We start from the raw sequence: 72,089 nt of genomic DNA on the forward strand, positions 1-72,089 counted from the left end.
ATATAAGAAGTAAACAATAGCCTTTTGTAACCGCACGCTTATAACTGTAGCTTAAATAAACTTGTAACTAGTTAAGCTCTGAGCCTAACTGCTGTTAAGCCTTTTGTCACTGCAACACAGCCGGCACAGCAAAAGAACTTTAACCATTTGGTTACTACAGCCTGGCCGTGGGTGAGAGTGCTAGGAGCTGCCTGCTCTAATAGTAAAAAACTGGGTTGCTTAGAACCCAGGGGAGTACCTCACCGCACATTACCTGGCCACCGGCTAACAATGGGCAAAGGAAACAGGTACACTGGGGCCTGAAGTTTCTGCTGTCTGGTTCCCAGCTCGTCTCCTGGCTCCCCCGCATTGAGCAGGACATTTGACCTAGGCGGGGGTTGCAAGAATGCCAGAATAGCTTATTTTGAAGAAACACTGCAACGCATAAGCTATGTCTACTCTAGCATTCCTCCTTTTAAAAGAGGCATGCAAATGAGGGAAATCAAAATACAAATAAGCTGCAGATTTACATATCTGTCAAAAGCACTTCTTTTGAAAGAATAAAAGCAGTGTAGACATGGGTCTTTCGAAAATAAACCCCAGTTTTGAAATAACCCTTATTCCTAAAAGATAAAAATAAGGATTCCTTCAAAAACTGGGCTTATTTTCGAAACAGCTGCATCTACACTGCTTTTCTTTTCTCGAAAGAATATGTAAATGAGGTGCCAGATATGTAAATCTGTACCTCATTTGCATATCCAATATCCCTCATTTGCATGCCTCTTTTAAAAGAGAAATGCTAGTGTAGACATAGCCATAAAGTGCATTTCTAAACAGCACTTAGCTATTTCAAAAACAGTGTCTACACACACACAACTTATTCTGAAATAGAGCCATTGACTGCACTATGGCTTATTTTGAAATAAGCTGTATTCCCTGTCTAAACAGCACCTATTTTGAAATAGGCGCTATTCCTTATGCAATGAGGTTTACCAATTTTGACATAAGCAAACTGCAATTTCAAAATTATTTCAAAATAGGAGCTGCATTGTATAGACTCTAGGGGGTGCGTCTACGCTAGCTGGCTACTTCGAAGTAGCCGGCACAACATCGAAATAGCATGCATCGTGTCTACACGTGCCATGTGCTATTTCGACATTGAAATCGATGTTAGGCGGCGAGATGTTGAAATCGCTATTCCCATCTGAAGATGGGAATAGCACCCTACTTCGACGTTCAACGTCAAAGTAGGGTGTGTGTTGACGATCCACGTCCCGCTACTTCGAAATAGCGGGGTCCTCCATGGCGGCCATCAGCTGAGGGGATGAGAGGCGCTCTGTCCAGCCCCTGCGGGGCTCTATGGTTGCTGCATGCAGCAGCCCTTAGCTCAGGGCTTCTGGCTGCTGCTGCTGCAGCTGGGGGTCCATGCTGCATGCACAAGGTCTGCAATCAGTTGTTGGCTCTGTGGATCTCATGCTGTGCAGGCCGAGTGTGTCTGAGGGGCCCTTTAAGGGAGCGGCTTGGGGCTTTGCTGGCCCCTTATTTCAATGGGGAGTGCTTTTGTGTGAGGACACTCTGCATTCCCTTCCGGGGTGGCTCCTTTCGACATTCTCCATTGCTACTTCGACATTGAACATCGATGGCACCAGCCCTTGAGGATGTGTAGACAATACATGTCAAAGTAGCCTATTTCAATGTTCTTACGTAGAAATAGGCTACTTTGACATAGAGTGCTGGTGTAGACATAGCCTAGGATAGTTATTTCAAAATAACTGCTTTGTAGACACACCCTTGCTCTTCCCCCTCTCTAAGTTGTATTTGCTGATTCCATCCATTATTAAGAGGATTAGGCTGAACCAGTCTGAATAAAACCAAGCCTGAGCTGAACCTTTTTGGTGTTTTGAATATGGATAGTTATCTTTATTTTGGGTTTTTTCCCCCCTTCAAGTGTTCTTCTTTGGAGTGTGACATTACTTTCTAGTCTCATGTGGCATATTCTCCTGAGAAGTAATGCCCAGACCCCAAGAGGTCTGCAAAAGCAATCCCAACTTTTGGCTGTTTGGCTGAACTAAATTTCCAAACCTTCTGGGCTTCACCCGAATTACAAAATGGCCAGAAGTTCAGATATGGTTTCACAAGCTCGTTCTACTGATGCGTAAGAGTGTATTTGCTTTCCCTGGAGATGAATGCAGTGATCATTCTGGCACAGCTGTTTTGGATTAGGAAATTGATCATTAACCTCATTAAAGTCAATGGGAGGCATTCCATTAACTTCAGTGGCCTTTGGATCAATGGCTACAAGATGGATCAGGGTCTCCATGGAGCACCAGTGAAATTATAATAATAATAGCTGCTTTTACTAAAGTGCCCTATCATCAGTACAACCCTTATGGCAATGTCCTACAGAATTTAATGGGGATAAATAGATGTCTTAGAATCATAGAACACTAGAACTGGAAGGGACCTTGATAGGTCTTAAGGACCAGTCCCCTGCCTACACGGCAGGACCAAGCACCTTCAAGACCATCCTCAGTAGATGTCTGTGTAACCTGCTCTTAATTATCTCCAGTGATGGAGATTCCACAACCTCCCTGGCAATTCATTCCAGTGTTTAACCACCCTGACAGTTAGGAAGTTTTTCCTAATGTGCAGCATAAAACTCCATTGCTACAATTTAAGCCCATTGCTCCTTGTCCTATCCCCTGAGAGCAAGGAGAATAATTTTTCTCCCTCCTCTTTGTAACCCTCTTTTAGGTACTTGCAAATTGCTATCATGTCCCCTCTGTCTTCCCTTTTATAAACTAAACAACCCCAGTTCTTTCAGTCTTCTCTCATAGCTCATGTCCTCTAGATCTTTAGTCATTCTTGTTGCTCTTCTCTGGACCTTCTCCAATTTCTCCACATCTTTCTTAAAATGCTGGTGCCCAGAACTGGACATACTACTCCAGTTGAGGCCTAATCAGCACTGAGTAGAGGGGAAGAATGATTTCCTGTGTCTTGCTCTCAACACTCCTGTTAACGCACCCCAGAATCATGGTGTTTTGTTTTGTTTTTTTCTTTTTCTTTTTGCAACAGCTTCACACTGACTCATATTTAGCTTGTGGTCTACTATGACTCTTAAATCTGTTTCTGCAGTACTCCTTCCTAGACAGTCACTTTCCATTCTGTATGTCTGAAACTGATTGTTGTTTCCTAAGTGGAATACTTTGCATTTGTCCTTATTAAACTTCATTCTACTTATCTCAAACTATTTCTCCAGTTCATTCAGATCATTTTGAATTCTGACCCTATCCACCTAAGCAGTTGCAACCCCTCCTAGCTTGGTATCATCTGCAAACTTAATAAGTGTACTTTCTATGCCAATATGTAAATTGTTGATGAAGACACTGAAAAGAATCAGTCCCAAACCACTTCTCCCTAAACCCAAAAAAACCCATTAATATAACAGCCAAAAAAGGATGATTAGTGTCGTTCTTTTGTGCAAAAATAGAAAGGACAATAGTGTTCCAAAAAGGACTGTCCTTCCTTAAAACCTAAACATTTTCATGAAAAAGAAATGCGAAGCAAATTAGATATTGAAAAATATTTTTAAATTTTGTATTTTTATAAATTTAATACAGAAAACTACTGGAAAATAAAAAGTCACGTTTGACAAGTTTTTTAACGGGAAAAGCATTTTTGAATCTTTTGATCACAAATCCACTTAATATTAGGAACAACACTGGAGAGTTGGACCCTCAGAGCGGGTGCAGCAGCAAGTGGTTTCTCTGAACACAACTTGTGCCAAAACCACCCGAATCAATTGATTCGGTCAGCACTAGTCGCATACTAACAACTATACTATTATAAATGTGTTATAATTATGAATATACCTACAATCTAAATACTATTCAAGTACCTTAGTAATTCTGTCACTATTTCATATTTAATATTTTAGAAGGAAAAATGTCACTAGCCTCAAAGTTTTTGCAGCACATCTATTCCCATATGCAGAACACCAGTGTTCCATATGTAAAAGCCAATAGACCTAGGTTGTCAGCAGAAGGAAGTGAACTTGTAACTATAGGGGCTAAAGCCCTATGTTTTACCACATGAGCTAAAAGCCAGCTGATCCTCAGTGAGGGCTGTAGAGCAGAGATTTCACTCTCCCTACATGGTCTCAGTGTCATTGGGATTACACACTGAATACAACAAGAAGTCTTGTGGCACCTTATAGACTAACAGATATTTTGGAGCATAAGCTTTCATGGGCAAAGACCTGCTTCTTCAGATGCATGAGTCGGGGGTGGTGGTTTCAGAGGGGTATTTAAAGAGTGGGGTCCCAGTAAGAGGGAGGGCCAGAGCTGACAAGGTCTATTCAGCAAGATGGAAATGGCCCAGTATCAACAGTACTTATCAAAAGAGATAAAAACAAGTCAGATCAGACAGGGGGATGTGAGCCTTTGCCAGAGTCTAATGGGGAGCTATTAGCACCCAAAGCAGAGAAACTGCCTTTGTAAGCTGTGAGCCACTCCCAGTAGTAGTAGTAGGCATCCTTCTGTCTGCATAGACTATGGATCGCACCCTTTAAAGTTTCAACTGAGGACTTCATTTACAGCGTCTACTGTGACTATGAAGACCCACACGAGAGTGACAGTCCTTGCTGCATCTCTTGCAGATGTAGTGGGTGTCTGGCAAGTCCTTATTGTGCTTTCTGTGTGCTCACTTCTCCTCTGCTAGCTGTCTGATCCTCATCTCGCCCTTCTGAAGGCCCTTGTGTAACCCCTGCCTCCATCTGCTGCTGTCGTCTGCTAGTTCTTCCCAGTTGTCCAGCTCGATGTCTACCTCTCTGAGGTCTCTCTTGCAGACATCTTTGTAGCGCAACTGGGGGTGTCTGGAAGGTCTTTTGCCAGAGGCTAGCTCACCATACAGGATGTCTTTTGGAATCCTTTCATCATTCATCCTGTGGAAGTGGCCAAGCCAGCGGAGTCGACGCTGCCTGAGGAGGGTGTGCATGGTTGGGATTCCAGCTTGCTCAAGGATGGCGGTGTTGGTCACTCTGTCCTTCCATGATATTCCAAGGATGCGCCTGAGGCAGCGCAAGTGGAAGACGTTCAGCCTCTTTTCCTGGTGGGCATACAGGGTCCAATTCTCGTTGCCATAAAGGAGGGTGCTGAGGATGCAGGCTCTGTAGACTTGCATTTTGGTGTGAGTGTACAGCTTGTTGTTATTCCACACTCTCTTGCTGAGTCTGGACAGAGTTGTGGCCGCTTTTCCGAGCCTCCTATTTAGCTCAGTGTCCAACGACAGGGTGTCAGTGATGGTGGACCCGAGGTAAACGAACTCGTGGACGACCTCTAACGTATAGTTGTCAGTGCTGATTGATGGGGATTCAGCAACATCCTGACTGAGTTTGTTTGTTTTCTTTAGGCTGATGATAAGCCCAAAGTCCTTGCACGCTTTGGAGAACTGATCCAGCAGTTTTTGAAACTGGTCTTCTGTGTGAGACACTACAGCAGCATTGTCTGCGAACAGCTTGTCTCTGATGAGGACTTCTCGCACCTTAGACTTAGCTTTCAGCCTTGCAAGGTTAAACAGCTTCCCATCAGATCTTGTGTGCAGCAAGATGCCCTCTGTTGAAGCTCCAAAGGCATGCTTCAGGAGGAGTGCGAAGAAGATCCCGAACAATGTCGGAGCAAGCACGCATCCTTGCTTGACACCGCTCCTGATTCTGAAAGCATCCGATAATGCGCCGTCATATTGGATGGTTCCTCTCATGTCTTCGTGGAACGACTGGATCATCTTGAGTAACCGTGGAGGACAGCCTATCTTGTGGAGCAGTTTGAACAGACCATCCCTGCTGACCAAGTCAAAGGCTTTGGTCAGGTCGATGAAGGTTATGTAGAGTAGCTTTCTCTGCTCCCTGCACTTCTCCTGCAGCTGCCTTAGAGAGAAGACCATGTCAATGGTAGATCTCTTTGCACGGAATCCGCACTGCGATTCGGGGTACACCCTCTCAGCAATCTTCTGGAGTCTGCCAAGGATGACGCAAGCGAACAGTTTACCAGTGACGCTTAGGAGGGAGATTCCACGGTAGTTGTTGCAGTCGCTTCTGTCTCCTTTGTTCTTATACAATGTTGCGATGCTAGCGTCACGCATATCCTGTGGAACCTCACCCTCTTTCCAGCACAGGCACAGTAGCTCATGTAGGGGTTCCAGGAGTGTGTCTGCGGCACATTTGAGTACCTCTGGTGGTATACCATCCTGACCAGGGGCCTTTCCTGCTGCAATGCTGTCGATGGCTCTCTTCAGTTCATCCACAGTCGGTTCTTGATCCAGTTTGTCCATTACTGGTAGGAGCTCGATGGCATCGAGGGCTGCGTCAACCACAACATTCTCGCGTGAGTACAGCTCGGAGTAGTGCTCAACCCAGCGCTCCATCTGTTTGGCTTTGTCAGCAATGACTTCACCAGATTTGGATTTCAGAGGTGCCATCTTGTTCTGGGTGGGTCCTAATGCCTTCCTCATACTCTCGTACATTCCTCTGAGATTACCAAAGTCAGCACAGGTCTGGATGCTGCTGCATAGCTGGAGCCAGTGGCTGTTGGCACAGCGCCTGGCTATCTGCTGTACTGTTCTTCTGGCCTCTCTAAGTGCTTGCTGGGTACTCTGACTCGGTGAGCGTTTGTACTCCAGGAGTGCAGCACGCTTCTTTTCAATGACTGGACTCATCTCATCGGAGTTAGCTTCGAACCAGTCGTTCGTGTTTCTAGCTCTTCTTCCAAACACCGACAAGGCCGTGTTGTAAACTGTATGCCTCAGATGTTGCCATTTGGATGTCGCATCGGCGCCCCCAGGGCCACTGCGCAGATTTTCCTGGAGGGTGTCTCTGAACTTTTCGGCTTTCTCCGAGTTTGCCATCTTTCTGGCGTCAATGCTGGGCCTTCCAGCAGGTTAATCCATGGTTAATGGAGTCAAATTTGCAAATAAATTGCAGCTAAGAGATTTCTTTCTCCATTTGATTTTTAAAATTTTTTTGTTTCAAAACTGTCACCCTTAAATCTGCCACTGAATGTCCCGGGAGACTGAAGTGTTCCCCCACAGGCTTCTGTACATTACCGTTCCTGATGTCTGATTTATGTTCGTTTATTCTTTTATGGAGAGACTGTCCAGTATAGCCAATATAAGTTGCAGTGGGGCATTGCTAGCACATGATGGCATATATTATATTAGTAGATGTGCAGGTATAGGAGCCCCTGATGGCATAGTTGGTGTTAGGTCCTCGAATGATGTCACTGGTGCAGATATGTGAGCAGAGTTGGCAGCGAGGACTGTTGCGGGGGCTGGTTCCAGGCCTAGAGTTACTGGTTTGTGATTTAGAGTGGCTGGTGAGGATTTGTTTAAGGTTGGTAGGCTGTCTGTAGGTGAGGACAGGCCTGCCTCCCAAGGTCTGGAGAGTGAAAGATCATTGTTCAGAATGGGTTGTAGATCACTGATGATGTGCTGGAGAGGCCTTAGGTGGGGGCTGTATGTGATGGTCAGTGGTGTTCTCTTGTTTTCATTGTGAGGCCTGTCTTGTAGCAGGTGGCTTCTGGGTACCTGTCTGGCTTTATCAATCTGTTCCCTCACTTCCTTAGGTGGGTATTATAGTTTGAGGAAAGCTTGGTAAAGGTCTTGTAGATGTTTGTCTCTGTCTGATGGATCAGAGCAAATACGGTTGTACCTCAGTGCCTGGCTGTAAACAATGGATCGTGTAGTATGCCCTGGATGGAAGCTGGAGGCGTGCAGATAAGCATAGTGGTCCATGGGTTTTCGGTATAGGGTGGTATTTATGTCACTGTCGCTTATCTGTACAGTAGTGTCCAGGAAGTGAATTTCTTATGTGGATTGGTCCAGGCTAAGGTTGATGGTGGGGTGGAAACTGTTGAAATCACGGTGAAACTCTTCAAGAGCCTCCTTCCCATGGGTCCAGATGATGAAGATGTCATCAATGTAGCACAGGTAGAGGAGGGGCACTAGGGGATGAGAATTGCGAAAGCGTTGTTCCAGGTCAGATATAAAAATGTTGGCATACTGTGGGGCCATGCGAGTGCCCATAGCAGTGGCCCTGATTACTGAATACAGTTTGGGAACCACAGGCCAAAACATTTGGAAACACTGCCTGAAAGCAACGCAGATAACTAGGGGAGGAGCTGGGCTTGGATCTCAGGCCCACATCTCTTGCTCCATGCTGTTGTCTTCCTTCCATTCCACACAATAAATTGCTGGTATTCATTAGTGAATGTTTTCCATGGAATTTTTAAACCAATATATGGAATTTAACACGAAATTCCTATAGAAGTTTGATTTAAAAAGTGTGAAGCTTATCATCCTTCGGACTCTCTTGTAAAAAAAGCGAGTGCAGTTATGAACCCAGCATCAACTCCAAGAAAAGCAAAGAACATGTACCACATTATTTTAATTACCATCACTTCACAGACAGACACAGCCACCCTCAACAGAACTGACTCCATACTCAAATTGCTCTTTAGACTCACAAACCCTGTACACTGTGAACTTGTGGAGCCACTTAGGAGAGATTCAAATGCCACCTAACACCCACAGATGGGTTTTTGTTTCTATTGGTGATGCACATTTGCACATGGTACATATGGAAAGATTTATCCTGCACGTGGGTGGAAAAGACTAGAGGAGGACACAGTCACTCAGAACACCCTCTAATGCTTGCCACCGGAGGGGTCTCTTCACTCAAGGAATAACTCAAAAAATCCTTGGCTATGGAAGCTATTCTTGGCTACATCTACATGGTAAGCCTCTGTCAATAAAACTGGGCCTTCACTGACAAAACTCGCCGAGTGTCTATATGCTTAAAGCACTCTGCCGAGAGTTTGCCGACAAACCCCACATACCCATCAGCAGTGTTATCTTCCGGCCACAGGCAGAACACCTCTATGACCATATTCTGTCAACAAAAGCGCCATGTAGACATGGGGGCCCCTTCTGTCAAGAGAGCAGTCCTCCATGGTGCCAGTGGGAGGCACCCTTCCCACCACAGCTCTATGGCCTCTGCACTCTGCTGTGTTTAAAGGGGCCGACGGGCTCATCTCTGGGTTGGACTGCAACTGCTTCTGGTGGGGTTTCAGGTTTTGGGGGGGACCATCTCTGGAGCTGGGAGCCTCCTCCGTGATATCAATGGTGCCAGTGACAGGGGCCCTTTCTGTGTCCCTGAGGAGGTGGTCCAGCTCCTTGAGGTAGGGACAGGTGGCTACACCTGCTCCTAACCTCTGCCACATGTCCCAAGCCCACACATAGTCCTGGCAAAGCTCTTTCACCTTTGCTCTCACCTGCTCCACCCCCGCCCCCCACAGAAGCTAGTACTCCCCCTTCCGCCCCTGCACCTGTTCCCCCAGATCTCATGCCCCATGTTCTGCTCCATGCCCTGCAGTGGGTGATGGATGTGGCCGCAGCCCGTGCTCCCTTGCGTATCTCAGCCCCCATGCCTCCCCAGCCCCCCTGCTCCCCCTACTGAGCTCAAGCCCATGGCAGCCTCCTCACCCCCTACTTCTCTGTGGTTCCAGACCAAACCCAGCCCCATGGGGGCAGCCTTCCACAGGGCACGAGGGAACCACATGGCCGGCATGGGTCTCGGCCCCCAAACCAGAGCCTTTAGTAATCTTCCCCCCGCCACCAGTTCAGGTGCCCCCACATCCTCTCCCTCTTTTTACATAGCCAGGCCCTATTTCTGTACACATAGTTGTGATGTTTATTATTTACATAATCCCTGCATATCATAAAGGTTTATTTTTATGCACAACCCCGTGTCCCTCCTGGGTGGGTGGTGGAAGAGCGGGAATTTTTGGTGAAGGAGTTTAGGGCTGGGGCACCCCCCAGGGGTGCATTGTGTGGAGTCACGGGGGGCCACTGGCAAAGGTCACCTGCAGATCCTCCCATCTGTGCACCCTGTCTGCATGCGTTTGCTGGTTGGGGGCCACACCTGGCTGTTCATAAGGTCCCCTTTCCTCCGCCACCCACCCCTGCAGGAGCTCCTCCTCCTTCCACTTCACCAAGTTGTGGCAGACACAACATGCAGCTAAGACTTGGAGGTTGTTCCACTCCCCCACATCTAGATGCATTTTGAGGAGTAAAGGGATTTTATTTTTTTTTTAAACAACTAACAAAGTCATGCAAGGCCCCGGATTTGGTGGTGATGCGGGACTTCAGCTATCCAGATATGTGTTGCGAAGCTAATAAAGCAGGGCACAGACTATCCAGTAAGTTCTTGGATTGCATTGGAGACAATTTTTTATTCCAAAAGGTTGGAAAAGCTACTGGGGGGGAAGCTGTTCTAGATTCAATTTTAACAAATAGGGAGGAATTGGTAGAGAACTTGAAAGTGGAAGGCAGCTTGGGTGGAAGTGATCATGAAATTATAGAGGTCACAATTCTAAGGAAGGGAAGAAGGGAAAACAGCAAAATAGAGATAATGGATTTCAGGAGGGCAGATTCTGGTAAACTCAGAGAGCTGGTAGGGAGGCATCATGGGAAGCAAAACTGAGGGGAAAAACAGCTGAGGAGAGTTGGCAGTTTTTCAAAGGGACATTATTAAGGGCCCAAAAGCAAGCTATCCCGCTGCGTAGGAAAGATAGAAAATATGGCAAAAGACTGCCTTGGCTTAACCAGGAGATCTTGCACAATCTCAAAATAAAAAAGGAATCATATAAAAAAGGGAAACAAGGACAAATTACAAAGGATGAATATAGGCAAACAACACAAGAATGCAGGAGCAAGATTAGAAAGGCTAAGGCACCAAATGAGCTCAAACTAGCTACAGGCATAAAGGGAAACCAGAAGGCTTTTTATAAATATATTAGAAACAAGAGGAAGACCAGGGACAGGGTAGGGCCATTGCTCAGTGAGGAGGGAGAAACAGTCACAGGGAACTATCATCTTTGGAAAATCATGGGAGACAGGAGAGATTCCAGAAGACTGGAAAAGGGCAAATATAGTACCCATTTATAAAAAGGGGAATAAGAATAACCCAGGAAACTATAGGCCAGTCATCTTAACTTCAGTGCCAGGAAAGATAATGGAGCAGATAATTAAAGAAATCATCTGCAAGCACTTGGAAGGTGGTCAGGTAATAGAAAACAGCCAGCATGGGTTTGTAAAGAATAAATCTTGACAAACTAATCTGTTATCTTTCTTTGATAGGATAATGAGCCTTGTGGATAGGGGAGAAGTGGTAGATGTGGTATACCTAGACTTTAGTAAAGCATTTGATACTGTCTCTCGTGATAGTCTTATCAAAAAACTAGGCAAATACAATTTAGATGAGGCTACTATAAGGTGGGTGCATAACTGGCACCCACCTTAATGGTTCTCAATCCTGCTGGAAAAGTATAACAAGTGGGCTTCCGCAGGGGTCTGTGTTAGGAATGGTTCTGTTCAATGTCTTCATCAACGATTTAGATATTGGCATAGAAACTATGCTTATTAAGTTTGCAGATGATACCAAGTTGGGAGGGTTTGCAACAGCTTTGGAGAGAGGGTCATAATTCAAAATGATCTGGATAAATTGGAGAAATGGTCTGAGGTAGACAGGATGAAGTTTAATAAGGACAAATGCAAAGTGCTCCACTTTGGAAGAAACAATCAGTTTCAATCTAGGGATTATAGCGGATCACAAGCTAAATATGAGTCAACAGTGTGATGCTGTTGCAAAAAAACCAAACATGATTCTGCGATGCATTAACAGGTGTGTTGTGAACAAGACATGAGAAGTCATTCTTCCACTGTACTCTGCGCTGGTTAGGCCTCAGCTGGAGTATCGTGTCCAGTTCTGGGCACCACAGTTCAAGAAAGATGTGGAGAAATTAGAGATGCTCCAGAGAAGAGCGACAAGAATGATTAAAGGTCTAGAGAATGTGACCTTTGAAGAAAGGCTGAAAGAATTGGGCTTGTTTAGTTTGGAAAACAGAAGATTGAGGGGCAACACGATAGCGGTTTTCAGGTATCTACAAGGGTGTCATAAGGAGTAAACTTGTTCTTTTTGGCCTCTGAGGATAGAACAAGAGGCAATGGACTTAAACTGCAGAAAGGGAGGTTTAGGTTGGACATTAGGAAAAAGTTCCTAACTGTCAGGGTGGTCAAACAGTAGAATAAATTGCCAAGGGAGGTTGTGGAATCTCCATCACTAGAGATATTTAAGAACAGGTTAGATAGACATCTATCAGGGATGGTTTAGACAGTACTTGGTCCTGCCATTGGGGCAGGGGGCTGGACTCGATGGCCTCTCGAGGTCCCTTCCAGTCCTAGTATTCTGTGAAGTTGCCCAGGCACTTTGAAGTACCGGCGGGTTAGCCATGGCTATACACAAGCCGGCACTTCCAAGATTAACACTTTGAAGTTGCCGCAGGGAACTACCTAGCTCTACCTAGATTGTGCTCACCTTGGTGATGGTTACGCAGTTGCTGCTGCAAAAACAAACATTCAATGGGAAAGGCAGAGGGGAGTAAAAGCAATATCGAAGTGAAGAAAATGTGCGCAGCAACTAGATTGTGCACGGGTGGATTATTACATTGAGGCCCTGGATTGTGATGGCAGAATTTGGCATAACTCAGGTTTTAACCCATCGTTTGTAAAGAAAATAGGGATATTTCTAGATGAAAGACACCACAGTAAATCTATAGTCTGTCTGTAAGCCACACACCCATTTAGGTGTGGTGTGCTGTTCTATATAGGTGTGTGGCTTACAGACAGACTATAGATTTACTGTGTTGTCTCTCATCTAGAAAGATCCCTATTTTCTTTACAAACGATGGGTGAAAACAAACATTCAATGGGAAAGGCAGAGGGGAGTAAAAGCAATATCGCGTCTACAGTATACCAAAACTTAAAAATGGCCATGCAAATGGCCATTTCAAAGTTTACTAATGAAGTGCCTCATTAGAATTCCGGCAGCCACAGCACTTCAAAATTGATGTGGCTCGCCACCACACGGCTCAATCATATGGGGCTCCTTTTCGAAAATACCCCTCCAACTTCGAAATATCAGTAGATAGGAATAAGGGGATTTCGAAGTTGGTGGGGTATTTTCGAAAAGGAGCCCCATATGGATGAGCCACGCAGTGGTGAGCCACGTCAATTTCGAAGTGCCTTGGCTGCCGGCATTCTAATGAGGCGCTGAATATGTATTTCAGCACTTCATTAGTAAACTTTGAAATGGCCATTTGCATGGCCATTTCAAAGTTTTGTGCTAGTGTAGACATAGCCTTAGTGTATTAATGAAGCTGTTGTAAGTAAGTCTATCAGTGACTTTAAAAAGTACCACTGGCATTTGGTCAAAAAGTCAAATTTCAACACCCCAACTTAGAAAGGTTACTTATCCTTACAGCCTGGGCTGCTGCACTGAGGTCCCAGGTTTGATTCCATCTGCAAATGTGACACATTTATATTGCTTTTGCCACCATTTTAGGTGACTGGGTCCTGGCAGCCAAGCCACACTGCTCTTTTCCAGGCTGTGGTGTAGCAAGGGAAGAATAGTATCCTACATGGGTCAGGCAGCTGTGCAAAACTGATATAGTTGATATCTGAGCAGCGAACAGGGGGCAGCAGCCAACAGGGAAGGGAGTTTGCCTCTGGGCAAAGCATCCTAGAGGAGCTTGGGTGAGTGTGGGATTTGGGGGGCTGTGTGGTGAGCTGGTGGGGGGTGAATGTCTGTCTGTCTGTCTGTGCAGCTATGTTACTTTGCAGAGCCCGAGCTTGTGCTGTGCAGAGAAGAGCAGTTTGCAAGGTGTGAATTGGGGCAGTTCCCTGCCAGGTGAGCCTTCAAGGGCTGAATAGACTGGAGGCCAGGCTTTGAGCCAGGCCTGACCAGCCAGCAGCTCTCCCTATGAGAAGGGAGCTCCCAGCGAACAAGGGGCGAGCAGCGAACAGGGGGCAGCAGCCAACAGGGAAGGGAGTTTGCCTCTGGGAGTTTGCCGAGGGAGGAGCCCCGTGTTTGTCCTTCTTAGGTATGGTGGTCCACCTGTGCCCTGCAAGGCAGCACTACCAGGAAAAGAGAGAAGAAGAAGGAGGAAGAAGAGAGAGGGGGAAGAGAGAAGAAGAAAGGAAAAAGAAAAAAAAAGAACAAGTCTCTGAAGAGCAATGGGGGAAGTTGGACCTGGGGGCACTGAGAGCAGCTGGGGGGAGAGGGGCCAGTGCAGTGAGGAGGGAGGACATGGGAGCAGATGGGGGTAGTGGGCTGGGGAGGGTCCTATGGTGATGGTAGCTGGGGGGAGGAGCGAAAGGTAGGGAGCAGGGTCATGGCTCCACAGGGAGCTATGGTGACTCGTGTTGACAGGGAGGTATGAAGTAGTATGATCCTTAACCACATTCTCCACAACCCACTGCCTTGTGGGTTATCCTGGGAAGGAGCAAGGCTAAGGGAGTAAACCCTGACAGAAATCCGGAGGGGAGTCCGAAGGCGGTTCGGTGACAACTTCTGGCACTGTCCCGGCAACTCCTGCAGCTGAGCTGGTACCAGACATGGAGGTTATCCTCTCCTTTGGACTATATCAGTAAAGCCGAGAGGGGGACACTGGTATCTGGGCAGCCCAGAGTCTCCATAACAAATGCCCAGGCTCGCGCCCGGAGAGGTACTCTGGCATCGCTGAACAGCGTTGCATCAACACGGGAGGCAACAGTTACTGGTTATAAGCTCTCGCTCGATTGGCGTAGAGAACGAGCGCCAGGGGTTGCCTTCGACAGTGGGAGGGATCCTTGCATCTCACTGGACAGTCACCACCCGCCTCAAGCTGGGCAGCCCCCAGCCAATAGGGTACTGTCCCACCACAGTTCACCTGCCTCGCTGGGTGCGTGAGGCTTAAGGTTCCTGAACCTGACAAGTGACTGAAATTTGGGCACCAGGCAAACCAATAAGAAAATCAACAAGAAATGAGAAACATCAACAATTTAAGCTTGCTTGCTGGAATGTGTGGACCGTGCTGACTGGCTTGACTGAAGATCTTCAGGCCATCAGTGACACCCGCAAGACCCCTGTCATCAACGAGGAACTGAAGAGGCTCCGAGTTGATATCGCTGCACTGCAAGAGACGCGACTTGCAGATTCGGGATCTCTAAAGGAAAAGGACTACACCTTTTTCTGTCAGGGTAAAGCCCAAGAAGAACCCAGAGAGCATGGTGTTGGCTTTGCTGTCAGAAACACCCTTCTACAAATGGTGGATTTAGCAATGGGCAGATCAGAAAGACTTCTTCAGATCACGCTTCAAACTTGCACTGGTCCTGTCCACCTGATCAGCGCTTATGCCCCAACCCTGTACGCCACACCAGAAGTAAAAGACAAAAAAGTTCTAGGACCTAAATTGTTTTTAGGAATGCACATATAATCTAACTTCTCTAAGAGTTTGTCCAGCCCTTGATAGATCTTTTAACTCAGGTAAGAACAAGCTCTTCTAGGATGGAAACATAAACAGAAGTATTTGTGAAACTGGGTAGCACTTGTTTGGCCACTGGAAAGACATCTAAATGCAAAGGGCTTTGTGAATATATTCAGTATGATTCTGGTAATGAGATTCATACAACTTCACTGGCAATCCTCCACTAGACAGCATTTTAAATCTTTTCCTTGATTTGTGTGTCCATAATAAACACATTTTCAAGTATCATTTTTAATTTAATGCATGATTGAACATATTACCCCTGGCAGAGCTAAATAGTTAAACCAGAATCCTTCCACTTGGCTGAGCGGTTGACATGCAGACTAATATTAGTTACATTGCATTTTAAATTGAGAATGGCAAGTGGGCTTGGTAGTTTCAGTCTGATGGTACCCCTCCATTTTATACAAAGCAGAAGACATTGGACTATGAACAGGTAAGTCCTCTCTTGCTAATTTCCTAAAGGATGAAGAGAGATGGTGCAATGAGAAATGAGTGCACACTTCAGAATTCAGACCCTCCAACGTGTGCCGGTGTTTGGTTCTTCTGTTTAAACCAGCACATTTTTGAAGACAGTATCATCTACAGCTTCTGGATAACTGCATCTACATTTCCTCACAGTGTTCCACCAAAGGTACTCCTCAAAAGCTTCCAGTTGTCACCCTTCTTGGAGAGAAACCCATGTCTGTGTCTCTCACCCCCTCTTACTGGGGCATTTTTAAGGCTGCACAGTTCCCTGACTTTGACTACAATATTCCAGCAAGTTTCATTTGAACTTCACAGTCTGTCTGAAGGCTCTAAACAGTACAATTGTCAACAGTTACAAATTGCCACCCAGCCTTTTCTAAGACAGCATGTTTATTGTTAAGGTGAAAGCATTGCACGGACTATAGTAAAAACCATAAAAGATTCCACACGCATGTTGAAAAAAACAAAACAGAGGTCACTCCCTGCAACTCATGCCAGGATGTAGCTGCAACAAGAAGGCTTCCTGCATAATCAGAGGTGGGTGGGGAATTTGCATTAAACTCCTCACTGCATATTCCCCAGGCAATTCACTTAATTCTTATTGTCTCAAAAGTCCGTTCTTGCCTGGCACATTTTCAGCATAATCCTTTGAACTGCCAGACTTCAGATCCACCTCCAGAGAGTTTCTATACAACCTTACTCCACAATAATACATAAAATTAGCCTTTAATGCAGTAGCTTCCAAAGATACTTAAACTGAATCTAATAAGGTGTTTCAATGATATTGCAGAAAAACTATCACAGTACCATGTGCAAAATGCAGTACCCAGGGTCTTGGTTTGTTTTTTGCTTTTTTTTGGAACATCCTAAATCTGGTGAGTAGTTGGAGCTCAGATTTTGTAACTAAAATATGCATTCGCCTTCTGGAGATTGCTATGATTTTGAGATTTGATTTGTATCTTTTTATTACCCAAGCACTGAAGACCTGCATTTGTTGCTTGAAATTGCATCTTGATGTCATGTCAACCATTGTTTGATTAGCATGCCAACAATGTATGTATTTTGGGGCATCGTATCTTTAAATTTCTAGGAATCAGCTGTTGTGTTGGACACAAAATGACAGCTGTCTCCAATGCAGAGGCAGCATGTTGTAGAAGAAACACATGCTGAGCAATCTTATGCAGACTTCACTTTTGCTCCATTCTTATTTTGGTATTCTCCTAATCTGGAATTCCAGGTTACTTTGACAGAAAAGATCCCATAACTCAGAGTTGTATGTGGAAAAACATTGTCATTGCTACTGCTATGAACAATCCACAAACACTCAGAGAAGGAAATTAATGAGCAGGAAAACTGTTAAAGAGCAGTTGATGCTCCCTAACCATCTTTGATACCATTTAACAAAATTCTTTTCTATACAATTATATTTGATAACTGAGATATTTTCTTCATTGTGAAAGATAATTGAAGGCAGGATCTTCATAGATTAGAACTTCAGATGCGGGAATTATAATAATACTTAGCACCTATGCAGTGGTTTTCATCAGTAGATGTCAATAATCTTTACGAAGGATACACATGAGCATTGTTCCCATTTTACAGAGGAGAAACCAAGGCACAAAGAGGTGAAATGACATTTCCAGGTCAGGCAGAATGTCAGTGGTTGATAGAACTAAGGTCTCTCCAGTAACAATGCAGTGCTGTGTCTAACAGACGTACTTACAAATAAGAGTTTCGTTTTAATTTTGTTAATGAAAACAATGTTTGCCACCCCTGTCATATGAAATCCCTCTGGATATCCACAGAACAGAGACAAGGTGCCTTACCCCTGATCTAGAGACACCACCAGCAGAGTGAAAAAGGCTAATTTGTTAGTTTTTGCTCAGACGTGGGCACCTGTACTGGGGCTGCCAATAAAGAGGTAGTAGCCACTGTGGTGAGCTTTAGTGATGCAGAGGCTGGTCCACCAGGAGCGGACACTACATGGGATATGCGGATTCACTCTCTGACATTCTGGGATGGGACATGGCCAATCCTTCTTTCTCCATCTACTTCATGGAAACAGGGCTCCTCGACTGGCCTCTCCCCTTTGCTCTGGGGATATGATTCTGGAATGCAGAGATTCCCTATGACTGCCTGTCTAACAGCCTAGAGTGGGCGGGGGGGGGGGCAGAGCTTTTTTGGTTTGGTTTGAGCCATTCATCTACTGAACTAGATTTCTAAGGGCCTCTTTTTCCTCTCTACAAAGTGTGACACAGAAAGAGCTGCTGCACTGTGAGGGAGGTAATTGATGGCTGAAATTGTCAGGTTTGCGATCAGGCACTGATCATCTTTAGTGAAGACCGATAAATCTGTCCATGGAGACCATTGTGCTCTGCTGGTTTTGACTGGAGTGAGCAAACAGAGAGCATATAGCCACAAAGTCTGGTACTGTGGACTGGAGCTGCATTAGAATGGTGGTGCTTATATGGGTGTGCAGACGTTTTTGGAACACTGCTCCAGTTGAAAAGAGCCCATCCCTAGAAAGGGTAGGAAGGAAGTATGGAGCCACCTGGAGAAGCAGCATTCTTCCTTTACTCTGTAGAGCTGGGCTCCTGGAACTGTTCTGGATAGCTGTTCTCTCATCGTTTGCATCATCTCTTGGCACCCATGCTCCAGGAGCATGCTTATGGATCCTGGTTTCTTCTGGATGTAAAATCTGATGTCTGCAACATGCTGTCTGGTGATAGGACCTACATGGGTTGGGTTAGGCAGACTCAGTCCAGGGAGTCCCCGAATTCCACCAGGTCCTTTCAATCATACTCTATGTTAGTTGTTCTAAAGAAACCTTTCCAATTTAAAGGAACAGTATTTCAGACTGGAAGTGGAATAAGTACCATACAGTGCATCATACTCATTGCAAAGCTTTAGAAGAGAACTAAATAGGTCCAGAAAAGAAAAAAATATATTGGAGGGCATGTGACTGTAAACTCTTTGGAACAGGGACTCTCTTTCTCTTGTCCTGCTAGGTCATGGTTTCCCAAACTACGGGGGCATGCTCCCCTGGGGGTGTGTGAAGAAATTCCAGGGAGGGTGTGAGGCAACCCAACCCCCCGCCATTAGTCCCCCCACCTAAAAAAAAAAAAAAAAGCTGGCCTTTGCTTCTGGCTCTCAGCCCCTGCCATTTATGTGGGCAACCCGGTGCATCCACTATAAAAAGCAGGCAGCCAGTGAAGACCCACATGGAGCTAGCTGCCTTTTGCAAAGGGGAGTGAGTGTGGGTTGGGGAGGGACGGGGAAGAGGGGAAGGATGGGCTTAGATGGGGGCTGGAGTTGCCTGGCTTGCAGAGGGGGGTGGGTGAATGGGGGACTGGGGATGCCTGGCTTTAGGGGAGGGGAGGGGCTTGGGCAGGGGGGCTCACAGAGCTCGGGCGGCTGGCTTGCAGGGCTCGGGTGGCTCAGGCTGGCAGGCGGGTGGCTGGCCCCGGCGGTGTGGGGCTCAGTCAGCTTGGACAGGCGCCTCTGGCAGCACGGGTCTCAGGCATGTGGGCAGCTGGCACGGGCAGCTCTGGTGGCTGGCGTGGGGCTCAGGCAGCTGGCCAGCTGGGGTTGTACCAGGCACCCGCAAAGGGCCAAGAAAAACTATTTGTACTTATTTTTAATTTCAAATAACATTATTATATCAAGTTTTTGTGTTTATTTTAAATTACAAATTGAATTTTTTGTTAAAAGGTGGGGGTTGGATGATGGTAAAGAAGAGGAGAGGGGGCATGAGGGTTTCTCAAAACTCAAAAGCAGGGTATGATGTCGAAAATGTTGGGAACCCCTGTGCTAGGTGATGTACAAACAGGGTCTTGAGCTCCTGCAAGTTGATACAAATAAACTGTGTTTTTTTGTTTTCCTTTTTTGTGTTTTTTAAAAAGCGGAGGTGAGTGGAGCCGGTACTCAGCCAACTGCCTCTCTCCACTCCAGCTCCAGCCAATCCCGCCACTGGAGCTGCTGAAGTGCAGGTACTCAGTATTGGCATGTACCAGAACAAGAACGCTGCAAATAACACATAATGGCTATGTCTACACGTGAAGCCTACATCGAAGTAGCCTATTTCGATGTGGCAACATCGAAATAGGCTATTTTGATGAATAACGTCTACACGTCCTCCAGGGCTGCCAACGTCGATGTTCAACATCGACGTTGCGCAGCACCACATCGAAATAGGCGCAGCGAGGGAACGTCTACATGCCACAGTAGCACACATCGAAATAAGGGTGCCAGGCACAGCTGCAGACAGGGTCACAGGGCGGACTCAACAGCCAGCCACTCCCTTAAAGGGCCCCTCCCAGACACACTTGCACTAAACAGCACAAGATACACAGAGCCGACAACGAGTTGCAGACCCTGTGCATGCAGCATGAATCCCCCGCTGCAGCAGCAGCAGCCAGAAGCCCTGGGCTAAGGGCTGCTGCACACGGTGACCATAGAGCCCCGCACGGGCTGGAGAGACAGCGTCTCTCAACCCCCCAGCTGATGGCTGCCATGGAGGACCTGGCAATTTCGACGTTGCGGGACGCGGATCGTCTACACTGTCCCTACTTCAACGTTGAACGTCGAAGTAGGGCGCTATTCCTATCTCCTCATGAGGTTAGCGACTTCGACGTCTCGCCGCCTAACGTCGAAGTTAACTTCGAAATAGCGCCTGACGCGTGTAGACGTGACGGGCGCTATTTCGAAGTTGGTGCCGCTACTTCGAAGTAGCGTGCACGTGTAGACGCAGCTAATGTGATCAGACCAAAAGTGCTTGATACCCAAGACAGAAATGTGACATTTATGATTTGGGAATTATTTAATTTCCAGTGATAGAATGTGCATTTATTTTATTTCTTAACTGGTGACCTAGCCCTAACCCAAAACTACTCGGGCCCACAGTCAAATAATAGTCAGTGACAGACACTGAGGCAAAAACATTAGGGACCAAGGGGCTATTGTCTGATGTTATAGACAGGGGTATTTAGGCAACATCTTAGAAAACTGCCCTTTATAGTTAGGTAGGGGCTGAGGCTCCCAAATGAGGTGGTTGGTCCAACTCATGTGCACAGGATTTTGCTGGGTTGTTCTTCTCTTACACAGTTCTTCAAATGTAGGGGAGGTCTGACTTAATGCCCATAGTGGTCCATATTTGGTTTGATGTCCAGAACAGCCATTCCCACCCTTTTCAGTAAAGTGGCACAATTCAGTGACACAAATGATTCCATGGCACACTCACTTTTTCCAGCTGAATCATTTGCTCATAAATGTCACATTGACATGTTTTCTATGCTTCCAGTCTTACCAGAGAGGCTTTCAATTTCCCTGCTCCCCCTCTTTTCAGAGTGTGGGCTGTAGAGGAGTAATTGACCACCCAGTGCTATCTGGGGGCTCAAGGAGCAAGGCTGCCTGATTTCCACCTAGTATGGGGTTTGGTCAATTTCCCCTCACAGAGGCTTCACAAGGTGGTTGTGGGAGGGGAATTGATGACCCCATGCCAGCTGGGGCTCAGGCAGCCTTGCTTCTGGAGATCCCAGCTGGCCCGGGGTCATCTAAGTGTGTTGTAAAATTTCATCAATTCCTGCCCTCTCCTCCTTGGCTCTGCAAACAGTTGTGGTGGGTCGGGGGGAGGAAATTGATGAAGTTTCCACAGCACACTTAGAGAATTGTCTCACCACACCGAAGCTGTGTCTACCTATGTCCCCTCCTTTCAGAGGGGGCATATTAATGACATAAGAACATAAGAACATAAGAATGGCCATACTGGGTCAGACCAAAGGTCCATCAAGCCCAGCATCCCATCTGCCGACGGTGGCCAATGCCAGGTGCCCCAGAGAAGGAGAACAGAAGACAATGATCAAGTGATTTATCTCCTGCCATCCATCTCCTGCCCTTGTTATGAAGGCTAGGGCACCATACTTTATCCCTGGCTAATAGCCATTTATGGACCTAACCTGCAAAAATTTATCAAGCTCTTTTTTAAACCCTAATAGAGTCCTGGCCTTCACAGCCTCCTCGGGCAAGGAGTTCCACAGGTTGACTGTGCGCTGTGTGAAGAAAAATTTCCTTTTATTAGTTTTGAACCTAGTACCCATCAATTTCATTTGGTGTCCCCTAGTTCTTGTATTATGGGAAAAGGTAAATAATTTTTCTATATTCACTCTCTCCACACCATTCATGATTTTATATACCTCTATCATATCGCCCCTCAATCGCCTTTTTTCCAAACTGAAAAGTCCCAGTCTCTCTAGCCTCTCCCCATATGGGACCCTTTCCAAGCCCCTAATCATCTTAGTCGCCCTTTTCTGAACCTTTTCTAATGCCAATATATCTTTTTTGAGGTGAGGAGACCACATCTGCACGCAGTACTCGAGATGTGGGCGTACCATAGTTTTATATAGGGGAAGTATGATCTCTTTTGTCTTATTATCGATCCCTTTTTTAATAATTCCTAACATCCTATTTGCCTTACTAACTGCCGCTGCACACTGCGTGGATGTCTTCAGAGAACTATCCACTATAACTCCAAGATCCCTTTCCTGATCTGTCGTAGCTAAATTTGACCCCATCATGTAGTACGTGTAATTTGGGTTATTTTTTCCAACATGCATTACCTTACACTTACCCACATTAAATTTCATTTGCCATTTTGCTGCCCAATCACTCAGTTTGCTGAGATCTTTTTGTAGTTCTTCACAATCCCTTTTGGTTTTGACTGTCCTGAACAACTTGGTGTCATCTGCAAACTTGGCCACCTCACTGCTTACCTCATTTTCTAGATCATTGATGAACAAGTTGAACAGGATCGGTCCCAGGACTGACCCCTGGGGAACACCACTAGTTACCCTCCTCCATTGTGAAAATTTACCATTTATTCCAACCCTTTGTTTTCTGTCTTTTAACCAATTCCCGATCCATGAAAGGACCTTTCCTCCTATCCCATGACCACCTAATTTACATAAAAGCCTTTGGTGTGGGACCGTGTCAAAGGCTTTCTGGAAATCTAGGTATATTATGTCCACTGGGTGCCCCTTGTCCGCATGTTTATTAACCCCTTCAAAGAATTCTAATAGATTAGACAGACACGACTTCCCTCTGCAGAAACCATGCTGACTTTTGCCCAACAATTCGTGCTCTTCTATGTGCCTTGCAATTTTACTCTTTACTAGTGTTTCTACTAATTTGCCTGGTACTGATGTTAAACTTATCGGTCTATAATTGCCAGGATCTCCTCTAGAGCCTTTTTTAAATATTGGTGTAATATTGGCCGTCTTCCAGTCATTTGGTACCAAAGTGGATTTAAAGGATAGGTTACAAACCACTGTTAATAACTCCGCAATTTCACATTTGAGTTCTTTCAGAACCCTTGGGTGAATGCCGTCCGGTCCTGGAGACTTGTTACTATTCAGCTTATCAATTAATTCCAAAACCTCCTCTAATGTCACTTCAATCTGAGTGAGTTCCTCAGATTTGTTGCCTAAAAAGGCTGGCTCAGATTTAGGAACCTCTGTAACATCTTCAGCCGTGAAGACTGAAGCAAAGAAATCATTTAATCGCTCCGCAATGGCACTGTCTTACTTGATCGCTCCTTTTATATCTTTATCATCCAAGGGCCCCACTGCTTTTTTAGCAGGCTTCCTGCTTCTAATGTATTTAAAAAACATTTTACTATTGTTTTTTGAATTTTTGGCTAGCTGTTCCTCAAACTCTTTTTTGGCTTTTCTTACTACATTATGACAGTTAATTTGGGAGTGTTTATGTTCCTTTCTATTTTCCTCACTAGGATTTGACTTCCACTTTTTAAAAGCTGCCCTTTTCTCTCTCACTGCCTTTTTAACATGGCTGTTTAGCCATGGTGGTTTGTTAGGTCTCTTACTGTGTTTTTTTATTTGGGGTATACATTTAAGTTGGGCCTCTAGTATGGTGTCTTTAAACAGTTTCCATGCAGCTTCCAGGGATTTTAGTTTAATTACTCTACCTTTTAGTTTCTGTTTAACTAGCTTCCTCATTTTAGTGTAATTCCCCTTTTTGAAATTAAATGCCAGAGTGTTTGACCGCTGCGGTGTTCTTCCCAACACAGGAATATTAAAAGTTATTATATTGTGGTCACTATTTCCAAGCGGTCCAGTAACAGTTACCTCTTGGACCAGATCCTGCGTTCCAGTCAAGACTAGATCGAGAATCGACTCTCCCCTTGTGGGTTCCTGTACTAGCTGCTCCAAGAAGCAGTCATTTAAGGCATCAAGAAATTTAATCTCTGAATCCCGTCCTGAGGTGACATGTACCCAGTCAATATGGGGATAATTGAAATCTCCTATTATTACTGTTCGCAGTTCGGAAGATGCTAATGAAACACTGAAATGAATATGCAGCATCTCATTAGCATAACAGCGGCCGTGGGTGATTCGAAAGTGCTGCTTTCAGCACACATGCCACCCATGTAGGTGGGGGGGCCTTTCAAAAAGATCCCCCTGACTTAAAAAGCCCCTTCTTCCTAAAACCAAATAGGAAGGTTTCGAAAGGGCCTTTCGAAAGGCCCCTGTCTACACAGGCAGAATGTGATCCAAAGTGGCACTTTCGAATCACACACAGCTGCCATTATGCTAATGAGGTGATGCATATTCATGTCAGCACCTCATTAGCATCTTCTGAACTGCGTTATTAACATGCACCCTCCGAAAGGAAGGGGCATGCGTAGAGACAGCCCCGTTGAAAGCCACTGTTGAAAACCGCTGCTCTAGGAGACTGGTGTTGCAGACAATTTCTCAAAACCCTGTTAACCAAAGTAGCACTACTCATATGAATGAGTATTTGCAGGATTTGGCCATCTGACTTTACAATACTGAGCAGACTTCTGTGCTTCATAACATCACAGAAAACAGTTACCTTATTTGCTATTTCATGTTTAGTCCTGTTCGGTGGATAAAGAACTCTGACCCAAATATAATCGTGTACTCTCCTTTTTAATCATTGTGTAAGGATCTGCATATTAGGGCTTGTCTGCACAGTACAGTAGTCTGCACCAGAGGGGTGTAAATTGCAGTGCAGGGAAACAGGTTGAGCACTAACTGCTCCTCCTTGGCCCTGCTAGAGCATGCTAAAATTTCCCTAGCGCACATTAGTATAATACCGTTTGACACACAAATAACACTGTGCACTAGGGAACTTCTGGCATGTGCCTGCCAGGGCCCCATGGGCCAGTTGATGAATAACACAAGTGTGCATTAGAACTTGCAACCCTGTGGTGAGAACTAATGCACTGTGTAGACAAGTGCTTAGAAAGAAGTTTAGGTAACTTCAGTAACACATAAGAAATGAGTGAATCCATTGAACTGTGAAGTCTGGGTTTTCAAAGCACTGTGTATGGGAGTCAGGTTCAGAAATTCCACTGATCATTAATGGGATTGGAGTGTGTGACTCCCACATGCAGCTTCAAAAATTGACTCCATCTGCTCCATTTTATTAACTTTTTTAAGCACAGGAAATGGTGCCTTTTATTTGCCCAAGGAAAACTTTTAAAACTGATTTTCTAATATAAATTATAAGTCAATCAAAGCAGGTTTCAATCCATCAGGGTTTTTCTTTTCCTATAATGACAGTATATGTAAATTTAGAAGTAGCTCAAACAAGATTATAAATGGAACTTGATGCTTCTTTATTGATAAGTATCAGAGAGGTAGCCATGTTAGTCTGTGTCCGCAAAAACAATGAGAAGTCCTGTGGCACCTTATAGACTAAGAGATATATTGGCACATAAGCTTTCATGGGTGAAGACCCACTTCGTCAGAGTGGTCAGATGCATCGTCTTCGCCCATGAAAGGCTATAGGATGCCATAGGACGTCACATTGTTTTAGCCAGTGATGACACTTGCTACCAGACATAGACAACAGCAGATTGGCACATGTGTGGAGGAAAAGGAAGTTCAAAAGAAGTATATAGACCAGGCAAACGTGGTGATTTTTTAGGTTCCCCAGAGGCTCACCTGTGAGGATCATGTGAGTACATCAGACAATGTTGTTCTCCAACAGTGTATTGTTTGCTAAATACCCCTATCACAGCATACAAAGGTTCATAAATCTAAATTATTACCATGCCACTTAAACCTGACCACTATCCACTAAATAAATAACCACATAATTTGAGTTTATTGGAAACTTGTCAGACATTAAAACTTTAAAGTTGCTTCAGTTTTGGATGGTTCAAAACAACAATTTTTCACTTTCCATTTAAAATTTCTTTCTCTTTTTAGTCCTTCCCTTTCCCAGCTATTGGCAATAAAATGAATTTTAGGATGCGGGGGTGGGATTTGAGGAGAGCATTTCTACTTCTTCACTTTAGTATTTTTCATCTTCTATGATTTTCACAGCATGCTGGTCAAAATCACTGTTCAAAACCTGCCAGTGTTGCAGATTCATGTCTGAATTTCACCCTGCAAAAACACTAACTGGTACAACATGCAACAGCCCATCTGCCTCACTAAATTTTTACTGTGTGAATGTGTCACTCTCTGCCTGCCTAAGTTCCCTGTTTAATGCAAGCTCCAGTTAGAACTGTTCACTGGAACGACTGAGAACCACCTCTTCTTCTGTGACCCTCAATGAGAGCTTTGTCTCAGCTGGTTGAGCAATACAGAGTGGTTTGGGAATGCAGGAGGTAGTATCTGTAACATTTTTGGTCATAAATTCTGGGCCTGAATCCCACAAGAGCTATGAGTGATCATGATCCTCATCACCTTCAATGCCAATGCAAAACTCCTTCATTCAACTTGAGTTTGCCCCATTAATTGTAATGTTCACAGCGCTTTACCTCCACAACCAAGCATAACCCAAACTAAACAGTCTTCTCAGTCACAAACTGATCAATCTCTATAACGAACAGGTTGTGGTTGTCTTTCTATTTTTAAATACTTGGGATGTGCTTGGTTGCTATGGAGATGGAGGACATGTTATTACCTAAATAGATCTCAATGGGGGCTCATCACTTCTCAAGATCAGGCAAACTTGTTGGGTCCTCACTGGCCATGTTTCAGGGGGAACAAAAGAAATACAGCCCAGTGGCTTGCTTAAGTTGGAGTTTGACTCATTCACTTGTGGCACCAGTGAAAAAGTATGATGGGTGTTTACCTGGCTGAGAAGGCCCTACCCCCCGTAACTCTATTGGGTATGCTCCAGCTGAAGGCCAACTATAAAAGCCTGTGGATCAGATCAGTCAGGGCCGACTGCTGCTGGGGAAGAAAGCATTGTTGGAGCTCTGGAAGAACTGAGGATGGACTGTACTGCAAGAGCCAGTCAGTGAAGAACAGCCAGACAACCTCAAAGTCCAGAGGTGGAGAAGAACAATGCACCAGTGAATCCAGGAGGAAGTAGCCCAAGGTAGGGAGTTACCTTTCCCAGGAGCTTGGAGTGCTTTGGGAAGATTTCCCACCAAGACAGAGATGCACTGCTCTACCACCTGGCAGGACCCAGGGCTGGGGCATGGTGGAGCAGGAGGGCCCAGGCCCCCATACCCTCTCCCAATTAAACCCCATGGGGTGCTACAACTGTTATTACTGACTCTTGACTGAGGGGCCAAGCTACCTTGTCTGAAGGAGTGCTGATATTGACTCTGTGACTGTGGCACTAGGCCTCACTGCGGTGCAGGCAGGGAGTAGTATTATTGACTCTGGCTGTTGGGCCTGACTGCCCTGAGGGAAAGGTCTGTTACTGACTCTTGCTGCTAGGTCCCACTACGCAGTGAGAAGGGGGCATTTTTATTGATGGTGGTAGTTAGGTTGGACTGCCAACACCATGACAAGGAGGGGCTATTTGGCCCTAGGCCACTGGATCTAATAAGCTGAAGGGGTGGAGTTCACTTTGGGGGTGAGGGGGGACAGACACTTACCCCATGACAAGAAGCCATATAGAAATAAGCAGGCGTTGAATCAGAGGTAAATGCATGGTAGCTTAGGTGGTGTAGCAGGGAAGGATTTGGTTTCTTGGACCATGGGATTCTTTTTCGTCAACAGGGATTGCTGGGAAGAGATGGGATCCACCTCACAAAGAGAGGAAAGAGCATCTTTGCGGGCAGGCTAACAAACTTAGTGAGGAGGGCTTTAAACTAGGTTCATCGGGGGAAGGTGACACAAACCCTGAGGTAAGTGGGGAAGGAGGAGAGAACAATCGAGTGGGTTTCCTGGGTGAAGAGGAGAACATGGGCCAATGGGAGTAATCAGGAAAGTGAAAGTACAATTGAAACTGCAGCTGGCAAGGGATGTGAAGAGTAACAAGAAGGGTTTCTATAGGCATGTTAACAATAAATGGGTTATCAGAGAAGGCATGGGGCCGTTACTGGATGAGGGAGGTAACCTAGTAACAGATGATGCAGGAAAGGCTGAAGTACTCAACGCTTTTTTTACCTCAGTCTTCACAGACAAAGTCAACTTCCAAATGACGGTCCTAGACAATGAAATATGGGAAGGTGGAGGGCAGCCAACTGTAGGGAAGGAACAAGTTCTGAGCTATCTAGAAAAACTAGATGAGCACACATTCATGGGTCTGGATTTAATGCACCCGAGGGTACTGAGGGAATTGGCAGAGGTCATTGCTGAACCTTTGGCCATTATCCTTGAAGACTCTTGGCGATCAGGAGAGATCCCGGATGACTGCCATGGGGCTAATGGGCATAATTCACTGGCATAATTCAAGTCCATGCTGTCCAACCAGTTCTGAAGCAGTAGCCGCTATAGTAGCTACTGCTATAGCAAACTAGCCATGTTATTCTGAAAAAGAAAATAAAGAGTAAATATTTAAAATCAGAAATTATGTTTACGATGCTGTACAATGATTTCTGGCCTAAAAGGCACAGTTAAGCTATTCCACCACCTGGCAGAGGTCTCCATCCAGCAGATGAGTCAATTAAGGGAAAGTGACTTTAGACTTCAGAAAGACCTTCTGGACTTTCTTTACTCTCCGAAAATTTTTGTTTTTTTTAATTTAAAAAAAATTTGAACTCAACAATTTGAATTTATTGTTCAAGCCAACTCGCCATACTCAACTGGCCAAATAGCCACATGTGGTGAGGAGCTAGTGTATTGAACACCACAGATTTAAGTTGCGTGCCTGTATTGCTGCTGAAAGTCGGTGTATTGCAAAATCAGATATGCAAAGAACTGTCATACTGAAAAACGTCAATCTGTAATGGCTAGTTAAAATCAGAAGTAGTAGGATGACAAGAATGATAAAAGAACCCCTACATCAAATGTCACAGCAGTGTTATTATGTAAAGCTGTTGGGGTAACATTGTAGAGGAATTTGTAGCCAATATATTCAACTGCAGTGCATACAGAGATATCTGCTCTCTCACCAAATCATGCATTTCACACTCCGGTAACCTTTTTGGGGGTGAAACACAACTCTGTCTTCTGCTCCTATAGCCAAATCATTCCTATGAATGCTATGGTTTGTTATCTGGGAGAAATAGATACATGCAGACTGCACAAGCACCTAAGATTATATAGGCACTGGGTCAGCTCCTCAGTCAGTGTAAATAAGTATACTCTGATGTATACCACTTAACGATCTGGCACACTTAATTTAAATACAAAAATAATCACTAGCTGAGTTAAAGCATGATTGTGACACTGATCCTGCAACCAATTCACCCAGCTGAACGCTTATGGCTGGATGGAATCCCAGCAAGAGGCAGGATGGTCCAGTACTGAGAGTGCTTACTCAAAGCGTACTTACCTGGACTCGATTCTTTGCTCTTCCCATGTGACCCTGAGGAAGTCATTTAATTTCTTTGTGCGTCAGTTCCCCAGTGGAAAAATGGAATGTTGTGAAGGTGAATATGTTCAATCAGTGTTTCCCAAACTTAAAACATTTGCATACCCCTTTTGGGACTTTGGCCTTATTGGTGTACCCCCATCTCCCAGCACCATCCCAGGGCTTAAGTCCTGAAGTTTAGTAAATTATTTTCTGCTGCATGCTGCTTGAAATGCTTTCACGTACCACTGATGGTACACATACCATGCTTTGGGAAACACTGTTAGATGATGAGTTGCTCAGATGCTACAGTGAGAAGGGCAAATGAGCATCTTGGATATTGAAATTAGTGGGTGCCAGGGTCTATGTATGTGGATTGCTTGGCATGATTCAATCTCCTGGGTTTATAATGTCAATGGGAGCAGGATGGGACTTGGTCTGGATAACAACTATGTAAACAATTTGACCTGTATCATCTATTAGTATATTTCAGAATAAACTTTAATTATAATTTAATGACTGGACTTCAGATTCATAAAGAATAATACTGACTATGAAAGTGCATTAGTGTGACATCACTGTTAAATGCCTAGCACAATTAATATATAAAATATGGTAATTGTCTTGCAAATTACTTGCTGAGACTGCAAAGGCAATTAATCTCCACATTGGTTTATAGTCAATGAGTTTTATAATGAAATTTGCAAATTATCAGCCACCATATTTAGGTCAATTACTGGTGCAAAGCTACACTGAACTGCTAGCTTTTTCATTTTTAGGTGAGATTTCCACAGAATCTATTGCTAAAATAAAGTAAGCAAGGAATTAAAATAGCACCTCTCTTTTAAAATATTTAATAATCACAAATGGTTCCATAACTGCAGATGTTTCCTTGTGAACTATGACCTATGTTTTATTAATACTATTTTAAAATATGAATTATTGTTGCAAATAGCTCTGAGATTTTTTTTCATTTAATTGCAAATAGATTTCTACCTTAAGGGTGACACAGCTGTCCTAAATATATTTTGAAATCACAACTGAGTGTGAAGTTTTTAAATAACTTGCTTTGGCAAACACTGCTATTTATCAACATCTGCATTTGCTATATGCATTCTGAATGCTTTCATCAGAAACGAGTCTGTACAGTAGACCCCTGAGTTACACGAGGATTGTGTTCCTGGGCAACCTCATGTAACTCAAATTTTGCACAAGCTGGGGAGTGCACCTGGCTCCTGACTCCCCTCTGCTGGCAGGAGCCAAGAAAGTGATCAGCACTGGTGCACTGGTCAGTTTCCTGGCTCCGACAGTGGCAGGGAGCTGGGGAGAAGCCATGGTGGTGCGGCTGTCTGTCCCCTGGCTCCCCCAGCTGGAGAAGATGGGGACTGGAGTGGGGAGCTGGTGGAGGATCTGCACTCTCACCCCCCTCCCAGTAACACCTCAGCATCAGGCAAAGAACACGTGCCAGAATCATCTGGTCTCTGGGATTCCCTGATGATACTAACTGGATCAGACCATGTTAAAGCATCATCCTCCCTGAGAGACACACTTCCCATCTGGGATTCAGCTGCACTCAGATCCACCTCTGGGGTCTTGGCCCCATCTCAAGCCCCCCACAGGCTCAGGCAAAGGATTCGCTTCCCTAGAAGCAGAAGCACCCTCTCTTGCACCAAGGACCAGTGTCCTTCGGAGGGATACCGCTGCCCATCCCAGAGACATTCCCTCTGTTCCAGCCCCCATGGCTGGATTCAGAGTCATACCTGGAATGCTCTTTCCTGGTGGCTCCCTCTCCAGCCACCCCAGGCTGGGGGGGAATCTTCTGCAGTCAATGGACTAGTTTACTCGTTGGCATCTCTTTCAAATGCAGGCTCTGCTCTCTCCCCAGGTGTGATGCTGCTGTTCAGTTCTCTCACAGACAACTTGCCATTCCCAGTGGACAAACTGCTTTCCTGCACAGACACGCAAGCACCTTACTCGGCCCAGGCCTGGAAAACTCTTTGCAGATCTGTCTTGGCCACTAGTAGACGATGGGTTGGAATCTCTCCTTCCCTTCTTGAGCTGTGGCAGGCCACTCGGTTCAGAGCTCCATGTAGTCCAGGGTTCCCTGCCCTGATCTGCGCTCACCTCTGCAGGAGTTTCCTTAACCCTCAGCTCTGCCATTCTACATCCATGCTGCCTTTTCCAGCTCCTTAATCTTGATTCAGTTTCCAGGTGCTGCTGCTTCGCAGTGAAGTTGCTGAGTGTGGTTGCAGGCTCTCAGGCTGATGCCCTCTGTATCCCATGATTCCTGGAAGAATCCTTTCAGTGTGCCAGACTCCTTGCAGGTCACAAGCTCCCCAGGGTTAGGCACACTTCCACCATTCCCCAGCTCCCGGGGACCTCAGGATTTCAACTCACGTTAACACAGGTTAAGTGAGAGTTGAAATCGCATATATTGGGGGTTTACTGTAGCTCTTACCATTATGGCTATTAATTTCAACAGTGTAACTGCTTTTCCTTTAAAATCAGCATTCAAGGCTATTACTTTGTGTTTTTAAGTTTCCATATTTCAGCTGGGTTCCGTAGGCACTGCTATAATACAATGAACAAGGGACTCTAATAGGAGATGAATATAATTATGAGCATTGTTCATCCTAACTCCCATGTGTCTTAGGGTACTGCATAGTCATTTAAATATCCAAGGACTTCCCAGGTAAATCTGCATATTGAGTTCCTTCATGGATATAGCAGGCTGCTCTTTTCCAAACATGTATATAAGTACTTAAATATTTAAGCCACTATTTACTGTGAGTTTTTTGGAGTTCTGTCTCATGTTGACATTCTGACATAGGGAGCTCCTGATGGATGTACTTTCTTAAGGGTCCTGTGGTTAGAGAATTACTTCTAGAGGGGTGGGAAAGGCAAGGGAGCAGTTCCCTGGGGCCCAGAGCTCTGGCGGCTGCTGCTGCTACTGCGGCAATTGGAGTTCTGGGTCCCTTTGAAACCCCACTGCAGTACTGCTTTGCTGCTCTGCCCTAGGCCCTGCCCCTTCAATCTTTGGCCACGTTCTTTCTGGGGCACTGAGCTGGGTCCCCCCCCACCTGGTCCTGGGGCTCGCAATGGCTGTCAGCCCTGCTACTCCGTTCCTTGTTCTACCACAGACTTCCAGTGTGACTTTGGACGAGTCACTTGGGGCACATCTTTAGAGGTATTTGGATGCCTAATTCTCATTGATTTCAGTGCCTCTCTGTCTTCTGTTCCTATGAAATGGGGATAATAGCAGTTCCCTGCCTGTCAGTGGCACAGTGAAGGTACAGTGACTTTTTGTGTCTGTCTGGTGCTTAGCAGAATGGGTCCCCATCCCAGACTGGGACTCCTATGATAATTACCGTTATTGATCAGTCCTTCATCCCTCACAAAAGGGCACCGATCACAACAACAGTGTCTCTGCCACCAGCCAGCCAGGCTTTCTGTGGCCAGACACCCCGACCAGCATGGTACACCACAACGTTGAACTCTTAGGTCATACTCAGCCTCAGAGTCTGTAGTAGCTGACATTACAGGCGTGTGGCACCATACCTTGTTGCTACAATGATACATATAATACTAATCAAGACTGTGAGGCTCTTCGACAACGTGTTACTAGGAGGCCATATCATTGCAAATGATCAATAGATATGTCCTACAAATTCTTAAGCTCTGTAATAGTTTGAGCAACCCTGGGAATTCATTCTGCAGCCAGAGCCTGTCCATGTTCACTTTGCTCAGGGTGATGATGATGATGGAGGAAGAGGAAGCATGTTAAATAATTTATCTCATCACTAATTTTACTCTTCATGAAGGCACCAGCCCCCTGCTGCATCGAGGCAGTGTTTGGCCTCAGTGGTCCCCCTGTCAAGTAGTGACAGCGGCTCATAATGCCCTTTTCCCATCTCTGGTTGGCGAGAAGTCTGCGTCCCCTCTTACTGACTTCAGACTGAGCCAAGAGTCAGCGTCACAGGCACAGGAATTCCGGGTCTGAGTATTGTAACCGTGAATGCAGGTATGAATTCACTGACCATCAGCCAGCAGGTGATTTAGAATGCAGCCCAGAAAGTGTGCTCAGGGCTATGCAATGTGAGCACTGCCCCTCCTTGCCATGCTCCACAGCCTTCTCATTAAGCTACAGGCCACTCCTCCGCTTCCCTGCTCTCCCCCACAGGACTGGCCCAAGTTAACTGAAGGATGCTGCTTGCCCTGTCTGATGGTGACCCCCAGGAGATAGAACTAAGGGGTCAAAGGGGTGCTGCAGCACCCCCAACTTGCAGTGATTTCCATCAGATGCAGGGTTTACAGTATGGTTCAGTAGCATGCACCTTATGCAAATTGTTCCAGCACCATGACCCAGTCCACAACAGCCGCCTTCCTCTGGAAAAGTAGAACTATCAGCCTCAAGAAGGAGGTTCCTTTGTGCTGCTGAGAGAACTCTTGGCCATTACTTGCAAATCTGAAACTGACTCCCACCGCCAAAGGAACAAGCACCGCCTAGCAACTCAGCCCCTCAGAACAAAATGCAAAATCCACCTCAACTTCACCTCTGTAATGGCAGAGAGTGACTCTGAAAATTCACTTCATAATGATAGGAGGCACCATCTCCCCCCGACAGTGGTGGGTACAATAGAGAAACCCAGACACCAGGTCAGGGGTCAGCACACTTTCCGAAGCAGAGTGTTGAAATTTGATCCTTTAACCGCTATGTGCTGGTCCAAGTGCTGGTGATACTTTTTAAAGTCACTAATAATCCTCCTTACCCTGTACCCTTTAGGTGGTGGTTGGTAGCATTAGCTGGTCTTTTGTTAATCCACAGGTGGCCTGCCTTTGAACAAGCTCCCAGCTGCATGGGGGAGGCTGAATTCCTCCCTCGTGTGCTGATGAAAATTGGTTTGCATGCTGCTCTCAGCATTCGTGCTAGGGGTTGCTGACCCCTGCTCCAGGTGCTAACTTTGCTCTAACTGGCTCCTGCTAGGCCTCTGTTCAAAAGTTTCTTTTTCTTTGGGAGCATTATGTAACTAACCCAGAGATACAACTGGAAAGAGCTTGGTGGAGAGTAATAGAGACAAGGAAAAGCTCTGGCAATGTGACAGAAAAGGAAAGGTTAAAGTGATTAGAGAAGCTGAGAGTCAAGATGAGTGAGCAGGTGGCCTGACAGTGCTATGTACAAATGGGCAATAGCAATTTTTCTTTTAAAGGAGAGGGAACAAATATGGTGGCTGCTCAGTATAGCCAGAACAAAGGTGTCACGTATATAAATTGCAGCAGCAAAAAGAGCTGATAAACTTAGTGTGTGACAGTGGTAGGAGCTGTCAGACAGTGCTTTAGGTTTGCCAGCACTGCAGAAGTTCAAGGATAACAGTCAGGCTGAGCCCCTGTCTTGCTCATCAAGGGAGTAGTTGAAGATCTCCCACCCCACCCCTTTGCTCACCATCCCCTGCTCTTTGGGTCTGGATCCGGTGCACAGCCCTGTGCCTCACCTTCAGATATGCCCTTTTGCTGCAGGTTGGTTACAAGGAGTAGGGCGTGGGAGTGGCCTTGGCTCCACTGCTTCCAGAGCTGTCTGGAGGAACAGACCAGTAGTGAGGTGGTTGCTCGTAGATTGCACTAATATTAAGACATCTTCCTGTAGCAAGAGTGACATTTCTGAGCCTCTGCCCACCCTTAGCCAGCTGGTGGCATGCAGCAGATTTGCAATGCCCTCATTTGCATGCCCAGCGTCCTCTCTCAATTTTTCCATCAATGGACAGAATAAATTTTATGTCCATCGAGGCATGCGCAGACATGCAGCACCACTAGAAACACATGCTGCTGTCTGTGGTCACTGTGGGGACTGTGCTAACGAGCTGGGTGGCAGCTGAATCTCTCCTGGATGGCCAGCCCAGGGCTCAGCTTATAGCGAACGCTGGTCAGAGATGGGACTAAAGTCTCAATCTAGCTCTAACACAGACATCCCTCTGCCAGGGATACATCTATACTTACCTGCGGATTGACGCTCCAGAGGTCAGTCTTCCAGGATTCGACACAGGGCATCCAGTAGAGCAGTGGTTCCCAAACTCATTGGCATCGCACCCCCCCTTTAGAATTTTGAGAAATTTTCACGCCCCCCCCCCACCTCTTCTTTACCATTGTCCAATCCCACTTTTAACAAAAAAATCAATATACAATTCAAGCCCCACCATCCCGAGCTGTCCAAGCCCCACGCTGCTGGGGACAGCCACCCACTTGCCAGCGTGAGCCACCCACCGCTGGAGTCAGCAGCCCACCCAACAACCCCTGCGCTGCCAGGGCCAGCCACCCACACACCAGCCCAAGGTGCTTGAGCCCCATGCTGCCGCGGCCAGCTGCCCACCCACCAGCCCAAGATGCCCAAGCCATGTGCTGCTGGGGGCCAGCTGCCCAAGCCCCACACTGCCAGGGCCAGCCACCTGAGCCCCACAAGCCGACTACCAGAGCCCCTTCTTCTCTCACAAAGCCAGACACCACCAGCCCCCTGCTCTTACCCCATCCCCACTCCACCTCACCCAAGCCAGGCACCCCAGTCCTCCATCCTCCTCTTCCCCCAACCCCACACTCACTCACCTTTGCAGGAGGTAGCTAGCTCTACATGGGTCTTCACCATCTGCCTGCTTTTTATAGTGGCTGCACTGGGTTGCACACACAATGGAGGGGGCTGAGAGCCGGAAGCAAAGACCATCTCTTTCTTCAGGTGGGGCAAATTTTGGGTTGCCTCACACCCCCCCCTCCTGGAATTTCTTCATGCCCCCCAGTTTGGGAAACCATGTAGTAGAGTGGCGCTAAATGGAATGCTGAGGGCCCTCTGTCATCTCTGGTACACCTCGTCACTGTGTTTTGCCCGTCACCTTTCTGTTGTGGGGACAGCGTCAAAGTGAAAATCAAGATCACTGACTGCAGCAACACAACTAATGCAGCAAGAGTTGCATATCTTAATATGAACTTATCCCCTAATGTAGAAATGGCCTAAGAATGGATTACAAATTGTGAAAATTATCTGTCCATAATGCATAGTGGTAGGAAACAAGGTCCCGCTGGATCCGAATAATTTTACAGCATAATTTTCCTGGCCTCCACCTTTTTATATTCTCCATCTGAGCAGGTGTCTTAAGCCAGGTCTGCACTGGACCTTGAAGTCGATCATAGATGTGCAATTCCAGCTACGGCAGCCTGTACACAACATTAGCAGTGCTTACCCTAACACATACACATACAGTGTCACTACACACACCTGCCCTGAGACACGGTGCTAGCAGCACACCCTGCCCCTGTGGGTGTAAAAATGTTCAAGGGGGGTAAAACAGAATCAAGATTTATTTTAAAAATTTCCCAGGGTAGACTCTCCTCCCATCCCAGGTTTTGAATTGCCTTGGGTCACAAAGTCTTACTGAACTGTCAACATGGGTCACCGTCTCAAAGGTTGGGAACTGCTGAGCTACAGCAATTGTGTAGCTGGCTTTGACTAATCTACAATTGACTCCCTGGCCATCCTTGTTGAGAGAGGCTGACAGGGGAACTTCTCCTGTCAACCTCCCTTATTCCTTGTGAGATTGAGGAGTACGAGGGTTGACTGTCAACTCCTGATGGTTTGATTTCACATGTCCCCACCAGGCACACAAATTGAACCCTGGAAGATCAACCCTGACTAGGTCAATCTGCCAGGTAACAAAGATATACCCTTAGTAATGATGCTGGGCGTGACATTTTTTGCATGACTCAATGCAGCTGTATCAGGAAGAGGACCTGCTGCTGTGCTAGAAATATTTTGGACCGCTCTTGGAGATTCCCAGAGCTTACAGGCCTCTGAATAGTCATCTGCACATGTGCAGTTAATAGGTGACTTAAAATGTCAATGATTAGGCTTTTCAGGATGCTTAAAGTTTGTGTAGCTATTGTATTTTAAAGGCCCTTCAAGCCTGATGCAGGGCTTTCATAAATTCAGCCTTTTTAATTAGCACCAAATGAGCCTGTCTGGGTTATTTTATAAACCTCGGATCAGTACAAACTAGTTGTCATATAAAATCTGAGGCTTCTAATTGAATTAAGAGAATTATTGAATGTTAATTAATTACCATGCCATCATTAAGACATTCGTTGTGATTAACTGGTATATAATGTTTATTGCCCAATCATTAACCTCAAATAATAAAAATATTTGAGTATTGCGCCAACATTCAGTAACTATTCTATTTAATTTAATTGTGCTCATGAGAATCTTAGCCTGACGACTATCAATAATAAAAGTGTGGCACTCATACGGGTGCTAGTGAGAGGCTGGGCTTTATTCCTCACTTCTTAGGAAAGGTGACAATAGCTTATTGCTCCATAGCAACTTTGGTGTCAATATACACTGTGTTTACCGGTCTTACACAATGCGTGATCCAAAGCCTCTTGAAGCCAATGGAAAGAGTCCCACTGAATTAAATGGACTTGGGATCAGGCCCTATGGACAATCTGTTTGAAAACTGGATGTCTGGCAATCCTAGACTGTGTCAACAGCTTTGAAGTTTGGTGATGTAAAGAATTCCAAATGGCTGGCCAGCACATAAAGCCAAGTATCCTCAGTCAATCTGGGAAGAACGTTACTTGTCTAACTGTTCCACTGAAATGAATGTGACCATTCACTAAAGTAGTAGTAGTAGTATTAGTAGCATTCTTCAGTCTATGTAGACTATGGATCGCGCCCTTCATAGTTCCATTTGGGTTCCTCATTTGCGGCGTCGACTGTGACTGTGAAGGCCCCCACAAGAGTGACAGTCCTTGCTGCATCTGTTGCATGTGTAATGGGTGTCTGGCAGATCCTTACTGTGCTTTGTGTGGGCTCACTTCTCCTCTGCTAGCTGTCTGATCCTCATCTCACCCTTCTGAAGGCCCTTGTGTAGTCCCTGTCTCCATGTGCTGCGATCGTCTGCCGGCTCCTCCCAGCTGTCCGGCACAATGTCTACCTCCCTGAGGTCCCTCTTGCAAACATCTTTGTAGTGCAACTGGGGGTGTCCGGGAGGTCTTTTGCCAGAGGCTAGCTCTCCATACAGGATGTCTTTTGGGATCCTTCTATCATTCATCCTGTGGACGTGGCCAAGCCAGCGGAGCAGCCGCTACCTGAGGAGGGTGTGCATGGTTGGGATTCCAGCTTGCTCAAGGACGGCGGTGTTGGACACTCTGTCTTTCCACAATATTCCAAGGACGCGCCTGAGGCAGTGCAAGTAGAAGACGTTCAGCCTCTTTTCCTGGAGGGCATACAGGGTCCAAGATTCGCTGCCATAAAGGAGGATGCTGAGGATGCAGGCTCTGTAAACTTGAGATTTGGTGTGGGTGTGCAACTTGATGTTATTCCACAGTCTCTCGCTAAGTCTGGACAGAGCTGTAGCTGCTTTTCCGATCCTTCTATTTAGCTCACACTCCAATGACAGGGTGTCAGTGATGGTGGACCCAAGGTAAACGAACTCGTGGATGACCTCTAACGTATAATTGTCAATGCTGATTGATGGAGGTTCAGCAATGTCCTGAGCAAGTACATTTGTCTTCTTTAGGCTGATGGAAAGCCCAAAGTCCTTGCATGCTTTGGAGAACCGATCCAGCAGTTTCTGAAGCTGGTCTTCTGTGTGTGACACCACAGCAGCATCATCTGCTAACAGCATCTCTCTGATGAGGACTTCCCACACCTTAGATTTAGCTTTCAGCCTTGCAAGATTAAACAGTTTCCCATCAGATCTTGTGTGCAAAAAGATGCCCTCTGTTGAAGATCCAAATGCGTGCTTCAGGAGGACTGCGAAGAAGATCTCGAACAAATTCGGAGCAAGGACGCATCCTTGTTTGACGCCGCTCCTGATGCTGAAAACATCCGATAATGTGCTGTCATATTGGATGGTTCCTCTCATGTCTTCATGGAAGGAATGGATCATCTTGAGTAACCATGGTGGACAGCCTGTCTTGTGGAGCAGTTTGAACGGTCCATCAATGCCGACCAAGTCAAAGGTCTTGGTCAGGTCGATGAACATAGACTGGCTTCCTCTGCTCCCTGCATTTCTCCTGCAGTTGCTTCAGAGAGAAGACTATGTCAACGGTAGATCTCTCTGCGTGGAATCCGCACTGTGATTCGGGATACACCCTCTCAGCAATCATCTGGAGTCTTCCGAGGATGACACGAGCGAACAGTTTACCAGTGATGCTTCGGAGGGAGATTCCACGGTAATTGTTGCAGTCGCTTCTGTCTCCTTTGTTCTTATACAAGGTTACGAAGTTAGCGTCGCACATATTCTGTGGAACCTCTCCCCCTCTCCAGCACAGGCACAGTAGCTCATGTAGGGGTTCCAGGAGAGTGTCTGTGGCACACTTGATTACCTCTGGTGGTATACCTTCCTGGCCCAGGGCCTTTCCTACTGCAATGCTGTCAATGGCTTTCTTCAGTTCATCCACAGTTGATTCCTGGTCCAGTTCATCCATTACTGGTAGGAGCTCAATGGCATCGAGTGCTGTATCAACCACAATGTTCTCGTGTGAGTACAGCTTGGAGTAGTGCTTGACCCAGTGCTCCATCTGTTTGGCTTTGTCAGTGATGACTTCACCAGATTTGGATTTCAGAGGTCCCATCTTGTTCTGGGTGGGTCCCAATGCCTTCTTGATGCCCTCGTACATCCCCCTGAGATTACCAAAGTCAGCACTAGTCTGGATGCTGCTGCATAGCTCAAGCCAGTAGCTGTTGGCACAGTGCCTGGCTGTCTGATGTACTGTTTTTCTGGCTGCTCTGAGTGCTTGCAGGGTACTCTGGCTCGGCGAGCGTTTGTACTCCAGGAGTGCAGCGCGCTTCTTTTTGATGGCTGGAATCATCACACTGGAGTTAGCTTTGAACCAGTCATTTGCGTTTCTAGCTCTTCTTCCAAACACCGACAAGGCTGTGTGGTAAATTGTATCCCTCAGATGCTGCCACCTGGATGTCACATCGGCACCCCCAGGGCTGCTGTGCAGATTCTCCTCGAGGGTCTCTCTGAACGTTTCAGCTCTCTCTGAGTTTGCTGTCTTGCTGGCATCAATGCAGGGCCTTCCAGTTGGTTTAGAGTGGTACAGCTACTTGGGAATCACCTTGAGTTTGGAGCAAACTAGCGAGTGATCTGTATCAATGTCAGCATTATGATAGCTGCGTCTCAGAAGGACGTTTTTGAGGTTATCACGTCTAGCGATGACCACGTCTAGTTGATGCCAGTGTTTTAAGCATGGGTGTCTCCATGACACTCTGTGCTGTGGCTTGGTTTGGAAAAATGTGTTTGTGTTGCACAGATTGTGGCATGTGCAAAGTTCGAGAAGACACTGTCCATTTTCATTCATTTTTCCCACACCGAAGTGGCCTAAGCAGGAAGGCCATGAGTCACGATCAGCTCCAACTCTTGCATTGAAGTCACCCAAAACGTACAGTTGTTAGCGAGCAGGTATTTGCGCTATGGCACCACTAAGCATGCCATAGAACTTGTCTTTTACTTCCGGTGCAGTGTACAGGGTTGGAGCATAAGCGCTGATCAGGTGGACAGGACCAGTGCAAGTTTGAAGTATGACCTGAAGGAGTCTTTCTGATCCGCCCATGACTAATTCCACCATTTGTAGAAGGGTGTTCCTGATGGCAAAGCCAACACCATGTGCCCTGGGTTCTTCTTTGACTTTACCCTGCCAGAAAAAGGCGTAGTCCTTTTCCTTTAGAGATCCTGAATCTGCGATTCACGTCTCTTGCAGAGCAGCAATGTCAACTTGGAGCCTCTTCAGTTCCTCATTGATGACAGCGGTCTTTTGGGTGTCGCTGATGTCCTGAAGCTCTTCAGTCAAACCGGTCAGCATGGTCCTCACATTCCAGCAAGCTTAAAACTTTGATGGTTTCCTTTTCTTCTTGATTTTTTTATTGGTTTGCCTGGTGCTTAAATTTCAGTCACTTGTCAGGTTTGGGAACCTTAAGCCTCATGCACCCAGTGAGGCAGGTGAACTGTGGCAGGCCAGTATCCTACTGGCTGGGGGCTGCCCAGCTTGAGGCGGGCAGTGACTGTCCAGTGAGAAGCGAGGATCTCTCCCACTGTTGAAGGCAACCCCTGGTGCTCGTTCTCTACGCCAGTCGAGCAAGAGCTTATAACCGGTATCTGTTACCTCCCGTGTTGGTTCAATGCTGTTAAGCGATGCTGGAGTACCTCTCCAGGTGCGAGCCTGGACAATTTTTTGGGACCCTGGGCTGCCCAAATGCCAGTGTTCCCCTCTCGGCTTTACTGATATAGTCCAAAGGAGAGGACAACCTCTACGTCTGGTACCAGCTCAGCTGCAAGAGTTGCCGAGTCAATGCCAGAAGTTGGCACAGAACCGCCTTAGGACTCCCCTCCAGATTTTCTGTCAGGATTTTCTCCCTTAGCCTTGCTCCTTCCCAGGATAACCCACAAGGCAGTGGGGCATGGAGAATGTGAGTAACAATCCCACTACCTCTTGCACCTCCCTGGCACCACGTGTCCCCAAAGCTCCCCATAGCCTGACAACCTCCTCACCTCCCCAGGACCCTCCTCCCTACCCCCTGCCTCCCATCAGCTACCGTCATCCCCAGATCCCCCCTCCCCACCCCCTTGTCCCTCATCCACTCCCATGTCTTCCCACCTCACCACACTGCCCCTTATCATCTCTCATTGCCCCCAGGTCCCCCTTCCCCCCGGCCTCTCCGCACCTGGCCACACGCTGCTGCAGCCCCACGTCCTCCAGGAAGGTGCCGATCTTGCGGCCCAGCCGTGCCCTGGGTCCCTGCCAAAGCTACCAACTCTTCTTCTGGCTGCAGCTGCCCCTGGAGCCCCACGGAGCTGCTGCGGGATGCGCATGCAGGGATCACAGGACTGGGCCTGGAAGCCCAGGCAATCTGAGCCGTGCATGCCACCACCAGCCTCCATGGGTGCCGCCATCTCCACAGCTGTACCACACGCCCCCACACCACATGCCCACCACCAACACCCCTCGGTCTCGCCCCCCCGTCCCCCACACTCCCCCAAGCCCACTTGTGTCCTGCTGCCCACCCTGTACTCTGGGGGTGGCGGGTCCCTCAGCTCCAGCCAGAAGTTGGGAACACCACCACCGTAACCATCCTGCTGCCCCTTACCCCTATAGAAGTAACTAGCTCCCTCTAAACTCCCCCCTCAAAACTACCTCCTGTTAGCAACCACCCTGTCTGTAAGTGCCCGGTTGCAAGCTCCCTGGTCGCTTGCCTGCAGGGTTTAAAAAGCTCTGGCCTTCCTGAGAGCCCTTCCCTCTGACTACCGCTCAGCCAATCCGCACGCAGAGTTTAGATTTCAAACCTAAACCTAATCAAGGCTAACAGCTTCCAACTGCCAGCCTGAGCACATGGCCTTTCAAACAAACAGACAGCTCAGCACTCCAAACACCAAACAAACAGACAAACCCAGGCCCAGAACCCCTAAACCCAGACACCTACACACTCCAGAGAGCCACTTACCCAAAGGTGCTATAGTTTGCCCCCTCCTTCCCCAGGAGACCCCCTCTCAAAACTCCCTCCTGTTAGCAACCACCCTGTTTGCAAGCGCCTGGTCGCAAGCAAAAGTAGGTTAGCATATTTGAACTTTCAAAAAAAAGGACACCCCTGAAAGGGAGTATAACTGTATCAGTATCTACCAACTCACAGACTGCATCTACACTACAGAGTTTTGTAAACAAAACTGGGTTATACAGACAAAACTTTTAGAGCTTCTATGCACACAATCCCTTTTGTTGACAGAAACTGTCAACAAAAAAGCTGTGTAGACACTCTGGGAGGGCCTTTTGTCAACAGAGCGAATCAAAAGATCTATCTGCTTTTATGCATAGACATGATCTGTCAACAGAAGTTTTTCTGGAACATCTCTTGTGACAGTAACTTCTGTAGCAGATGCTTCTAGTGTAGACATAGCCACATTGTATTAATGTGTTACCGTACACATAAGTTTAACACATTAATACAATGTGAGTTGGTTGATACTAGGTAAAGCATTACTGAAAGTGAGTAAAGGATAAAAAATGGGCTCATAGCAAGGGCCCTGTTTTGAGTTAGCGCCATCTCATTGGCTTGTTCTACACAGCATCCCTTACGTGCGGTTGTCCATGTTTACAATTGCCCCTATGCTGAGGTTGGCTGATTTTCTAATGATATTTTCCCTGTTAATTCCTCACTTGGGAAGACAAATGGTTGTCTCTTCAGATGCCTCCAGCCAGTGTTCCAAGCCAGCTAGCAGGAAAGACTGATAGACTTCCCTTTCCTTTCAGGGCTCCAGAGTTGGCCTCCTACCTACTGGCCTATGGATCATCCAGTTCCTTCTAAATTTGGTAGGCGAATCCTCTGACCCAGAACTGTATTTGTCAGAAGTTTCTGAGGGCGTTCTTGAAAAGAATGCTAGGATCTAGTCATATATTCATAGGGTGTGATTAATGAGTTTTGAGTGATTAGGTATGTGGGGGAGAGCGTATGAAGAAAAGGAGAAGATTTAATAAGTGAAATCTTTCTGTGGCTTATTAAAGCTGGATGAATAATTCAGAGAAGATAAATGATTTGCTACAGTCAGTCTCTTTCCTTGCTAGAGGATATTCTTTGAGTAAACTGCAAAGTCCTCAGATTTGTCTGTTCAAGTTTATATGATTTTAAATGTATATCTGTGCACCTTGATCGTGACTGTAAAAAACTGGAACTGCCATGCTAGGTTGCAATTTGTCAGAGCATCACATGGAAAGGCTTCTGTATGCTGACTGGATGAATATAGATGCACTTCTGGCACAACTGTTGGCACGTGGTTGTTGAGAATGAACGTTCAGTTGAACTTGATCACTTGACTATAGGTAGGAAGAAAATACACAGGGTGCAAACATTCACAAACAGAGCTTTGTTCTAGCCTGTATCACTGACAGTAGAATGGAGTTGAAACTGCAATATTCAGCCCTGTATTTGATCACCAGTACGATTTGCTGTTTGGCTATGTGGAACAGAGGCTTAGGCTTTGGGCAGTCTTCTGAATAAATTAAAATGGCAAGATTTTCATGGATGCATGGGGAGTTGGTTCAGGTCCCAATTAAGAGCCTGATTCCATAATCCTTGCTCACTTTTAGTATCACTTACTTGTGCAATTTAAATAGCCCAACTCATGTGCACATATACTACACAGCATGGGTAAGGGATGGAGAATACCTACTTTTAGTAACTAAAGCAAAAATGACAATTCCTAATATGAGTAAGTAATAATATCTCCCTGGCAGCTAAATAGCAGCCCTTAACTTGCCGGGCATTTGGCTGAGGGTCAGTATTGAAAGAATTTTAGCTTTCTTTGTAGAAAAGTCCTTATTTTTTCACAAAGATCTAAGATTTCTGTTTCCGCTTATATTCCATTTGTTGATGACCCAGAGCAAGCACATGCATGTGCCTGTAGGGCTCATCAGAGAGGCTTCCTACTCTTATAGACTGTTTTTCAAGAGGTCCTTAGCTAATGTTTGAAAACTAATTTGTCTGTAAGCCCAGCATCAACCAAAATGGTTGTTCATTGCTGTGAGAGAACTGCTTATAAATTGTAAGACAAACTTGTTTCTCGTAGAGTTGATACAAATCCAGGGTGAAAAATATATTAAAATTTTATTGAAATTTCCCCTACTTTAAGAACATAAGAACATAAGAATGGCCATACTGGGTCAGACCAAAGGTCCATCTAGCCCAGTATCCTGTCTGCCGACAGTAGCCAATGCCTGGTGCCCAAAAGGAGGTGAACTGAAGTCAATGATCAAGCTATTTGTCTCCTGCCATCCATCACCCGCCTTCGACAAAAGGCCAGGCACCATACCTAACCCCTTGCTAAAAGCCATCTATGGACCTAACCTCCAAATATTTATCGAGCTCTGTTTTAAACTCTGTTAGAATCCTGGCGTCACAGCATCCTCTGGTAAGGAGTTCCACAGGTTGACTGTGTGCTGTGTGAAGAAAAACTTTCTTTTGTTAGTTTTGAACCTGCTACCCATTAATTTCATTTGGTGTCCTCTAGTTCTTATATTATGGGAACAAGTAAATATCTTTTCTGTATTCACTTTCTCCACACCCTTCATGATTTTATATACCTCTATCATATCGCCCCTCAGTCTCCTCTTTTCTAGACTGAAAAGTCCCAGTCTCTCTAGCCTCTCCTCATATGGGATCTGTTCCAAACCCTTAATCATATTAGTTGCCCTTTTCTGATGCCAATGTATCTTTTTTGAGGTGAGGAGACCACATCTGCATGCAGTACCCAAGATGTGGGCGTACCATAGTTTTATATAGGGGAAGTAAGATATTCTTTGTCTTATTTTCTATCCCTTTTTTAATTATTCCTAACATCCTATTTGCTTTACTGACTGCCGCTGCACACTGCGTGCATGTTTTCAGAGAACTATCCACTATAATTCCAAGATCCCTTTCCTGATCTGTTGTAGCTAAATTTGCCCCCATCATATTATATGCATAATTGGGGTTATTTTTCCCAATGTACATTACCTTACACTTACCCACATTAAATTTCATTTGCCATTTTGCTGCCCAATCACTCAGTTTGCTGAGATCTTTTTGAAGTTCTTCACAGTCCGCTTTGGTTTTGACTATCCTGAACAGTTTGGTGTCATATGCAAACTTTGCCACCTCACTGCTTACCCCTTTCTCTAGATCATTGAAGAGTACGTTGAACAAGACTGGTCCCAGGACTGACCCTTGGGAACTCCACTACTTACCCCCTCCCATTGTGAAAATTTACCATTTATTCCTACCCTGTGTTTCCTGTCTTTTAACCAGTTTCAAATCCATGAAAGGATCTTTCCTCCTATCCCATGACCACCTAATTTACATAAGAGCCTTTGGTGAGGGACCATGTCAAAGGCTTTCTGGAAATCTAAGTATACTATGTCTACTGGATCCCCCCTGTCCGCATGCTTATTAACCCCTTCAAAGAACTCTAAGAGATTAGTAAGACACGACTTCCCTTTACAGAAACCATGTTGACTTTTGCTCAACAAATCATGTTCCTCTACGTGTCTGACAATTTTATTCTTTACTATTGTTTCTACTAATTTGCCTGGTACTGACGTTAGACTTACCAGTCTATAATTGCTAGGGTCTTCTTTAGAGCCCTTTTTAAATATTGGTGTTATATTAGCTGTCTTCCAATCATTGGGTACCAAAGCTGATTTAAAGGATAGGTTACAAACCACCGTTAATAGTTCCGCAATTTCACGTTTGAGTTCTTTCAGAACCCTTGGGTGAACGCCATCCGATCCTGGAGACTTGTGACTGTTTAGCCTATCAATCAGTTCCAAAACCTCCTCTAATGATACTTCAATCTGGGACAGTTCCTCAGATTTGTCACCCATAAAGGATGGCTCAGATTTGGGAATCTCTCTAACATCCTCAGCTGTGAAGACTGAAGCAAAGAAATAATTTGGTTTTTCCACAATGGCATTATCTTCCTTGATTGCTCCTTTTGTGCCTCTGTCGTCCAGGGGCCCCACTGCTTTTTTAGCAGCCTTCCTGCTTCTAATGTACTTAAAAACATTTTACTATTGTTTTTTGAATTTATGGCTAACTGTTCCTCAAAATCTTTTTTGGCTTTTCTTATTACATTTTTACATTTAATTTGGCAGTGTTTATGTTCCTTTCTATTTTGATCACTAGGATTTGACTTCCACTTTTTAAAAGATGCCTTTTTATCTCCCTCTGCCTCTTTTACATGGTAGTTAAGCCATGGTGGCTCTTTTTTAGGTCTCTTACTGTGTTTCTTAATTTGGGGTATACTTTCCAGATTTGGAATTCTGATTTTTAAACATAAACAAAATATTGAAGTTTGAAACTATTTACTTAGCCATGGTTGATCATTTTTTCTATTTTAATGTTTGAGCTGGCCCTAAACATACATGGCTGTCAGCAAATGATCTTTTTTATCTATCCCAGTTCCAAATGGGTCTTTGAAAATTTGCTGCATGAGGATATATTCTCCTTTCCTACTGCCATGTGTCAGGGCTGATCCCCACTCTGATACTCCGAGTGCAGAAAGTGGGGGCCTGCAAAAATGTTAAAAAGTCCTTGCCTCTATAGGCTCTACCTAAAAAAGTTATCCAGGGTCACAGATTCTCTGACCCTGGTGGGGTGCTGCCACCACCAAGTGAGAGAACCCCCCTTAAAACACAGGCAGACAGACTTGTATGTCTCCCCATGGTGTAACCCCAAGATTCAACCCTCCCTTAGGAGAGACTTGGAAACAAAGAGAAGAATTAAGCTGTAATGTGATAGCTGACATTTTTGATCTAGGCATCAAAATACACAGACCTTTTCTTAGGACACAAGAATCAAATCAATCACCTGCACCTGACGAGGTGGGTCTTTGCCCATGAAAGCTTATGCTCACACATTTCTGTTAGTCTATAAGGTGCCACAGGACCCCTCGTTGCTTTTGCAGATCTAGACTAACACGGCTACTCCTCTGATAAAAGAATCAAATGATTACCTTAAAGTAATTTCTTACCAAAACAAAAGAGAATATACCAGGGCGGTGAAATAGTGTACTTGGTTGCTTGTTATAACAAAACAACTGAAAAACATCAAGGTTAGAGCACAGAGAATTACTTCCCTAGGAGTCATCTTTGAAGTTACAGTGCACAGGGGAAAATACATCAAGCCACCTAGAAGGTCCCACACCAAATCCAAAATAAAAATAACCTGATCCCATCTAACTAAACATTTCCTTTCTGTTAACATATCTATGCTCTGATTATGGCATGGCCAGGATATTTACTGGAATTAAGCCTGCTTAAGATCAAGTATTGTGGTCTCCTTGCTCCAGCCACAGACAAACTCCTCAGCAGGCAACTGTTTCAATTCAAAAAGGATCTCTCTCTCTCTCCATTGGCGCACTTGGCTGCTTCTCACAGAGAACCCACTCTCTCTGGGTTTAACCCTTCACTGGCATTCATTCATGACACCATGTGCTGTTGACAATCAACTCTTTGGCAAGTAAGAGATCTGGTGGTGTTGTATCTGTCAGTCCCAGGATATGAGAGAGGCAAGACAGGAGAGGTAATATCTTTTATTGGTCCAGTCAAAGGTATCACATTAGCCACTTTATCTCTAACTTCTGAGGTGAGCTCTAGTTAACCTGGTAGTGGGCTGATTTCTCCAAGCTGAGCAAGAGTCAACAAGGCTTATCTGTTCCCCTAACCTAACTGGCAACATGTGCAGGTGAAATGTTGCATTGCATAGGTAAGCTTGCAAATTAAACTCAAAACTCTGAATTGTATATCTAGGCCCCCCAACTTTCTCCATTTGATCAGTTCCCTGTAATTGGTAGATTGCAGGCTGCTAGCCTTCTCCTGTATTGATTTCACAGGTTTCCCAGAACAGAGCCAGCTTCCAGAATTAGGTTAAGAGCTCTCTCACAACTGTGTGCCTCAGAGAGGCTGGAGCCTGAAAAGATCTCTGTGATCGACGTATTACCTTGTCATTGCAGGACTGCTAACTTTCCATTGGTCCTTTCAGTTTCTGGAAAATTATAATGAGTGGATCCAAAAAACAAGCAAATCCTCAATCCTAAAAGCACCAGCTTGGGAACTGAGAAACTATCTCACCTTTGTCCGGCAAATGCTAAAGTTGCAGAGCTGACCGCTTACGCGACTATGTTCCCTTTGTAATCACACAAATACAGAGCTGTACAATTCTGCATGAAGGGTAGTATTGAGAAAAATTCAACAGCTGGACCTTTTAGGTATTTGTTGTTGATGTTAAAAATCTTCTGTTACATATTTCATTATTTGATGCCCTTAGACATTTTAAAAAGGTTGCTTTCATATCCTTGCTCACCCCTCCCACCCCCAAATCTCCATCCCCCAGGCTCAAGTCATTAAACAAATTTGTCTCTGTGTTCCTTGGAATACTGTCAACCTCCTGGTTGTCCTCATAGAAGATTGTTTTGTTCATTTCTGATGGGTTCCCAGGGGGTGTAGCAACCTGCAACATTCTGTGCTGGAAGGAGTGGGAGAAGAACCCGTGACGAGAGAGATGGGAGCGTGTGAATTATTGTGATAGCATTTTACTTCAATTCCCAGCTCTGCCACAGACTTTCTGTGACCATTCTCTGCCCCAGTTTCCCCATTCTTTTAACATAGGGATACCTTGAGAGGGTTGCGAGGGTGAAAGCATCAAAGGGGAGCTTAGGTATGAGGGACGTGGGTGCCTTCTGAGTGCCTTGGCAAGAGTACTCCATGGGGGAAATTACATAAGAGCAGCCAGACTGGTTCTGATAATTGCCTTGATATGCTGACACTTAAAAAAAAAAGACTAAGCTGATGGTCTTCACAGTAGGGTGCTTTATTTTCTCAAGCTCTGAGAAAGACAATCTTGTTCCACTTCCGTGCCGTACTTAAACAAGTGGCTTCTTCTCTGGCGAATTTGTCTTGTGTCTTAACGGACTCCCATCCCCACAACTAGCCTTCTAGCCTGCCTGAGCTGTGGAAGCTCCACAGGGAACCATAACATGTAACCTTATGGAGGGGCGGGAGAAGGGGGAAGAAGATTCCCAGCTCTGCTGTTTGCATGTGGTATAGCCCGTGTGATCAGAGCACTAACAGAGCAGGCTGTGTAATTACATGTCTCTAGTAAGTGTGTTGGCTCCACAGGGAGCTGAGTCCATTTGGAGAGGAGGAGAAATAGATTTTATTTATTTTGGTAAGGTGAACAGGGTCGGTGCATAACCCCATTCTCATTTGGATGCAATAAAGGTAATTGTTGCTCTCTGGTGAATGCTGGGTGCCTCCTGGTTCTGCTCCTCTCTCCTTCACTGCTCATGTCTGTAGTATGCAGACATCTGCTTTCCAAAGAGAGGAGAAGGTTTTTATGAGAAGGGAGAAGAAAACTGACCCTTTTGGAAGCGGTATGTTGTCATATTTATTAGCATTGTTTCTGCATCACTGCTGCAGGGGGGAAGAAGCAAAGTCGGGGATATTGCTGCTTTATTTACAATAAAGATGATGCCAATTAAATCAATTAATCCTATTCAGTTGTGTGGGGAGTGTATCCTATCTTATAACCTGGCACGTAGGTGTTTGATATGAGCCTTGTGTTCCTGCAGCCTACTGTAGCTATGTACATCTAATCTTTAAATATCCTGCAGCTTCAGATAGCTCATTGCTCCAGCAGGCTCCCCCCATTGCTCTCTCTCCTCCCTGTAGTGCAAGATTTGGCCTAGCTACAGCCTTTTTCCTGGATTGAGCAGGGGGTTGTCCCCACCCCCAGACCCCCCCCCCAGGAAAACAGTAGCTGGTCCTGAATCTGGATTTCTATTTTTGTACTTTGCTGCAGGTGCTGCTGGATGCTTTGCTGTGACACAGGGCCGGAGGCTGACCAAATCAAACTGAGGATTTGTACATAGGAAGAGAAGGTTATGGCTGTGCAGCGTGCTCCAGAATCTGCTCTTAGCTTGTTGATGGTAAGTGCTTGCTGGACTGTGGAGCTTAGCAAGGGGAGTGCATGGATCCCGAGTAGAAAATCCTTGAGAGACCATGTTGTCAACAGGCTTTTCTTTATCGGGTGCTGGGGAGCTTTGAAAATGAGTTCATTTGGAGCATACATAGAAACATTTCTCTCAGTGGTTTTAAGCATATTGACCACTGTTAATGCTCATATTTTGAAATGCCTCTAGTATACAGGAATATTTGCACCCTGGTTTATCCCACCTGTAGAGACTGCCACATAATTCCTCATATGAGGATCTAAAATCTGTTTTTTCTTCCATCAGTCGTCTTTCATTTTTCCCCTGGCTAATTGCAAGGCAGCTAAATGCAAAGGAGTCTTTTCCCCCATCAATCCACATACATATGTCGTTAACGACAAATGGATGCTTATAGATGTTGCTATTATCATTTGGTAAACCAGGGAATAGTCACTTGACTAGTTAATGAATATGCCAGACCTGATGCTGACTATAACCTGTAGAGAGAAATGGCTAGTGTATGTATGAGCCTTTTACTACATGTTGCGCTACTGACCTACTTTTCAAAGTTCTGCAGATTTATAATATTTCAAAGAAGATTATTTAGCATAACACATGGAGGCTGAATCCAGGGAAGTAAAGCTAACATGTTGCAATGAAAATAAACCTTTGGTGGGATCAGAGATGGTGGCTAAGATTTATTTTTGTTTCAGTCTCTCTCTAAAATAATTCATGTTGCCATTTTCTGTGCAGCAGCATAAGGAAGAATTTTAGTGTAAGAGCTCTACTGGATTTGTTTGTGTCCAAATGTTTCCATAATGTTTCCACTGGAGGCTTTTTACAAGCACAGTGATTGTGTGATCTATATCTATCTATAGATAGATATACACGTAGAGAGATATTTGCTTTTTGACTGAGAAAAGGAATGGTTTCCTGGAACAGAGCATTTGCAGACATGAGTTTATCAAGGGGATGCTGAAGGGTAATAGGTCTGTAGTATCTTGAGTTGTTGACAAAGGTCAAGTTGAGAAGAGAAAATCTTGTCTGTAGCTTGAAACTTTAAATATATTTACAGTTAAGTCTTCTGATGGTTTGTTCTTATATTTTTTAGCGACTGATGTTAGAGTCAGGCTGCCCTTTCTTTCTCCCATCCCTCCCAGGCTTTTTAAATGGTATCTTCCTTTTCCCAGCCTCTGTTCTTTCACAGGTATATTAAAAGGCCCCTGTTTGCAAAGCAGTCAGCCCTCATAATAGGGTGAGGAATTATTTATTTGGTTTTCCGCTGTCTTAATTCTCAGCCTGTATTTTTATGCCTCCTATTTACCTTTTACCTTGTTTGATTTGTTTTACCCAGCTCTGTATATGGGGTGAAATTCCAGCACTGTGCAAAGCTAGCTGAAATATGTGCAACTAAAAATGTGACTTTCTATGACCCTCTGCACAGCAAGGCATGTTCCCATGTGTACGTATCCTGTACAGTAGACCCCTGAGTTACACGCAGGTTGTGTTCTTGGGCAACCTTGCATAACTCAAATTTTGTGCAAGCTGGGAGGAGCTGGGAACCAGGCGGCACCCAGCTCCCCTTCATTGGCTGGAGCCGGGAAACTGACCAGCATGTTGTTGGTCGGCTTCCCAACTGCTACCAGCAGAGGGCGGCAGGGCCTCTGGCTGTTGCCTGGTTCCCGGCTCCTTGCCACTCCTGGGGATGGGGAAACTGACCGGCACAGCAGCGCTGGTCTGTTTTTTGCCTCCTGTGAGTGGTGGGCCTGCCAGCTGCTCACAAGAGAAGAAAAACTGACCAGTGCTGCTGTGCTGGTCAGTTTTCTGCTCCTGTCAGGGGTGGCAGCCGAGAGTCAGGGTCTGGACTGCCACCCCTGACAGAAGCTGGGCAACTGAGTGGTGGAGAGCTGGCGCCTGGCAGCCTGGAGTCAGGTGCCAGCTCCCTGCCACTCAGTCACAAGTTGAGTGCGCAGATCTTGGGGTTCTACTGTACACTAACTGACAGGTCTCTTTTCTGCAGTTCTAATCTCTAAATATCCTGCACCGTCTGTTACCCCAGTTCTCGTGCACACACACATTTGTCATTTTGTGTTATAGAGCCCCCTAGTGGCTACTTCGCTAGTGCATAATTGCCCAGTACTGCGACCAGCTATTGGAGCTATTCCTTCAGCTCATGTGGTAGGGCAATGTTCCTGGGATCTAAAACTCCTGGTTTCTAACCGTTCTGGTCATTGGTTTAGTTGGTTGACACATTGCTGGGACAGGGAAATATGCATTGAAACTCAGTTATAAATGCCCCAGACTTCTAGGTTCAACTGTCTCTCTGGGATGTCTATGCAAAGGGGGTTTGTTCTGCATGATTTTGAATGGGATGGAGATTTGTAGCTAAAAAAATTCCATTCTCATGTGGCCTCTGCTGGTCTGGTTTGCTCTTCTGGTGCATGATGAGAGGTAGCCATCGATCACAATCTCCCCCTCCCCCCAGCCTCCTTTTCTCTATTTAAAATGCACACTTGAGCAACTTGCCCTTGGGTCAGTAACAAATAACCACGTATTTCATCCTGCTGTAATGGAACCTGTTCTCCAAATTCCTCAGCACTGCCGGTATTAAAGGATTAAATACTTCACCTTTGGGAAGGGGCTCTTAATGCTGCGGTGGGCTCTGCACCCCACAGGAACCATTTCTAAACATTTTCAGTACCACACTTCTCCATTAGTACCATGTGCCTCCAGGGAACCATTGTCCTTTTTTCTTTTCTTTTTTTTCAGGATCCAATAGGAGTGGTGCTAAGAAGGGATTACTTCAATGTGCATGCGATGAGACTATTAGTACTTAGCCTAAACACACGGTTAAGATCTCCAGGCATTTTACATAGGGTGGTGATAAAATCATGGAGGATGGGTCCATCAATGGTTATTAGCGAGGGTGGGCAGGGATGGTGTCCCTAGCTTCTGCGCGACAGCAGCTGGGAATGGGCTACAGGAGATGGATCACTTGATAACGATCTGTTCTGTTCACTCGTCTGGGGCAGCTGGCATTAGCCACTGTCAGAAGACAGGATACTGAGCTAGATGGACCTTTGGTCTGACCCAGTGTGGTTGTTCTTATATTCTTATCCCTGTTTTACAGATTGGGAAATCATAGCAGTTAATGGGCTTCCCCAAACACACATATATAGTAGGTCAGTGGCAGATCCGGGGATGTAGATGGCCCAGTGCTTGCACCAGACCATACTGCTTCTCAAATGCCACTGGCAATTGTCACAGCAAACTGGGGCACCAACATTTTCCAGGGGCCCCTGGGCAACGTGTATGTGCGGGGGGAGTCGCAGTTCCATGCCTGCAGAAGGGGCAAGGCTGAGGGCACCCAGAGCGCAGTACTGGGGTCTCCCCTCAAGCATCAGAGCTGTGCAGATTGTGCAGCTCAGTCCTCCGGCAGGGATTTAAAGGGCTCTGGCCACCACCACCGTAGAGTAGCAGTGGCAGCAGCCAGAGATCCAGGCCCCTTTGAATCACAAGGCCCCAGGGCAACTGCCCCCTTTGTCCCCTCTTCCTGTCCATGCATTAGAACATAAGAACGGCCATACTGGGTCAGACCAAAGGTCCATGTAGCCCAGTATCCTGTCTGCCGACAGTAGCCAATGCCTGGTGCCCCAGAGGAGGTGAACCGAAGACAATGATCAAGCGATTTGTCTCCTGCCATCTATCTCCCGCCTTCGACAAAAGGCTAGACACCATATCTAACCCCTTGCTAATAGCCATCTATGGACCTAACCTCCAAATATTTATCAAGCTCTGTTTTAAACTCTGTTAGAGTCCTGGCCTTCACAGCATCCTCTGGTAAGGAGTTCCACAGGTTGACTGTGCGCTGTGTGAAGAAAAACTTTCTTTTATTAGTTTTGAACCTGCTACCCATTAATTTCATTTGGTGTCCTCTAGTTCTTATATTATGGGAACAAGTAAATAACTTTTCTGTATTCACTTTCTCCGCACCATTCATGATTTTATATACCTCTATCATATCACCCCTCAGTCTCCTCTTTTCTAGACTGAAAAGTCCCAGTCGCTCTAGCCTCTCCTCATATGGGACCCGTTCCAAACCCTTAATCATTTTAGTTGCCCTTTTCTGAACCTTTTCTAATGCCAATATATCTTTTTTTGAGGTGAGGAGACCACATCTGCATGCAGTACCCAAGATGTGGGCGTACCATAGTTTTATATAGGGGAAGTAAGATATTCTTTGTCTTATTTTCTATCCCTTTTTTAATTATTCCTAACATCCTATTTGCTTTACTGACTGCCGCTGCACACTGCGTGCATGTTTTCAGAGAACTATCCACTATAATTCCAAGATCCCTTTCCTGATCTGTTGTAGCTAAATTTGCCCCCATCATATTATATGTATAATTGGGGTTATTTTTCCCAATGTGCATTACCTTACACTTACCCACATTAAATTTCATTTGCCATTTTGCTGCCCAATCACTCAGTTTGCTGAGATCTTTTTGAAGTTCTTCACAGTCTGCTTTGGTTTTGACTATCCTGAACAGTTTGGTGTCATCTGCAAACTTTGCCACCTCACTGCTTACCCTGTTCTCTAGATCATTGATGAGTACATTGAACTATGTCTACTGGATCCCCCCTGTCCACATGCTTATTAACCCCTTCAAAGAACTCTAAGAGATTAGTAAGACACGACTTCCCTTTACAGAAACCATGTTGACTTTTGCTCAACAAATCATGTTCCTCTACGTGTCTGACAATTTTATTCTTTACTATTGTTTCTACTAATTTGCCTGGTACTGACGTTAGACTTACCGGTCTATAATTGCTAGGGTCTCCTTTAGAGCCCTTTTTAAATATTGGTGTTATATTAGCTGTCTTCCAATCATTGGGTACTGAAGCTGATTTAAAGGATAGGTTACAAACCACCGTTAATAGTTCCGCAATTTCACGTTTGAGTTCTTTCAGAACCCTTGGGTGAATGCCATCCGATCCTGGAGACTTGTGACTGTTTAGCCTATCAATTAGTTCCAAAACCTCCTTTAATGACACTTCAATCTGGGACAGTTCCTCAGATTTGTCACCTATAAAGGACGGCTCAGATTTGGGAATCTCTCTAACATCCTCAGCTGTGAAGACTGAAGCAAAGAAATCGTTTTCTGCAAGGGCATTATCTTCCTTGATTGCTCCTTTTATGTCTCTATCGTCCAGGGGCCCCACTGCTTTTTTAGCAGCCTTCCTGCTTCTATTGTACTTAAAAAACAGTTTACTATTGTTTTTTGAATTTATGGCTAACTGTTCCTCAAAATCTTTTTTGGCTTTTCTTATTACATTTTTACATTTAATTTGGCAGTTTTTATGTTCCTTTCTATTTTGATCACTAGGATTTGACTTCCACTTTTTAAAAGATGCCTTTTTATCTCTCACTACCTCTTTTACATGGTTGTTAAGCCATGGTGGCTCTTTTTTAGGTCTCTTACTGTGTTTTTCAATTTGGGGTGTACATTTAAGTTGGGCCTCTAATATGGTATCTTTGAGAAGTTTCCATGCAGCTTGCAGGGATTTTATTCTAGTTACTCTACCTTTTAATTTCTCTTTAACTAACCTCCCCATTTTTGTGTTATTCCCCTTTTTGAAATTAAATACCAGAGTGTTGGACTGTTGCGGTGTTCTTCCGAACACAGGAATATTAAATGTTATTATGTTATGGTCACTGTTTCCAAGCGGTCCTGTAATAGTTACCTCTTGGACCAGATCCTGTGTTCCACTCAGTACTAAATCAAGAATTGCCTCTCCCCTTGTGGGTTCCTGTACCAGCTGCTCCAAGAAGCAGTCATTTAAGGCATCAAGAAATTTTCTCTCTGAATCCCTTCCTGAGGTGACATGTACCCAGTCAATATAAGGACAATTGAAATCCCCCATTATTACTGAGTTTTTCATTTTGATAGCCTCTCTAATCTCCCTTAGCATTTCAGCATCACTATCACTGTCCTGGTCAGGTGGTCAATAATATATCCCTAGTGCTATATTCCCATCAGAAAAAGGAATTGCTATCCATAGTGATTCTATGGAACATTTTGATTCATTTAGGATTTTTATTTCATTTGATTCTGTGTTCTATACTCTATATGCTCTTGATGGCAAATGATCATTTGAGGTGGTGGCCATGGCAGGCCAAGCACTTCCCATACGTACCAGATGAGTATCTCTTGAGTCACTCACAGACTAAGGAAAGATAGGCCGGTAGGCCTGATCTGCACGAGGCTTCAGTAAAGGTGTGATACAGTTAAATCAATTCAAACCCCTGTGTATGAACAGTCTTCATGCAGTTTATTATTATTATTTGTATTGCACTAGTGTCTGGCAGCCCCAGAGGTAGGACCCCCGCGGGAGAGTACAAATATAGAACTAAAAGGCACATGGGCTGTCTTTTTGTCTACTTACATCAAAATAATCATGTCCCCCAGGGGCTGGGATTAATGATTAGGACTGGGATAAATTGGATTAGGATCAATTGATTTAAAAACTGATTCAAGTGCTGCAACTTTCCCATGTAGACAGAACTCAGGGAAGCAGCCCAATGAAAGGGTTTTTATACAGAGCGAAAATACATATTTCCTGATGCTGCATTTAATACAAATGGAAATGGATTTAAAAATTTAAATGTGAGTCACTTATTTCTTGGCAGTGATCATTCATCATAGAAATTACTTGATTCCAGGCAGTGCCTTGCCTTGCAGAAGTCATGCTACCAAGGTCTGCACAGATTCCAGCAGACAAGCTGTGTCACTTCCACTGGAAGCGAGGCAATTGCCTGCTCTGGAGCATAAGCAATTTTATCTGTAGAATCATCTGATCACTAGCATCAAGGCTGCATCAGCCTCTGTGTTCAAGAATGACTGAGCTTTGTAAGGCTGTAATAGCATGTGCATCTTCATCCCACACAGGCCAATGGATTTTCTGTGAGAGAACCTTTAGCACTGATGGGAATAATTGCAATAGCTGTGTGATTGTTATGTTCATCTGATCTGTCTGCTGTAATGTTTTAAAGCTGCAGACAGGTATTGATCCAGGGGGGTTTAATGGCATGCTCAGTTATGTTACCTGGTTTCTTTTGCAATAGCATCACAGCATTTCATACAATTAGTTCTCAGGGATGTGACCTTTTAGAGTGCCATAGGTTAAAGTGCCTTTTAATACACACTAATTGACTACAGTGGTTCAAAATGGGAAGGCATCCAGCACCGCTGTCTGCTGCAGTTAAGCCAAAATGCTGCTGCGAAGAATGATCTCCTCCTCTCTTGTCACTCACCTGTTCCAGTGAGGCCATTACATCTGCTCTTCCTGTACTTCATAATGATGCTTCTCCTCTGCAAGGGTATGGTGGGCCTTTTTCCATACACATCCGAGCTTTTGTCTCCTGCTTCCCCTCTCGTGGTCTTCACGTGCCTCCTATCTAGCTAGGAGAGCATCCCTCTCTGCCCAGATACCTCTGTTAGCAACAATCTCTTTTGAGGTTTTGATGGACAGGCTTGGGCTCTTCTGGAGCCCACCTCCAGCTCACCAGGATATAATTTCGTTATGCTCTTCATATATGAACTTAGTTGGCAATGATCCATAGTGCGCCCTAGTAGGGTCACCAGAGCAATTTGGAAGGGAAACTCTAACTTCCCCCACTTACTTACCAGATATTTGGAGACTCCCAAATAATGACATAACAGCATATAATGTATTCAACACATAAATATTAAACAGGAGGTAAATATAACAGGGTAAAACACTACTCTCATGGACCCATTAAGGCCCATGCTGATAGTACCCGTTAATTTCCCTAGTCATGTGTCCTGTTTGTACACATATTTTGGCAGGGCCCTTGATAACTCATGTCAATGACACCTTCTGTAGTGCCATAAGAAGCCCCAATGACTCCCATGTGGGATAAGATGGTAAGTCCCTCTAGAAGCTTAATAGGTGACAGGTAATCAAAGCCCCAAACCCTTACTCACTGGCTTGAGGACACAGTTCAGAGAACAGGGGTCTCCCAGATAATAGCCCTTAGCAGCAGGCAGGAGTCTTCTTCATGCAGGAGTCGGGCTGCTTCTGATCCCAGGATTTCCCCTCAACACAAAGGGATGCAGGGAGCAGGTGTAGATACAGGATTTTAGTAGAGTTACTAACACCCAATCTCCTCCACTAGAGCTGAGACAGTCACAACATGGGTGGCGGGTGAAGCTTCTCCTTGAGAAAGCTAACCCCTGCCCCATCAAGGCCACACCTTTACTCTGTGCTCTGAGCTCTCCTCTGGCCCCAGGGCTGGATGTGTTGAGATCTCCATCATGGCCATGGTGTGTACCTGGTGGGGGAATGAGAGCTCAGACCCAGCCTTGGTTGAGCTCCCAGTCCTGGCTGGGACCACGGTGGTGTTCTCGGCCCTTGCCAGAGCTCTGAGCTTGGAGACCCTCCTACATTTTTCTCCTTCTATGTGTGGTCCCATCCCCCATTCCCTCATGGCCTTGATTGTGTTTCACTCTGTCTTCCTTGGTCCTCCCTTGTTCTGCCTCCATTCTGTGTCTTCCTTCTAAGGCCCTGCCCCCACTGTCTGCTGCAATCCCAAGCGTAAGAAAGATCCAGGGATGAGGCGGGGTAGGAGGAAGGAGAGATTTTTTTCCAGGGGTCCCAAATTGTCTGGGGCCCCAGGGCATGGGTCCCATGGGCCTATGAGGTAATCCACCACTGCCCCTCTTACCCAATGGTTTGGAGTTTGTGGAGGCTTAGCCTCCACTAGTTCCTATTATATGCAGCTCATAACTCACAGCTGGGAGGGCAGCCCCACTAGCGGAAAAAGCAGTGGTGCCATCTGGTGACTGATAACTAAGGAAAGGAAGCATTAACTCAACGTGGCTGTGTGGGCTGTTTTCCCCACAAAATAGCTTTAAACTGAGATTCCCACTGAAGAGAGAGAGGACCAAACAGATGACTATTGCTTCCAGGTACCTAGAGGCCAGTTCTTGGGGGGATCCTTCTGTGCACCCTGAGCCCCTCCATCCCCCACGTACACAGAAAGTCCTCCTCTTTCTGGGCTTTTCCCTCTCAGTGCGTCTAGGGTGGGCTTCTTATCACTTCATATGGTACGCCCACATCTTGAGTACTGCATGCAGATGTGGTCTCCTCACCTCAAAAAAGATATATTGGCATTAGAAAAGGTTCAGAAAAGGGCAACTAAAATTATTAAGGGTTTAGTACGGGTCCCATATGAGGAGAGGCTAGAGAGACTGGGACTTTTCAGTCTAGAAAAGAGGAGACTGAGGGGCGATATGATAGAGGTATATAAAATCATGAATGGTGCGGAGAAAGTGAATACAGAAAAGTTATTTACTTGTTCCCATAATATAAGAACTAGAGGACACCAAATGAGATTAATGGGTAGCAGGTTCAAAACTAATAAAAGAAAGTTTTCCGTCACACAGCGCGCAGTCAACCTGTGGAACTCCTTGCCAGAGGACGCTGTGAAGGCCAGGACTCTAACAGAGTTTAAAACAGAGCTCGATAAATATTTGGAGGTTAGGTCCATAGATGGCTATTAGCAAGGGGTAAGGTATGGTGCCTAGCCTTTTGTCAAAGGTGGGAGATGGATGGCAGGAGACAAATCATTTGATCATTGTCTTCGGTTCACCTCCTCTGGGTCACCTGGCATTGGCTACTGTCAGCAGACAGGATACTGGGCTACATGGACCTTTGGTCTGACCCAGTATGGCCATTCTTATATTAGTCAGCTTTGCTTTTCTCAGGCTTTTACCTGTCAGTCACTGGACTCCACCCCCTCCTTTCTTTCAGAGCCTGCCCCATCCCTCCCTTGACCAAGCACAGTGGTGGCCACCCAGGCACACCTGCTATCTTCCCCTAAGCTAGCAGGGCTCCTGTGTCTCAATATCTCTCCCTCCTTCTTAGGTACCTAGCAGACTCTGAATCTGCCCTTGGCACCTCTTTCCTCCCTAGGACAGCGCCTCCCCCAAGGTACTAGCACACAGAGACTGAGGAACCTAGGTAAGCCCTAGGCGGTTACTCTAATGGCTTATTTGGCCCTCATTACTATTGTATTTGGTCCCCTCACAGTCACTGATGGATTTAACCTTCCAATGCCATCCTGGACTACATACACGCTCAATAATAAATTGCAGCCTTTCATAAATAAGGTTCATATTAGAAATCATGTACATCTTAGTACCAGAATAACGATAATTCTTTGTGCATGTAGAAGCATCCTTGGTCCCAAAGGGCTTTGTAAAGTTTAAAAACATGTCTAGGAGTATTAAATAAAAGTAACACTGGCAACACATGGGTGCAATTTCCAGTTATATTACATAAACTGAGGAGGCTGTGGCACAAGGTAGAATTCCAGTCCTCTGACTTGCATTGTGAATTTCCTAATTAGGATAGGATATCTCAAAGGAGCTGAATGTAGTTAGGTGCCTAAAATGCACAGAATCAATGGGAGCTCAATGCCAACTCCCTTAGGTTCTGTCTCTAATCCCAGAGCATGTCTTTCAGTGACTCTGTTTCCCCATATTTAAAAAGGGAATGATCATACTTACCTCTCAGATGTCTGATTTAACGCTTCAGAGTCTCTAAAATATTTCAGAGTGTTTGAACCTGATCTTATTTCTGTTGACGTCGAGAAGCTCTAAGGCTGGCCCTTGTGCTGGGGGGGCCCTTATAAAGGAGTAGTGGCGCTTATTGTTAATACTAAATGTAGGGCAGGCAGTGCCTGCTTTCGTGGGCTTTAGAGGTGTTGATCTTGCTAAAAGCTTGGACTCTTCTTAAACAAAGGGTCACATTTTACACATATCCACCAAATCCACCCCGGGAGTGTAAATTGGGTAGTTAATCTACCCAGCTCCCACACGCAGTGCATACTTTGGGCATGCGGCCACAGGACTGCAGAGCCCAAATGTAGATCCCCCAATTGAAGTCCCTCTGGGAATGTGTTCTGTACAATTTAGGCTGTGTCCATTACATCTATGGCAGGAGAGATTGCTTTGGAGGATCATATTAATACCATTGGGAGAAGTAGTGTTGCAAAAGAGGGGTGAGCTCATTCACTGTCTAATGGTAAGTGTCACGTCTCAGCTTGAAATTGTCTCACTGTTTACTGCCCTTGCTCAGTATGTGTAACAGGCATGTGATATTTTTAACCTTGTGGCTCTGACCTCTACTTACTTATTACATGACCTCAGCCGCGAGGAACTAGATCTTGGTCGCTTGCTCGTTTTCAGCAGGTGAAAAGCACCCATCTATCCCTACACAGGGCATATGCAGAAGTACCTGCAGCCCTAATTTGACATCGGGGTGGTGGACACCTGTCAGAGCACAGCACTGCGCTGTCCGTTTCCAAGCAGAACACTCCATTGCGTAGAAAGGGCTAGTGCAGTAGTGCCTAGAGTCAGGGCAGCCACTGCCATTTTGCCTTCTCACGCTTCTCTTTCTAATTTAAATCTGTGGAGATGACATAAAGTCACCAGATCAGGTGATCAGATAGCCCTTATTACAATCATAGCACCTAAGAACCCCAGTCATGTGCCAGCCCACTCTTCTTGCACATATTTTCACTAACTGTACTTTTGAACCTAATCTGTGGCTTTACCATATGCCTTGAACATGAGCTAATTTGTAGCTGCACAGGGCCGAGAGAACTCCCAGGAAGGGATTGGGGCTTCAGAGAAGCACCTTCTCAGCTCAGCCCTTGCTCCTGTGAACATAAGAACATCCACACTGGGTGAGACCAAAGGTCCATCTAGCCCAGTATCCTGTTTTCCAACAGTGGCCAATGCTGGGTTTCCCAGAGGAATGAACAGAACAGGTACTCATCAAGTGATCCATCCCCTATCACCCATTCCCAGCTTCTGACAAGCAGAGGCTAGGAACACCATTCCTAACCATCCTGGTTAAGAGCCATGGATGCACCTATCCACCATTCTCTGGCTCTTTTTTGAACCCTGACCTTTACAATATCCTCTGGCAAGGAGTTCCGAAAGTTTACTGTGCATTTCTTGAAGAAATACTTCCTTCTGTTTGTCTTAAACCTGCTACCTATTAACTTCATGCAGTGACCTGTAGTTCTTGTGTTATGAGAAGAAGTAAATAACTTTTCCTTACTTACTTTCTCAACACCAGTCATGAGAAGTAGTGGGGAATTAACTTGAGAATGATCCTTAACAGTAGCAAGAACTACTCTGCCTTCCAGACCAGCTGAGCTGATTGGTGTATTTGGAGAATGGGGATGGAGGAGCCAAACATCTGCTCAGGTCAGGGGAAGTGTCCAGCACACAGCCTCTTTTTTAAATAATACTTTAGTCTAATTTTGGTGGTTGGATTTAGCGTGCCTGTGCTGGGTGGTGTGTTGGCCAGTGATATGCAGGGTGCCAAATGAGATAATCTGGTAGTCTCTTCTGGCCATAAATTCTATAACTCTACTTACTCCTCCAAGCCTGAACCTTCTTTATTTCTATGTAATTTTGAAGCACTCACCCCAATCATATATGAGCTCCATTCTCAACCAGTGTAAACTGGTGAGAGAAAGGCCGGGATATTAACATTTCAAACATAGCAGACGTTTAATTCAACTAAGGTTGAATCCTTGCATTGCTAGTAGCCTCTTTCAGACAGTATCTGTTATGATACCAGCGTGATACCTGTGCTGTTTTTAGCTGGAGAATGATAAAATTATTACCATTGTAATTCTGTCACAACACACATGATTGATTTATTTTTCTTTCTTTTTTGCACACATTTTTAAAAGCATAAATGAACTAGAGGGAGCAGATGGCAATGTTTCCATGTCTCACTTTTCCTGTTTATTACCATGCTCAAATCTAGTGACAAAACAGAGTGCCAAACTGATGTTTACTAAGGATGGGGCTGTGGTTTTCCTTTAGGAACATTTTTGGAACCATTCATTCAGAATGACTGGGAAGATTTTATTTTATTTTATTTTATTGTCCGAGACAGTCACTGATTTTGTATCAGAGTGCAGAAGTTGGATGCTTCTGGGAGTGAGATAGTGGGTATTTGAACAGGTTTTCAGTATGATCAATGAGAGGCTCTATACAAATAAGAGATGAATTGGCAGCATGGATGCATCATTTGGTGTATGGACAAAGAAAGTTTTCAGCATAAGTTTTTGAAGAAAAATGGATTTATTATTTATTTATATTAATTTGAGTGATTTATCTCCAAGAAAAATTAATAATAAAGTACTCTGCAATTGCTTCATCCAAAATATTTCAGTTTTAGATGTGTAACTCTCCAGTCTTGACTTACCATAGTTATTCAATTCCCTGAATTCTGTCTATGCAAATCTGATTTCCATAGTCACTGTACACTTATTTCTCAATATCATGAAAAGCTTTTGCCCTGATTGGCTAATGCTACCAATCAGCCACAGGACAGGCCATCACAAAATTTCTGCATGGTTACTTGGCAATAAATACAGTGACTGTTTAAGTCTCTGTACTCTAGCAACAATATTTCATCTACCTCTATTGGCATTAGGATGAATAAAAATGTATGTAAAAATAAATTTGAAAAAAGTAAATCAGATAATGTTGATTATATTATGTAAATGACAATGTTTTTCTTTAAAAAGCTGATTAAAATGAAATGTGAGTGTTATACAAAATATGTAAAGAAAAATTTATGATAGATAATCTCTTAAAACACTTATATAAAACAATCCTATGTCCATGAGCCTCCATCAAAATCTTTGGGTTAAAGAAAGATTTCTTCTCTCCCTGATTCTAACTTTTGAGATCAAGCTTTATAAATATGGCACAGTAGGTCTTGTACTACGCTAAGGGCTTGTTTTTTGAATAAAATGAATTTTATACACTGTTTTGCATATTTGATTAAATTCCAGTTACTGTCAATCCTAAAGCAGTTGGACATAAAAGAGGAGCAAAAAGTAAATAAGCAATATATCATTCCCCATTTTGTAACTTACTAAAATAAACAATTAATTAGAATCTGAAAATGTAAGCTATATAATAAATTAAATAAGTGTATATAATTATAGTGCATCCTCCAAAGTAGAATAAAGATGTATCTAATATAGGGTGCATCTACACTAGCCAGCTACTTCGAAGTAGCTGCACAATGTCGAAATAGCACACGTCGCATCTACACGCTCCGTGTGCTATTTCGACGTTCAAATCGACGTTAGGCAGCGAGACATCAAAATCGCTATTCCATAGCGCCCTACTTCGAAGTTCAACGTTGAAGTAGGGTGTGTGTAAACGATCCGCGTCCTGCTACTTCGAAATAGCGGGGTCCTCCATGGCAGCCATCAGCTGAGGGGTTGAGATACACTCTGCCAGCCCCTGTGGGGCTCTGTGGTCACCGCGTTCAGCAGCCCTTAGCCCAGGGCTTCTGGCTGCTGCTGCAGCTGGGGATCCATGCTGCGTTCACAGGGTCTACAACCAGTTGTCGGCTCTGTGGATCTCGTGCTGTGCAGGCCGAGTGTGTCTGGGAGGGGCCCTTTAAGGGAGCGGCTTGGGGCTTTGCTGGCCCCTTATTTCAACGGGGAGCACTTGTGTGTGTGGATGCCCCGCATTTCCTTCCAGGGCGGTTCCTTTTGATGGTCTCTGTCGCTACTTCGACGTTGAATGTCGATGGCACCAGCCCTGGAGTACGTGTAGATGATACGCATTGAAGTAGCCTATTTCGATGTTCTTACATCAAAATAGGCTACTTCGACGTAGTGTGCTAGTGTAGACATAACCATAGTGTAAAGGGCTCTATTTGGTTGTAAATCAATGTGATGTAATGGTTATATTAAGCAATGGGAATACAACTGAAGTACAAATGCAAAAGTTTATTAAAACCAATTATTTAAATGGAGTCTGTCACAATGATTTAAATGAATCCACCTTTTTTTGCATTTTGAGATGTTTGTCAGCAACAGAAATGGCTGCCTTGGCTTCATAGAAGTTTCAAACTATAAGGCAATAAAATAACACCAAAGAGGAAACAATACGTATAAACATATTTCACTTTTTTAAATGGTTTATTTTGTACTGTGTCATATCACATGTATTTCCCAGGAGTAGAATTTTGCAGGTTGGAACCTCTTGGTCCATCAAGATTGTAGAGACCCGTGAAACGGACAAATATAAACAAAGAGATTTCAGTATATGGCACAGAATATGCCTTAAAGGGTGACTAAGAATCACCATACCAAAGCTATTTGTGTTTTTGAGAGAAGAATGGATTTAAAAATCAGGGCATGGTTTATTTGCTTTCAGAACTGGTAAAATATAGATACCCTTGTCAACTAAATTGAAGTGGTGTTTCCTGCACTACTTCTGGTGGCAATGTGGCCTTTTTGGACAAATCATCTATTAAATAATGGCTTGCACTTGTCCTGAGCACTATGGATGGCATCTTCTGCTTTAAGAGGCTCAGATATGAGTGCACCTAACTAATATCCCTTAAGCATTGCTGAGAGGTGATTGACATGTATGGTATTAAGGTAGGGCATTTAGCAATGAAGCCCAAGAAGCTGATGAGGTTATAAGTAGCATTTGGGCTATAGTTGAAAGAAATAAAGGGCAGTGATGAAAGAGTTGTAGTTCACTTCCAGTACCAATTCCCAGTCCCTGTTCTTGATCTTTAAGGCCCTGCAAGAGCTGGAGTCTAAGTTTCCTTGACTGAGGCCAATAGCTAACCGGAGAAGATAAGGTTGAGTCCAATCTTAATACTGTTCAGAGAGTGTTACAAAACCCACCTGTTTGCAAAAGCCTTTCTTTGATAACCAAAGACAAAGAATGGTCATGGGCAAAACAGTACAAGTATAGGAAAGAGCAGAATCAACAACTGTACAAGTCATAATTAATTCTCGTACATCTGAGCACCAGATAAGTGCTCCCTCTCTCTCTCTCTCTGCCAGTGAAGGATTGTTTCCAACAAGTTCTTCCCTTTGCCCCCTTGCAACTCATCCAACCAGTTTTAAAGCACTAAATACTGGAAAATTAGTTCCTTTATGGGTTGCTCTGGTAATATAGATACCAAATCCATTTTGCTCATATTTCCCATCTATGGGCAACCTATGACCCTAAGACTTGAAGACTCTCTTGTTTAGTTACTGCTAATGTGGGTAAAGTCAGTGGAGACATATTCTGTAACATATGCTCATCCTAATATGTGTTTGATTTTTCCCAACAAATCTAGTAAAGGAAAGTGAGGGATGCAACATTGCAATAACATGGTTGAAATGTTTTTCATTTAGAATAATATGAACATAATTGAACCTTAATAGTCAAAGGACAATGTATTTCCTGGTAATTAATTACTGGTCATGATAGTTAATAACCTAATATAATATTTTGGGCCATTAACCCTAGGTCATTAGTAGCCAGGGACATGACTAGTCAAGGTCATTATTACTACTGTGGTGCAGGCTACTGTAATAGGAAAGCATGAAAATTAGCTGTATTAAAACTTTTTCTCCCCCACTCTCTATTTTCAGAGATAAAGCTCAAACTGTGCCTTCAGTTACTCTGGGTTTATAGTTACTTCAATGGAATTACTCAGCATTTATACAGGTATAAATCTCAGTAGAATTTGGCCCATTGTCTTAAAAAAATGAGTAGATATTTTCATTATTCTGTCTGATGCCGATGTCCACGATAGAGCAAAGTGAATGTTCTTTGTGTCTGATCTCATTCCAATTCCTAGTGGTAAGTGTCTACATCCCAAAGACAATTACCACAAGACATGCTGTTGTTAGCAGTTATAGCAGTAGGCCAAGACATGAGTGGCCCCTGGAGACTAAACTGTTATCTCATGCCAGTCTCATTAGAAATAAAACTGTGTCTGGCAGACAGTTTTCTGTTGGAAGGAATTCTTTATTAAGAATTCTGAATGTCCACTCCGACATGCTGACAATGTGGAGTGTAGGACGTATTAGCAGCCTGGCTTTAGCATGCGTTCCTCAGACCTTGTCACGCTACATGGGACCCCCTCATGAAATCTAACCCTTTCTCCAGTTCCAACTGTCACTCTGCAATCACTTAGTCTTCCCTCCAGCTCAGAGCTGAGGCGTATTAATTCTTTGTGCCAGTATGTTTTACTGTTTCTCATGCTACACCTGTTCTGAGGATAAAACGGTACCCAGAGTTGGCTGGCTGGTACTTCTCACCAAACCTAAACTCACAGGAAGAAGGGCAGTGAATAATAATTTGAAAAGAAGCCTGAGAGTCACTGAAATAACTGAGACTTTTAATGGAAAATAATAGCAATCAGAACTACTGAGTAAAAGTAATTTATTTTATGAGTTTTACAAATGGTGACTCATATTCACTGGTGACCAACATTTTACAGATTTATTGCAGTACACACAGCACAATAATGATGGCACATCTTGTTTGTTTGTGTTCATCAAGTGCTCAAAAGTGGACTAGGCAACTAGATAGAATAAGAGAGCTCCCTGCCCAGCAGAGCATAGCCCCATGGGAGTCAGTTGCTTAAATATTTCCAAAAATCTTGCTCAACTTCCATAGAAGTTAGGCACCCTAGATACCTCTAAAAACTAGCCCTGAGCATTTCAGGACAATGAGTTGTCTTATAAGGCCCCGCTCTTACAATGGGATTTCACAGGGCATTAGTGGATTACAATGGGCCCTAAACAGCTAAAAGCAGGACAGGATGAAGAAAGTAACAGAGCAGACTAGTAAAGACTGAGCTGAATTCTGATATACAACTTATTGGTACTAATTTGTTTACCCTGTGATGTCAATTTTAGAATCAGGTGCTGCTCAAGAAAGTTTGTTTAAATAAACAGCATATGGTAATTTCTTGTTTGATGGGCCCAATATCACTTTCTGCAACAACATCAAAGCATACTTTGCAAAGTCTTGCATGCCCAGGGATCCAACGAAGGTAAAGGTCTTTATTTCTCATGTTCTTTGTAATTTTACTCATCACATCCTTTTCGGAAGGCCTGTGCTTCTTATAGCATTAAATATTTTAATAGCTCTGTCAGCCTAGCTGGATCTACTTTCAGCTGTTTTTCCTAAAATGTCATTCTAGGTTAAAATATGAGACCTCTTGACTTTGAATGCGATATTAAAATTCTGTTAGAGACTCATCATTTACAACTACTCATCATTTAGCTAGTTGTGAATTAAAGTTGTGGAAGATCAACAAAAGAGTGTTCATTATAGAGGTCCCAAAACAAAGCCTCAGATTCTGATACCTGGGAATGCTGGAGCAGCTTGTCTACACTACCACCTTCCTTCCCAGAAAGGATGGTAATTAGGGTGTTGGGAGTTTACTAATGAAGTGCTGCGGAGTGTTGAGTAGTAAAGGGACTTCAAAGTTGCCCGGGCACTTCGAAGCACCAACAGGTGCGCTGCAGCTAGACACATGCCGGTACTTCAAAGTTTAAAACTTCCAAGTTGCGAAATTGGGGGAGGGGGGTGCGGAATTTGCTTCATTAGTAAACTCCCAACATCCTAATTACCATCGTTCCTTCGAAGGAAAGTGGTAGTGTAGACAAGCCCAAGGAGTTTAGATTTGGCTCTACTTTCAAACATTCCAGTATTATTAACTATGGTACTGTGATTAAGTTTGAGGAAGCCACTTTCAAACACAAGTTGACATTATAAGTTTCAAAACTTGAGTGCACACAGATGTACCTCCATATTTATTTTTCACATGACCTTTTTCATGTTGAATATCAGATTTATTTGTAAAAAATTATGTCCATGTAGTTAAGCATTGTCAAGCTACACACCCAGAGTGTGCACACTGGACACTTTCTACATCGGGGTCAGCAACCAAAATAAAAAGAAGAGCCTTTTTTTTTTAAATTTCTTGAAAAGTCAATAATTCAAGAGCAGCAATGCATGTGAATACGAGACGGTCCTTAGTGAGTAATGCCAAACCACACTTTTTTTCTAACCCCTATTTTAAGGACAACACGCACACAATGATTTGTGATGCGACACATTTACTGTGGGACATTGACAAACTTTTTACATATTCTATATCCTCACACTTTACGTGTGTGTGTGTGTGTGTGTGTTCTACTGTCTTCCTGACTTTCACTCCTGAGCCCACTTTAATTATGCCAATTTTACTTCATGTTTAATTTCAGTTTTCGTTCTTAAAATGTGTGTTGCCCTTCACAGCAGGAATGCCTCAAGCTTCCTTGTCCTTTTCAAAATCAAGAACTTTTGCAACACGATCAGAACACAGGTACAGTATCATGTCTCCCAATGCACTGCATATATTAAAGGGGGAGCTGTCCAACATTTTGAGGTCACTTATTCTTTGCTGTTTAAATATGAGTTTCTCATTGTTGGGCTTTTAGATGTTCCCCATTTATCAAAAATAATCAGGCAGGGATTTTTTAATATACTTTGCAATTATAGTATGAAGAGCTACAAAGAAGTCCTTAAAGAGCTGCAGGTTGCAGACCCCTGTTCTAGATCTCCTTTGAACATGTGCAGAAGTGTGCATGTAAATGGGTCATACTGACTGAAAACTGTGGTCTTATATAATGAACTGGAACGCAGACCTAGGCATATTTGAATTGCTGACTTATTGATGGGCAATAATCACTTTATTGTCAAAGTCCATATATGTAAAATCAATACTTACCAGTCTTAGTTGATAACTAACCTCTTGCTTAAGAGGACAGTCAGGTGGGTATTTTCCAAGTAGCTCTCAAATTCTATTATTCTGAGTAGAATTTATATGTACAGAATTTGGAGACTTTATTTCTTTGTGACACTGAGGATATCACCTTTCCATCACTTGCTGTTTTTCTGCAGTCTTTAATCAAGCTCATCAGTATTTACTTGGCCAAATAGTTCCCTGTCAATTGACTACTCTTTCATTGGTGTTTGCCATTCTGGGCCCCTTGATTTAAATGGAATTTTTATTGTACATTTTAATGAGAATATTCTTAGATCCTAATTCTGGTATTGGCTACATGAATGGAGATTCAGAGTAACTCCATTTACCCCAGTAAGGTTAATTCTGATTTCACAGAATCAGGAGGGACCTCAGGAGGTCATCTAGGCCAGCCCCCTGCTTCAAGCAGGATCAACCCCAACTAAGTCATCCCAGCCAGGACCTTGTCAAGCCAGGACTTGAAAGGCTCTAGAGATGGAGAATCCACCACCTCTCCAGTCAATACGTTCCAGTGCTTCACCACCCTCCTGCTGAACTAGTTTTTCCTAATATCCAACTTACACCTCTCCCTCTTCAACTTCAGACCATTGCTCCTTGTTCTGCCATCTGACACCACTGAGAACAGTTTCTTTTCATCCTCTTTAGAATTCCCCTTCAGGAAGTTGAAGGCTGCTATTAAATCATCCCTCAGTCTTCTCTTCTGTAAACTAAACAAGCACAAATCCCTCATCCTCTCCTCCTAGGACATGTGCTCCAGCCCCTTAATTATTTTTGTTGCCCTCCACTGAAAGTGCTCCAGCACATCCACATCCACATCCTTTTTATACTGGGGAGCCCAAAACTGGACACAATATTCCACACATGGCCTCACCAGTGCTGAATAGAGGGGAACAACCACTTCTGTAGATCTGCTTGAAATGCTCCTCCTAATGCACCCTAATATGTCGTTAGACTTCTTGGCTACAAGGGCACACTGTTTACTCATATCCAGCCTTTCATTCACAATAAAACCTAGGTCCCTTTCCACTGTACTGGTGCTTAGACAGTCAGTCCCCAGCCTATAACAATGCTTGGGAATCTTCCATCGCAGGTGCAGGACTCTACACGTCTCCTTGTTGAACCACATCAGCTTTCTTTTGGCCCAATCCTCCAATTTATCCGTGTCACTCTGGATCCTATCTCTACCCTCCAACGTATCTACCTCTCCCCATAGCTTAGTGTCATCCACAAACTTGCTGAGGGTGCAATCCAGTCCCTCATCCCAGTCATTAATAAAGATGTTGAACAACAC

The sequence above is a fragment of the Carettochelys insculpta genome, chromosome 1, assembly GCF_033958435.1.
Source record: "Carettochelys insculpta isolate YL-2023 chromosome 1, ASM3395843v1, whole genome shotgun sequence".
NCBI classification, from domain to species: domain Eukaryota; kingdom Metazoa; phylum Chordata; order Testudines; family Carettochelyidae; genus Carettochelys; species Carettochelys insculpta.